This window comes from Neopelma chrysocephalum, unplaced genomic scaffold, assembly GCF_003984885.1.
Source record: "Neopelma chrysocephalum unplaced genomic scaffold, ASM398488v2 Primary Assembly neopelma1_22b, whole genome shotgun sequence".
Lineage (NCBI taxonomy): Eukaryota > Metazoa > Chordata > Aves > Passeriformes > Pipridae > Neopelma > Neopelma chrysocephalum.
In genome coordinates this window covers 6,596,069-6,668,157 of record NW_020897690.1, presented here as the reverse complement: position 1 = coordinate 6,668,157, position 72,089 = coordinate 6,596,069, and the positions used below count along the sequence as shown (strand labels likewise).

General features: G+C 42.7%; 2 protein-coding genes and 1 long non-coding RNA gene across 5 annotated transcripts in view; 1 reads left to right on the top strand and 2 right to left on the bottom strand.

The window, feature by feature from the left end:
* STX17 (syntaxin 17) overlaps positions 1–4,895 on the bottom strand; it is a 32,642-nt gene extending 27,747 nt beyond the window's left edge. Inside the window, exon 1 of one of the 2 annotated variants that reach the window (XM_027679054.1) lies at positions 4,783–4,895. The gene's annotated coding sequence lies outside the window, so the exon portion shown is untranslated. Of the gene's footprint in view, positions 1–4,620; positions 4,663–4,782 lie in introns of those variants that run through there. The other variant, XM_027679044.1, reaches the window with a different exon arrangement.
* A 26,858-nt stretch (positions 4,896–31,753) lies between these two features.
* NR4A3 (nuclear receptor subfamily 4 group A member 3) lies at positions 31,754–61,330 on the bottom strand. Its single transcript, XM_027678913.1, has 8 exons — positions 60,946–61,330; positions 58,296–58,457; positions 54,812–55,698; positions 52,474–52,603; positions 51,340–51,512; positions 45,801–46,000; positions 44,436–44,614; positions 31,754–34,922 (listed from the first exon to the last, which is right to left on the bottom strand). The coding sequence occupies exons 3-8, from the start codon at positions 55,694–55,696 to the stop codon at positions 34,663–34,665; spliced, it is 1,827 nt and encodes a 608-aa protein (XP_027534714.1). The 5' UTR covers positions 55,697–55,698; positions 58,296–58,457; positions 60,946–61,330; the 3' UTR covers positions 31,754–34,662.
* Positions 61,331–64,465: 3,135 nt separating this feature from the next.
* On the top strand, positions 64,466–67,335 carry LOC113964861. 2 transcript variants are annotated; one of them, XR_003533322.1, is made up of 4 exons: positions 64,466–64,815; positions 66,102–66,185; positions 66,261–66,299; positions 67,097–67,335. It is a non-coding gene; the product is annotated as an uncharacterized LOC113964861 (long non-coding RNA). The 2 variants fall into 2 exon arrangements; XR_003533323.1 differs by lacking the exon at positions 66,261–66,299.
* The last annotated feature ends 4,754 nt before the right edge of the window (positions 67,336–72,089 follow it).

Genomic DNA, 72,089 nt, shown 5'->3' with positions numbered 1-72,089 from the left:
CAGTTTAAACACTAATCCATGAGTTTATGAGCTAGAATTAATTAAAAACTCATTCCTCAAAGATATTTAGGAGCCACGTCATGCTTTTCTTCAATACTGAGTCATCTTGAAGAAGCAATGACACAAATTCTTCAAACTCACTGTACAACGTGAACTCAGAGAAACCCACATCCCATCCTGTCTTAGAAAAAATACAGCAGAGACTAAGCTAAATCTATCATAATTTTGTCCTTAACCTTTAATGACATCTAGAGATTGTTAAGACTCAAAACTGACAGTTTAGATGACTTACAAATGGGACCACTATGAAAGCAGAGTTAATGTAACCAATGGCCATGAGCCTTGAGTGAATGATCTGAATGTGCAACAGTTGTAAGTTCAAAGATTTGGCTGCATGCAGGATAGTTATTTTCTTCTCCTTAAAAATTCCCAAACAGTGAACTACCTTTCCTGACAGTGTCTACAAATCTCTTAAAATCTCTGCTGCCTAAAATCTACTGCACAGCAGGTTTGAGAAATGAAGAAAGAAATATAAGAACTCCTTACATTCTCATCAGGGCCTCCTGCTTAATGTTGTCTCAAACAGTATAGTAGCTTTTGTAACAAAAATTCTAAGCCATAAATTACCAGTAAGAAAATATGCAATGTCTTACTTTTTTTTCTAGTTCATATAATATGGTACATAAAATTAACATTACAACTTTTTTTTTTTTGCTGATGTAATTTCAAGGAAACCTTGCATACTTTATTTGGCTTGCGTGTTCCTAAGCATAACTTTAACAATTCATTTCTAAAGTAATAATGTCTGTTCTTTGAGTAATCAACGAATAGCAGGACAGTTTAGGTTGGGAGGGATTTTCACAAGCTATCCGGTACAAGCTGAATTAGATGTGATAGCACAGGCCCTCGTCCAGTCAAATTCTAACACCTCTACGGATGGATGCTCCACACACTCACTAGACCCCTCCTCCACAGTGTTTGACTATTCTCCAGGTTAAAAACAAACAAACAAAACAAAACCAGGACCAAAAAGACCTTCCTTGTAGCTTATGTCCATTGCCTCTTATGTCACTGTCATGCATCTTCAAGAGCAACCCGGCTCTACAGCTTCCACTTACAACAGTAATAAGGCTGAGCAACTCCACCTCTGTTTCTCCTGGAATATCATGTGCTTCAGCCCACTAAGCACCTCGCTAGACTCACAGGTGCCGAATAGAAGGGAAGTCACTCTGTGGACCTGCTGTTCCCCAGCTGCATTTACTAACACAGCCCCCAGTGCAGTTGTCCTTCACTGCAACAGTGCACTCAGACACGTATTCAGCTTGGGGTCCACCACAACACACGGGTCCTTTCCTGCAAGGCTGCTCTCCAAGTCTTCCCGCAGCCTGTTCTAGGTGTAGGGCTTTCTTCTTGCCTTTGCTGGAATTCTTGAGGCTTCTGTCTGGCCATTTCTCCGTCCTGTCAAGATCCCTCTGAGCAGCAGCCCTGTCCAGCTTAAAAACCACTCTCCACAGGCAAGTAAAAACACTGCTCTCAACTTCAGCTTTTTCAGGTGGTAATTTTGCTTCTGGCCTTGGATCTGAATTGCAGTCAGTGTCTACATGAACGTGCAGAAGTTCTGAGCCACCCCCAGAGAGTGCCATTCAGACCCCACACAATTGTGTGACAGATCACCTTCCCCTTCTGACCTCTTTGTACAGGACTGTCACTTAAACAGGGGCTTGGACAGTCCTTCCTACGGGCACTTACTGAGTTCCAAGCACAACAAAATCTCAAGTTCTCCAAGACAGGAATACATGGCTCTGATTCTTTAAAATAAATTCTAGTTTGAGCAAAAAAGCCCAAGAGGATACCATATCATTAAATCAGAAATTAAAAGAGCTAGATAAAACCATTTGTAACTAACTAACCTTTATTCTATTCACTGTGGAAGATATTTTGATAAACAAAGACATTACAGAATTTTGTCTTTTCAAACACTGATATTACAGGCCTGCTAGAGGTCATCTTCTAAGTAAAATATTTTCAATTTAATATTCGAAATGTCATGCACTAAAATTCAATTATATTTCAGTGACAGAAAAAAAACTTATTTAGAAGTGATCAAGACCCAAATGCAGAATAATTTTCAGTCAATTCTGTCAATAAGAAAGAAGATATATCCAAAGTATACTGTAGCAGCATTATGAAAGTATTAGGTGGTCAAAAAAATTATATTTATCTCCATTCTTAATGTTCATGTTTTCTGGAGGCCAGCCCCAAACTAAAACTGTAATTGTGACGTTAAATTAATATAAATTAACTTGACATCTGCACTTAATATGAAAATCATCTATGAATCTTACTACCCAAGGCACGGGAACATTCCTTATCCACTGTGTTCACCCCACATCCTGGAAATTATTGAAGTGCATCTTCCATAACGGATTATTCCACATGCTCTTGTTATTAAGAAACAGAGGAAGAGAACCTGAAGAGTTGCAATGGTTTGATCTTTGATTTACCAAATAAACAGGTATGCAAAGCAAACAAAATTTTTCAGCAACAGATCACTTCCTTTTTCAGCTTTTGAAGATCCAACCAGCATATGTTATCTTAGTTCATTGTTTGAATCAAACAATTCTAAAGGGCAAAAGACTCTTAAGGCATCCAATTCCAATTGCTGAAACCATAAATTTAGTTCTGACACTAACACAGAAATCTCCACTTACAATGTGGTGATGCATAGAAAGCACAGAGTCATAGAGTTGCAGTCAGAGTTAAAATTTTTGCTATGTATGGTAACACACTTGCCATTTGTTATTATAAATTTCAGTAAATGCTAATGATACACATCAAATCTAACACTCATGAAGTTCTGTTAAACTGCCTAGTGTTCTTCATTCATATACAGCAGAACAATGCACAATAAACCTCAGGAGTTGTGTTTGCCCAGGGAAACACAGCGTAACATGCTGATTTGATTTTAATTCACTCTCGACAGTTTAGACAACCACTGCCACTAGAAAAGCACTTCCAGTCTTGTAGTTAAGGGCTGTAAGGTCAAAAAGCTTTTCCCTTTTCTCACTGTAAATAAACTTAATTAGAATACAGACACTAGAATATAAGAACTTACAACAGCTTTCTCATTAAGGTGACCTGAAATACTTCTTAGAGTGGTACTGGCCCCAAAATTGCAGTTGACAGCAGTGACTATTGCTCACTTGGCTGAGGCCTGTACTTAGTAAGGAATGTGCTCCTGTGGCAGGCTACAGCCAAACTGCATTTTGGGGTTAAATTACATCTTTCGCCTTTTGTCTTAAAAGGAACCAAAGGACAATAGCTTTGTTAGGCTGAAATAAGACAGAATCACCAGCCCCAATGTGTTTGCAAAGTGACATGAAACTGCTTAGTGGGATAAAGAGCTACACGTGGAATCTCCCACAGAACACCCAGAATCAACAGCTGTACTGTACGTATCAGGCTGTGGTTCTTAACAGATCTGTGCACTTGGGGATCCCCTGGCAACATAAACTAGATCCAGGCAAGGCAAGGGTGCATGACTGCATTCTGAGAAATCAGAGCAGACAACAGGCATTTTGTGTTGGATTTACATGTCTAAGCCAGCTGCAGAATGGCAGAAAATACCTAATAACTAACATGTGAACACCTCTCTGCACACAGCCGAACCAGTGGAGCAAGTGTGTAGTGGGCTGATACCTGCCATAAGACGCCACAGTGCAGCTCAACCTCCAACCAGAGCCCTAATACTGAATTTTCTGCATTCCTGAACTGCACCTTTAGTCTCACACCAGAATCACAGAAACAACTGGGTTGGAAAAGACCTCTGAGACCACCTAGTCCAACCCATGACCGAACACCACCATGTCAACTAGACCATGACATTAAGTGCCATGTCCAGTCTTTCCTTCAACACCTCCAGGGATGGTCCACCTCCCTGGGCAGCCCATTCCAATGTCTAATCACCTGTTCTGTGAAGAAATTCCCCCTGATGTCCAACCTGAACCTCCCCTGGTGCAGTTAAAGACCAACAGGTTCCAGAGGCCTATCCTGCCTGCATCACAACCCTGAAAGGCCAGGGATGCATGCAGAGAGCGGAAGCGTAAGAATAAAGAAAGGCTTTAAGCCTTGTATCAAGACTTGGAGTGGACTTGGGCATTCCCCAAGTTGGGGTTTTTTTTCCTGACTTAAGCTTTTAAAAGCTTGGGGAATGCCAGGATAAACAATTCACCACACTGCACTTCCACTCCTAAAAAACTACCAAATAAATAAATAAAAATAAAAGACAATCCGAGCTGGTGTGACCGTTTCTGTCCTGGATCAGCTCCCCATGACCTGACCTCGGGCACAGCCGCTGTCCGGGGCACCCCCGGCTAGGCACCCCCAGCCCTTCCGCTGGGCTGGACTCCCGGTGAGGGGGAACCCGGGGGGAGCCCGCCCCCCCCCGGGCAGGGCCAGGCAGCGGGACGAGCCCCCGCCGCTGTGCCAGCCCTCCCCAGCCCCAGTCCCAGCCCGGGCCCGGGCAGGGCCGGCGTGAGCGGCGGCCGCGGCCTCGCCGAGGGGCCGGGACCGGGAGCTGCGGAGGGGACCCGACGCTCCGCTCCGCGCTGCGGCTCCTACCGGCCACGTCCACACAGCCCAGACCAGGGCCCGCCGAGCGCCCGCCAGGCCCGGCCCGGCCCTTCCCTTTCCCTCGCCTCCGCGGCGCGGGGAGCGAAAGCGAAAGCGGAGCCGCCCCGGCCCCGCTGCCCGCCGGTCCCCACTCCCCCCGCGGTGCCTCACCATGGGCCGGCCGTGTGCCAGGCGGTGACCGCGGCCCCGGGACACTGGGCGGGAGCCGGCGCGCAGCGCTCCCCCTCCGCCGCGGGGAGCGGCCCTGCCCCGCCCGCCGCACACACCCCCGCCACCGCCCCCATGTTTGTTTCCCTTCGGGAGCGGCAGGTCGCGGGCGGAAAGGGGCTGGAGAGGAGGAGGAAGAGAAGGAGGAGAAGGAGGAGGAGGAGGTAGAGAAGCTGCCCTGGCTAGGAAGGGAGTACCGGGAGACTGGGGTGACGGCTTACAGGCACAGAAAATTTTAATTTATTCTTCTAAAGGAGAGCCAAAGTTTCCCGACGTAATTTTAAGAACTTTTCGTAGAGTCGTAAAATATTTTCAGGTGGAAGGGACCCACAAGGATCAGGTCCAGCTCCTGGCCCTGCACAGGACATCGCCAGGAGTCACACCATGTGCCTGAGAGCGTTGTCCAAATGCTTTTTGAACTCTCTCAGGCTTGGTGCTGTGACCACTTCCCTGGGGAGCCTGTTCCAGTGCCCAGCCACCCTCTGGGTGAAGAACCTTTCCCTAGTATCCAACCTAAACCTCCCCTGATACAGCTTCAGACCATTCCCTCGGCATGTTTTGAAAATAATTTTGAAAATAAGTGTACCCTGTTTGTGTCTGACACTGACCATTGGATCTTCCCCCAACACCGCAGCTTCTGGCTGGCAGAGCACCTGCTCCCAGCAGGAATGCCCGCACCTCTGCGACAGGTAGAGCAGAACCTCCAAGGGCAGCCTGGTATCACTTCTGATCATTTTATCACCTCTGAATAGAAGTGTAAAACTGTCTGGCTACCTGGCAATATCTGTAGAGCAACTATGTTATGTCACTATTACACCACTTTTTAACTAAACTCAGCAGCTTTAATAGAACAATCTGAAGATCTCCAATGTACATTGATTTTGATGTTCTGAACAAGACTTGTGTAATCTGTTCATCTGTCATTCCATGCCCTTTTGGCCAGTTCCAATCTAATTTGGAGAAAGTCATTACAGTCCTTTTAAGTTTTGTGGAAATTGATATGTCGCTGAGGAAACAAACCTAAATTTGTTTCCTCGGCCAAAGAATAACAAGCAAAAAGCTCAGCTCTTACACATGCTTGTTAGCAGCAGACAGTCAGACAGTCAGTGTGTATATATTAGCCATCCACTTTACTGCTAGATGGAATTTTCATAGGGCTAATGGAGAATAAATTTTACTTATTGTAATTAAGGTTATTAAGGGGCTAAAGGATCTAAATCCACAGTATCTCATGCCTTCATTAGTTCTGTTATTCACAGTACGACTTCTGGAATGTCAATGGAGTACTAAGGAATGCCAGAGTACTATAAAACTGTGTTACACTGAACATATATTTAAAAAGACTGAAGAGGATGACATAGGCTAGCCTAGCATTGACAGTTTGACATAGATATGGAACAGAAACATGGAAGTGCTGACCTGGGGTACAGTCAATCAAGTGCCAATAACTAGATGCCAGTTCACACATTTTTATGAAAAAGATTTGATTAAATGCATTTGAATTTAAGTTTGGCTGATAAAGGCGGTAATGTTGATGTAATAGCTTCCATATGAGGTAGAGCAGTAGGCTATTCTCACAAGTACAGTGTGGAATGCAAATTCTGTGGAGTTCATAATAAGTGATTCAGGTGACAGTTCTCAGGAGGAGTAATTGTAAGTGAAGATCTGTCATAAGGTTGTTTTGGTGTTATTCTTGGCCTGGTGCTGTGAGAAATCACCTAAACAAAAATACCAAATGACTACTTTGATGTTGTAAATAAGGGTAAGGGCCGTTCACTTAGGTAAACTCCTTTGAATGACTTTGTAAACTCTTCTCACTTGCAAAAATACTCCTCTGAAGTTGGTCAAATTGGACATTGTACATTCAAATAAAGCCTCAAAGGTACACCTGGAATCTGAGGGAAAATGACTGGCATGAGACAGTGCTAAAGAGAACCTGGATATAAGCAGTTGAACATGAGCTCTCAGAGCAAAGCTTTTGGTAACTAATACTCTGAAGCAAAATCAGAGGAACATCAAATACAACTGGAATGGATATCCCCCCTTTTTATAGGACTTATGAAACCATTATCAAAATAATGCATTTGGTTTGAACATTAACAGTTCAAAGGGATGTTTAATATTGAAAAGAGTCCAGAAGAAAGTTATGAAAGGTATAGGAAATTTGCATTAACATGAGATACTCTAAAATCTTAATCCAATGCGGGTGAAGAGATACCTTTGTCATAAGCATAGTAGTACTTGTCTGGGTTAGAGCTGTTTGAAGAGTAGAAGTGTTGGTTTTCAGAAAACCACAAAATTCTGAAAGCAAAACTAAAATAAAAATGAGACTAGAAATATGGCGCATCTTCATTGACTATAGGATTATATTGCCTGTGAATCTGTTTTGAAAGAGTACAAAGTTTTCAGTAAAAAAATAGAGATTTTTTCAAAGATGCACTGTAAGTCAAGCATGCAAGCAGAATACATTGGCAGAGGTTCCGTGCAGTCCAATATGGAGTTTGTATGACCACAGGGTTATACTTATTCTTTCCTTTCCTTAAATTTGGTGACTCCAGAAAAAGACCAAGTCTACTTATATAGCAGCAAAAGAAGGAATAGGATCACAATGATGTTTCCAAAAGGAAAGATTTTTTTTTTTAATGAGTTCTAACAGGCAACATCTGAAGAGCTCCTGGCACATTTCCTTGTGAACATGACGTTCATGCCTGACTGTCCAGTTCTGCCACCAGTGCTATTGTGATTGTCTAGACAACCCAGCAGTGACTTCAGAGAAGTCCAAATCTCCTCAAGGAAAAAATGACAATGCAAAATGCTATGTCACTCATGTAAAGATCATCAAAGGAACAAGAGTTCCACCTTCAGGTCTGGGAAAATACTACCTCTGATGGCAAAAGATATCTCAGAAAAAAAAAATGTGTAGATGGAGTTGGACTTCGTGAATTACAGACAGAATCAGACTTGTACTACCAATCTGCAATCAACTCTGAGTGTTCTCTTACAGATCTGATGACCATGTGCGTTCCTATACAGTTATCATAGAAACTGTTCTGTATTACCAATAAATAGTATAGAAGAAAATCATGGAGAGTCCTAGAAAGGCACAAAACTGTTATATATCTGACTAAGGAAGAGCTTGCAGAAGTTTCTTTTTTTACATGAGATCATTCATAGTTTTCAGATACCTAGATTCAGAACCATGATCCAGATGTGCAATTAATTTAATGTGCTCAGCTCTATTCTCATCAGTCTTTCCTTACACGCAGACTCTCAGATAACTCATGCTGGGGATATTTCAGTGAGTGTTGCTCAACAGACACAGAACTTCCAAGATGCTTACATTATGTTCCCAGAGATCTGGGGTCCAGATCTTTTTCCAGTAGAGCATTTCAAAATTCTGTTGCCTTTTTCAATGCATTATTATTACAGATACACTGATTCCACTGTCAGAAGGCTTGTGCTGGCAAGAATGAGTAATAAAGTTTCCACTGTGTCATGGAAAATAGCCATTACTGTGTTGCAGTGACTAGTGCTCTCTCTCACAATCTTTCAGGAGCACAAGGTTGTTTGAAATGAGATCCCCTTTTAACATACATCTCTGAAAAAAACCAACAAACTCTTCCAGTAATTCCTGACTGAAGGGTGTTCTCCGGAATATGTGGCAGCACTTTCTGAAACTGTATTCTTGGTGTAAGCAAAATACTGGGGGTTGGTTTTGGGGGAAACTGTTTGCTACTCTTGGCAAAAGTTGTGCTGTAGTTTTTGACAGTTTCTAGAATTCTGATCCAAAGCCCTTTAAGTGTAATTTGTGGCAAAAACAGCTCAGATTTAGATGAGGGCTCTCAAGTGCGAATGAAACAGAAGAGGCTTATTATACATTAACATATTCACAGTAGCAGTAATACTGAAAAGGTTGTAAAAGTAGAAGAGAAAGCAATTAGGGCAAAGCAGGTTCTATTTTAAGAGAAACTTCCTCACTGGTTGCACTGGTTATTTGGGTCTTTTCCAGTATATTTACAAGTCTCACACTGTGACCTTGATGCAGGAATGGTTTACAGTACCAGCCATTGGTCTACCCTTGCAGCAGTCACAGAGGAAAGGCTGTACAGAGAGGATGGTAGGTACAGAAACTGTCTACAGCACCTGGACCACGGTAGGATTTTCCTAATAGCTAGAGCAGGGTGAAACAAGCATCACTAGCTGGTGGGAGCTCATGTTGCCAGCGCTAAGGGAATGTGCACCTGTGACACTTTGCCAAGGGAGCCTTGGCTGTCCACTGATGGCATAACCGAAGGAGGTAAAACGTAAAAACAAGTGTTTCCTGGGTTGTGGTCCTACCTGGAAACTTACCCATGACTAGAATTTCATCAAGATCCATGGGGTTTTTTTCCCAATGTCATTTTGTTCCCACTGGAGCTGAAGAGAATTTCTCCCACTCAGAACCTACTGATCAGTATGTGCTATAGCAGCGGTGTATCCAATATTCTCAGTTTGGTGTGTAAGGTCACCTGAGCAGTTTTACTTCAGAAGAAAGTTGAGCTACCTCAGTTAAAAAACTTTTAGTGGTACTTCCTTTTGTGCACATTTGTCTTGTGTTTTAAGACTGACTTGCATTGGCATCACCTTATGCTAAACCCCAGCAAGTTGCTCCAACTGAAAAAAAGAAGAGTTTCCATACAAGGCAGTTTTACCAAACAAAGGAAGTTGGTCCATTTTTTTTGTTTTTCTATTTTTTATATAAACAAGGCCTTAGAAATTCTGTATCAAATCTTAGTGCCATTCAAATCAATGATAAAATTTCCATTAAAATTAGCAGGGTGAAGATTTCCTTTTTTGTCCAGGTTCCAATGCTTCCTCAGACAAGAAAAGACAAACTGTATTCCAGGGGAAAAAAATAGACTATGGCAAATCAACTGACCAAACATTCATTCATCCAGTTCAGCCACCATGCTTACCAGTAAACATTCCTTTTGTAAAATCATTCAGCCTTGAAAGAAGGATTCAGAATGTCTTTTAATTGCAGACCAGAGGTGTAATATCATCAGCTTGTATTCATAATCAGTTTATATTAAGATATTTTAAAACCATTTTTTTATTTTTCTTGTTTAGTTAGGAAGGTGATTCTGATTCTGCTGTTTCTCTAACATGCAAATCATGAGCAACTGCCTATTCAATAAAACCTTCAGGGAATTTTAGAAACAAATTGAAATTTAGAATAGCCACATTCATTTGAGGTCCTTTTCCACTGACTCTGCCTTTAAGATTTCTAAGTTGTCTCTGCTTTCTCTCTTCCCCCTTATGGGATAACCAGAAAGACATTGTTCAGCTCTGCCAAAGAAGTTCCTGGTGCTGAGACCTGAATAGAAAACACCTGTACCCTGCCTAGTTTGGATTATGGAATATTTATTGGATATTGTTTTTCTGGATATGAAAAGTTTATAAGACTCTTTCTGATTTAAAATCCATGTGATACTCTAAGGCATACATGGAATTATAGAATAATCATTGAGTAGTAGAATCATAGAATCATAGAATCATAGAATCATAGAATCATAGAATGGTTTGGTCTGGAAGGGAACTTAAAGATCATGTAGATCATGTAGTTCCAGACCCTGCTGCCATGGGCAGGGAACCTTTCACTAGACCAGGTTTCTCAGAGCTCCATCCAAGGTGGTCGTGAACACTCCCAGGGATGAGGCACCTACAACCTCTCTAGGCAACCTGTTCCATTGCCTCACCACCTTCATAGTAACCAATTTCTTCCTTATATCTAATCTAAACCTACCCTCTTTCAGTTCAAGGCCATTATGCTAGCATCACATTAATCAGGAATGACCTATTAATCACACCGCTGGTTCAAAGGCCTTGCATGCCATGTAGCTTTGGATTGTCTCCAGCAGTGGCCACAAGAGATAATGAGGTCGGAATAAGAATTGGGCAACCATATATGCAAGTTCCTCTTTCATGTTCTCTCAGCCTTTACCTTGTTTTATACTGGGGGTTTCCTGAACCAGATTTGGTTTGTTTTCTCAGTGACCTCAGTGGATCTCTCTTTCAAAGCTCACCCAGTCTCCTGTAGAAAGTAAGGCTCTTTTGAGCAGAAAGTCCCTAGGCAATGATTTTCACAGGTCTGCTGCTGTCTGCATAAAGAGCCTGGCTCTTCTGACCGTTCATTGCTGTCCAACTTCCCCATGCTACTTATTGCTCTGTTGACCTCATTTCTTCTCTGCATTGCCTTTTCTTAGTCTCAACCACTCCTTGTGATCAATTTACTTGATAACTTTGATCACCCTTGTTGCCTTTTCAATTTCTGATTTTTTGGGGGGTTTTTTTGGTTGGTTGGTTTGGTTTTTTGATTTGGTGTTTTTTTCGCTCTAACCTCAAAATCTTTCTTTGTGTCGTAATGGCCAACAAAATGGTTAGCTCCTTAGCTTAGGATAGGCCATACAGTTGCACTGAAAATGATTGAAGGCAACATAATAAATAAGGCAGTTGTACAGAGAAATACTTTCACTCACAAGAAGAAAATCAGGGTGAGTTAGAAAGGACAGGAGGAATAGCTGAAATACAGTTCAACATCTGTTGCTAGAAAGTATCTGTCATTTCTAATATGTGGCAAGTGGTATACAATTTTAAATGTAACTGAAACGTTACCTTAGTAAGTCATAAAATGTACTTTCTCAAATCAGAACCTTCTATTGTCCTGTGCTGCTTTGATTCTTTCTGTCTTACACATTTTCCAGTATCCATCAATTTCTTTGTAGCTAGGGAGTCCCTCATGACCTGGATCTTTACAGTGATGCTTGCTGGCATTATCTTGAAAAGTGTAAGTCGCTTCTGGCAGAAGTCAGACCCTTTTCTCTGAGAGATGCAAAATGAGAAGATAGGCACTTGGAATTGACTCCTTTGCTGTCTCCTTCTTCCTCGTAGGTCATATCTAAGCCATGAGGGGGGATGCTGGTATAAGACAAATGGCTTAAGTTCGCATTTCAAACTTGTTTCTTTCTTCCCTGCTAGATGGTTTTACTGCAGAGACTTTCATCAGCACTTCTTGAAAAAGAAAATTGATGGTCTAGCACCAAAGATGCAAAGCTGAAGGGTTTGTCAACTCAGTTGTCAAGTCAGGTAGACTTTTTCATTACATCATTAATGTCGTGTATGCACTAAAACTGTGAAGTGCTCAAGTTCAGTAATAGTAGAGATGCTGCATAAACAGCATACATGATCCAAAGAGACTTTATTCCGTAGTAAGGTTTGTTTTTATAAATAATGGTTGAATCTTATTTTATTTACTTTTAGTATGGCAGTAGCACTATGAAGTCCTGAAGTTCAGTCTTGTAGAAAAAAACCTACTCTAGCATTTGGTTTCAGAGAAAGAAAGCCTCTGAAGCCTATTTTAGTTTAAAATGTAGTTGAAAGTTTGGTTTTCTTGATAAGTACTTTGGAATACATGTTCACCTAGCTTTGTGGAGAAATAGCTGTGCAAGTCCCATTACTGCTAATGCTATTACTAATTCCATGCACATCGTACTGAATATTTACATCTTTGTTTAGTATTTAGATGAGCCTCAATACTGCTGATTTCTCACTGTTACAGTCATCTGTAATACAAAAAAAGAAAACCATAAACATGTGATAAAGATCACTTTTAGTTAAAGACATTTAATGCTATTTAAAAGATAAGATTATTACAGTTTGAATTATACCCTAAATTGTGACTAAAAGGGCTTAATTTCTTACCTTGAAAATAGTAGATTGGATTAATGTTCTGTAGGCACTTTGAGTGTAGATAATTTTCTTTGCCTGCAAAAGCTCTGAGGTTCAGAGACGCTTAAGAGGGGCATTAGCTTAATTCTTGGGTGGTACAAAGAGTGAATTATTTTTAGCAGTTTTATATGTGGTGGCAAATACTGTCCACAGGATGGATTTCAATCATTTATGAGTGGTTCTCTTCTATGTCAGCTGCAGAGAGGTAAAACACTGGGAAAACAAAAAAACTCGAATTGTTGTGTGACTGTGTTGGCAATATTACACATTGATTGCTTAGTTTGAGTAATATGATTGGGTCTTATTTCAGTCTGACTGCTTTGTGCTGAGGGTCATCTCTGAGCTGGACAGCAGTCCTAAAGAGAACAGGACAGAGGTGATGAACACAAAGTAGCTTTTATGAGCCCCAGGCCTCAAAATAAACTAAGACAACATTTCTATGGAGCCAAGCACAAAGTAAACTGCTTATCTTTCTTTTGCAAGTAGCTTCTTAGGTTTCTTAGTTGTTCCTCTCAATTGTAATTTTTAATGTGGCTGTGATTATCTTAGGGTTTTATTATGAGTTTTACTGCTCAACCACTCTACTTATTACTGACTTGTCCAGTCTCTTGCTGTGTCTGGAATAGAACTGTTGCTCAACTGGAATAGTTGTCATTATTTTCCCAAGGAATACACCAAAAATTTGGAGGGAGAGAGAATCCAACACCTCAAGAGATCACCACTGTTATTCTGCTTGATTTCTCTTGTGAAAAATAATCAGGTCCTTTCACTACTCCCTTTCACTCCTCAACATCAGGCCTTGGAGCAAATGGGGAATCTGCCAACACTTTCACCTCTAGTATTGGAAAATTTTGGGGTAAGACCAGGACAAACTTGATGTAGAGGGTGTTTAGATGTGGGGGCTGACAAGAAGCAGGGCAGAAGTGATGCAGTGTGTGGATGAGAGCAGAATACACCTGCACAGTGTGGAGAAAGGACTACAGTGAAGGTAGGACTGAGTCCAGATTCAGTTTGTTTGTCTGGGAAGTCTAGCAGACATGTGGGAGGAAAGAACCTCAAAAACCAAGACAGAGTGAGCATTAAAATTTTACACAGGTGTGTTTTTAATCTAATGCTGTGTGGGTTAAACTTCTGGTTTTGGGGATGTGACTCAGGGGTTTGTCAAATTAGAGTTTGTCCCTCCTAAAGATGATTCTTAGCACTTTAGTGAATCAGATGAAAATTTGGCTGGAATTTAAAAGTGCCCCGTGTTTCTCAGGACTGTTTCAGAAATGATGACTGAAGAAATTTCCTGAGACTAGTTGAACCTCAGTCTAACTGTTCAGATTAATGGACTCACAGTAGAACTCGATGTTCAAATGCAATAAACAAGATTCCTGTCATCTACTTTAGGCTCCAATTACTCTGGAAAACTTCTGTTAACACATACATTTCTGCCATTTCAGAAACACCTTCAAAATATATTTCAGGAGAGCAAGTTAGTTCTTCCTGAACTTCCTCACTGCAGCCCTCTGTCCTTTATGACTTCCCTTTCAGGTGACAGGAATGCAAGCACTGAGCATGAAGAGCTGTCCCACCAATTGATGCTCTTCCTGCAACACCCATTTCCAGCTGTAGAAGCTCTCTACCAATTTTGGGTCCTAGAAAAAAGGCTCCATGCACGTACAAGTGGAGAAGCAATAAAGTGACTTGTGTTTCCTGTGAAAGTCTGTCTTTACAGGTAGTTCTGCAAAGAAAGAACATAAGTGGGATGGTAGTTTGGCGCTGCATCCTTTGGATAAGGAAGGAGGCTTTGAGGGAGCAGTAGGATGAGCTTGCTGATTGGGATGCTGGGATCTGCCGTCTTCCAGCCCACACTCTACATGTGTTTCTTGTTATTAATAGCCTTGTTCTTTGCATTGCCACCCTCAGAGTACTCTGCCACTAGTCTTTTCTCTATGTCCTCGTTGTTCCTTCCCCAGGTCTGTTCCCCTACGTATGACTCATACCAAAAGCTCTTTATCTTTTCCACTGTCCCAATGCCCTGGGACTATCCCGCACTACTGCAGACCTAGAAGCACTACAACAGTGCTAAAAGTATTCATAACAATACATAGCAGTGGTGCCAGGACTGTAAGGAGAGGAAGAGATGTCAAAGATACACTTTCATAGCCACTCTTAGCAGGGTTTAGTCTTCAGCAGTTTTGTTCTATCCACTCAGTTGCTGTTGAAGCAACTTCCAAAGACCAGGCAATAGACTCTGTGCTGCAACAATAACATTTCAGAAAAAAATTGTATAAAAAGTTAAAATTTTGTCAAATGTAAGATTTTCCTTATGTTTATGTAATTATAGAAAATATTTTTATTTATTATTTTATTGCTTTGATGTTATAAAATAAATCTGAAGTCATAGAATGACAAACTATATAAAACTGTTTGCATTTTTGACAATTTATTGTATCATTTCATTAGCATATGGCATGAAGAATGCAGATGTTATGATCTACATGGTTTAAATGATTTAAAACTCATACTTTCTAATGTAAATTTCTTAGATAATGTTCACATTTTATCAGACTGAGAATTTTGCCATTGATTTCAGTGTCACCAGTATTCGACTTACTTAAGATAAAAAATGTCCTGTTTCAATGTTGGCGTATTGGAACTCAAGCAAAATATCTTAGCATAATTATGAGACAGAGTTGTACTTCAGAGTTTAAGTTGGTGAGTTTTTTTGCTGTACACTTCAGGTTGGTACTGCAGTTTCTATGAAGTTTCTTCCCTAGGTTGATGTCCAGTCTTGCAGCAGTCCTTCATTAGTCATTTTCTGCTAAGGCAGAGTGTTGACACCAAGTGCATGTGGATACAAAACAAGTCATCAAATCAGGACTTGAAAAAGCAAGAGAGAGAGAGAGAATAAAGATGATTGCTCTGTATGAGATAATTAACACTGGGACCTTTACAAAACAGGGACGTGGTAACTCTTAGTAGATGGGTTAGATATTCATGGACACAAGCAGATTAGCTGCAGTGTGTAAGAAATAGAGCCAAACTAAAAGATTTCATAGGTTTTCATTGCCTGCTACTTCATTTAATCACTTGCAGAAACGAGGAGTGACAGTAAAGGCACATATAGGAAAATCAATGTGATAATGTGTATATATGTATTGCATGGCAACTATGAATACACTAGAAGTTATCCACCATCTACTGTTACACTTCTGTCTTATGAGAGAAAATGGAAGCAGAGTGAATAAAAAGAACAGTGGGATTTAATCAATTTCCTGCCAATGTGCAAATATCTGTATCGACAGCCTTTAGCAAAATGAAAATATGTTGTCCAAAATCCATGTTTGGCAGAGATGGCTGATGAACCTTCAGGTAGTGTGCTGATATTTTTATATCTTTTTTTTTCCTGGCATAGGTATTATTGCTGTGATCTGTGACCCAGCTCCATCTCAGCTACACTGAAGGATATCAGAGACTGGGCAGTTGGAAACATTGACTGAGGGGTGACTTGTGTGCACAGAAAGAAGGGGAAATTTATCACCTAATACTGAAATTGCCCTGACATGCCTTGTGTATAGAATTTTTACCACAGGTTTCCGGGCTGCAAGCCTAAATAGCACAGCCCAAATGTTCAGCTTGAGAGGGGGAGTTGGAATGACAAATTGAGTGTGCAAGGTGAGGGAGAACTATAGAGTTCAAACAAGATCAGTCAGACAAAAGCAAGAGTCGGGGGGCAATGAGAGTACCATGAGGAAAAAGAGCAAAACTAAATTTTTGGATGTAGGTCTTAGAGTGTAATCTCCATCATCCCAGGCTATAAGGTAACACACTCGGAGCATTTTTAAGGTCGGAATGATTTTCAAAAAAAAAGCACATGCTCAGAAAAGAGAGGTCAAGTGAAGGCTGCAGCAGGTATGTGGCTGGCCCTGGTGCAGCAGGACAGGTGCTTAAAACCTCTACTTTTCCATTGTATTTGGCTGAAACCACCCAGTTGGTTCAGAACTTCCCAATGGGGTCTGGGGGACAAGTCATAGCTTAACATAAGATTTATTTGCCTAAAAAACTAGGCCAGAGAGGATACTAATTAATATTATAGATGTCTGTGGCACAGGTGGCTGAGGAAGAACAATTTGAAGAGAAAAAGGTGTTCTTCGGATTAAAAAAGATGTACTCCTGTGGTAAAAAAACCCGTATTTTCACATAATTACAGACTATATTATAATACTTACACAGGAAGGGGGAGAAAAAAAATTTCTTCAGGCACAGAAGATTCTTCTTCACTCTTATGTTTCCTAACTTCTAAATGCTTGACTACAGCTACATAACTTTTTAAACAACTTTTTCTGTGTGTGTGAAATACATGTATAGACTACAGCAACTGTTCAAGTGTGAATTTATTTTTAAATAGAATTGACTCCCTGTATTAGTATAGGTGCTATGGAAGTGAAAACATTTCTATATTATCACAATCTATCTTTTGAGAAAGAGATGGATATTTTTACCTTGGCAATTCTGGTAGCAAGGTGGAAGCAGTTTTACAATAATCTGAATATATTTAAGGTGTGCAGTTCATTTTTGTACCTAATGAATAACTGTGTGCCCAAGTGGGTGGATGGAAAATAAGAAGCTTTTGGATTAGATAGAGAAGGTATAACATGTTACATTTATGCATGTAACATAGATATTCCAATGCATTTGATAAAGTCATTGTTAAATACCATTTTTAATGCATGTGATGGCAATCAGTTTTCTTTGAAAACTGTGATTCGGGGGGGAGGGAAATGTCTGTAAAGTTTAAAAATGAATACAAGTGTTTCATTTAATTAAAGCAGAAATCACATTATTTTCCAGTCACATTTCTCTTATAGCCCCTGTGGTGCTGTAGGCAGCGATGAAATAGAAACTGGCACAGCCTGAAAGGACTGCCAGCAGAGCGGGCACTCACAGGGCAACACACGATTTCTTCCACACCCAGTGGAGTCTGACACCTTTGCTCTGCAGCTGCCCCATGTGGTTACGAAAGACAAGCTACCAAACGCTTTGCTCGCACACATTTGGTAATTAATAGTAAAATGATGACTAGGAACACTGAGGCAAATTAGGAAGAGCATTATGAAGAGAGTACTGTGGAAATGATCCAACAGCCTGCATCAGGGAGCCTCAGGCACAGAAAGGAAGGACACCTGCAGAGACATCTGAGGTTACAGAGAAGAGGGTGAAGTGAGAGTCTTCTGCCCCGTTCCCCTGAAAAAAGATGGCTGGTCCAAAAGCATCTGTCAGTCCTGCCGGCAGGAGTGTGCCTGGGAGGTCTCAGCTGGAGGTAGCAGCTCCATCAGGTCCTTCACTGTTGATCTGGCAGCTGCTGCCCCTGTTGCCCAGCTAATCAGCAACTGTAACTAAGCAGCTAACCAGCTGGAGTTTGGGTAAGAAGATGCTCCATAGATATTAAAAAGTCATCTTTCGGGAGGACTACAGAGCTTTACGTCTCTCCAGCAGTCATAATCGTGTCCTGGTGTGATGAAATTTTCTGTGTTTTCTAGCACTTTCTTGATAAAAATAGTAAAAATTGCTCCTTTGTCTTTAAGGAACATTATGTGTTGATATAGAAAAAGTAAGCATCCCTTGGGAATTACCCATGGTGGCTGCTGTGTCGTTATTTTCTCTAGCCCTTCCTTCCTTCGGCAACAAAAAGGGATCCTTCTTTCGTCAGGAACATTTTGTGTTGACATAGGTTATCTGGGAGAAAAAGAAATTTGCATACAACAATTGGCTTGCCATTGATTTAGTTGCTTTACTTCCCCCCCCGGTAATTTTGATATAAAATATGAAACAAGATTCCAGTAAACCACTTCTGAAAGGCTCTGTGGCCTCTGAGCTGATAGTCTTTCCTGACCACATGCTCTGCCCTTCAGAGCAATTTCATTCAGCCTGTACATCGGCTTCCACTGAATGTCCTAGAAATCGTAAAATCATCCAATTCAGCCTTATTTGATTGCTGCATATCAATACAGAAAACAGTGCATTGCAACGTTCTCATCCTTTGCACAAAAAAAAGGCAACATTTTTAATGAGAAAGGAAAAAGAAAATACAACAATAAACTCAAGAGCCTGTTAATTTAGATAGCTTCTAAACAAAACACACTTTGTGAATAAATCTGCATCCCAGTGTCTCATATCTGGAGCAAATCGTGACATACCTTGGGTATCTTCATGCTTGGGAGATAGATCCAGTTATAAGGGTAAATCTACCACCTTCCACACATTTGGCTCTCAGTGCTGTCTTCTCAACACATGATTGCATCTTAAATTTTGTGCTCAATATTTCATGTTTCTGGAATGAATGAATCCTGGGAAGGAGACAGAGCAGAGGGAAAACAGATATGCTATTTCTTGGCTTTCAGGTCCCATGTGAGCTATTAATTACAAAGCAGCCTTAAGAAAGAATGCCAATAGCCACATATAATCCCCTTACAAAAATAAACTTTCTCCAGAATGCTCATACACTATTGAAATTCAGAAATAATTTCAACATATTGAAATATTAATTTTAAATGCACTGCCCTAGGATAGTACCACAAAGGATGAAGCATGGGAAAGGGAAGGGAAGTACCAGGGGAAAAGGTATATGACAGAAATGGATTGTTCTACTGAAGACTTTCTCATTTTGCTATTGGTTTGGAAGACACACTCTCTCATGGAAGAGTTGCCTTGGCCACAGCAACTGAGGGGCTGCTGCCCAAGATCAACACACTCATAATGTATGCAAAATAGCTAAATCCCAGTCTCAGAGGATACTAGCAATTTCTAAGCAGAGCTAGATTTAGCATTTTCGAGTCTTCAGATCATTTCCCTTTTATCTCGGACAGAGCTGTGGTCATGTCATTGTGTGGAACATTAAGATTAGGGAGGGACTGGTAGACTGATGTTTGTAGATGAATTATTTTAAATTTTGAGACATGCATGTGAGAAGAAGATCTTTAGATCATCCTTGCTTCCTCTGACTGATACCCAGGTGCTACCACTTTGAAGCCTGGTGATTAGTTTATTTATGTTTCCAAGGTTGCCTATGGAAAAAAAAAGAGACAGAAATTTGATTTTGAAATTACGTACCTCCAAAATTGGTGGTGTTTAGGTTGCCTGTCACTGAAAAGGTAGCACTTGAAATAAATTGCAAGTGTGATGCATATCAGGATAAACCTCAGAATTTTCCCAGATATTCTGAAAAGTCTGGAAAAAGAGATGGGTGCCTGGGGCCCTGCTTAGGCATCTGTTTGCCATATGTTTTCACTAAGGAAGTGAAATAAAATGTCAGAAAATCTGCAAGAGGTAAAATGTAGGAGGCACCAAACTAAAAATAGCAAGGCTTACGTGGAGACTGGACAGCTGGGTCTTCATGGGCTCAAAATGGAGTGTAGATAATGCAGTTTTTACCAAGTGCTTCTGAAGCACAAAGGTACCAGTACTCACAGAAGCCATAGCTGATCCACGGATCTCCACCAGAATATGAAGGAAAACTAGATTGATTGCCCATGATTGGATTGCCCACAGTTGGATACAGGATAGATTAGAAACATCAACGAGTTAAAAAGTTACATTTGAATGAGATGCAGGTGTCAGACATGAAGAGAAACTTGTCTTGACACCAGGCACAGGCACATCATGAGATAACCCTAGGAAAGAGAAATGTCAGTGTGTACAAACTGATGCAGACCACTGGCAATTAAATAGAGCAAAACATTGACTGCTCAACTAGACAGGGGACTGCTAGAAAGATGAAGTAGCAGAAGCGCAGTCATCAGAGTATAAATATGTACAGTAAACTGTATAACTGTATATAAAAGCTGTACACAAAGCCTATTAAACCTATTAGAAACTAACATACCTGTGTCCTTCAGAAAAGGAGCAATCCATGATATTTTATTATTACTGTGGCTATCAACATTATTGCTCAACTCTAGATTTGAGCTGTTGAAACTGGAATAGGTCTGTCAAAACTAATGGAGACAGCAGTTTGCACCAGCAGGAGAATTGGGTCTTGTCTGTTGGCACAGAACATCTATCAAGGTGGTGTGTGAAGAGATATCTCTGCTGCTACTTAAAAATAGAGTACCCAGCTTGATCAGTGATGCAGTATTAGCATGGATGTTACTAGGACTTGATGAACCATTTAGCCTTTTTGATGTTGTTCAAAAATCTTTCATGAACTGATCTTTATTCCTTGTAATAGATTCATTTTTCAAAGACCTGACCTGGAGATGTAGAAGGAAAATATTGTCTATGTCTATGAGTTTTTAACTTTGACTATTTGCTGCTTGTGATATGTTGGTCACTTCAATTGCATTGCAGTTTTTCTGCTCCGTGATGAATTATTGGAGTTTGGACACATGAATGTATGATTACTAATGATTAGTGAACAGGGCATACTCTTAATTATGCATGAATAGTCATGTTTGTATCTGAGAATTCAGCTGAAAGCAGACATTCCCAACACATTTATGCCAATAAAAATCAGAAATAAGGAATAAATTAGGAGAATGAAGTTGGAAAGGAAAGTTACATTCAGAATTTGAATACAATTTCATAAACTTTTTTACACCACTTATGTTCTAAAAAAGTTGTCAGGAAAATATTGCTTCCTCTCATTCAGAAGCAGAAAAAAAACCCCATCAGGCAACTCAGTCTGACCTTGTGCATGAAGATCATGAAAGCTTATCCCTGAACTGATCCACTGCTATCCTTTTTTTGCATTCTCTGTGCTAACATTTGACGAGGATTTCTGCGTCTTCTATATTTCACAAATTCTTTCTTCCTCAGCATGAATTCTTTTCTGCTTCCAAACTTGTGGCTTTTTTTTTTATATCCCAGTAGATTGTTCTTGAACAATTTCCAGTTCCTATTAACATTTCCCACGTTAAATTGATGTTCCTAGCATGTTAAAGCAACAGGGTTTCTTAAGCTTGGACAAATTGTCCCTTTATGTTTCTAACTGGTATCACATCCAATGCGCATGAAGTAAATGTAAGAGGGTTGTGATTACAGGTAGTCAAATAGGCAGGTCTTTACCATCTGAATGAGCTCCAGTATCTAATGGTCTGTATTGGCTGCAAAATGCCTGTGAATTGGGGTGCATGAAAAAAATACAGAACTTTACTAGTACAGGTATGTTGTTTATAAATAAATAAATATATGTATATTGTGGGTGCATGCTCAAAAATTTTTTGGTGATAGGGGCTCGCAAAGAAAAAAGTTTGGAGACCACTTTAGGCCTCTATTATCCTAAAGTCGTGATCAGCCGGCACAGGTAGTTTCTGGTTTGTCCTGGCCATTGTCAGGATGCTGGGCTAGATGGACCTTCACTTAAAACTGTCACACGAGCTTGTAATCCACAAAATTAAAACCTTCTGCAATTGTTGATGGTCTTCAACTTTCTAACAATATATAGGTTTTGATTTAAACTTTTTTCTCCCTCTTCTCTCCCTACTAAATTACCATCTTTTAAATGTCCAATGTCATAAATCACTCTTCTTATAGTGTTGAAAACAAATCTCTTACATGATATTTTCTTTTTTTAACCACCTACTCTGATTGTAATAAATACAGAGACAGTTACAGTAACATCCTTTTCTTTATATGTTATGCCATGCAGGTTTGCATGACTGGTTTGGACTCCACTGACTTGATGGTGACAGCTCTTTACAGTGGGGGTTTGGTCTACAGTTTGAGATTCAAATCCGTAGTCCACTTCCAAAAGAGCTCCTGTGGTCTAGAAATGTCCAGTTTTAAAATCAATATTGGACCAATAACTAGGCTGTTATTTTAGGGCATCCTGTTAGAAATGCTGTCCTTTTCAGCTTCATGTGTCTCTCTCTAAGTGCAGAATCACTTATTTGGAGGATTTACTGTTTAGACCATCTTAACATATCTCCTAGCCCTGCAAACCTGATGGGTTTTGCAGTCCTGCATGATTCTGATCAAAGCTGACATCTGTAGGCTTCTGTGAGGGATGTGGGAAGAACGTACTAAATATGTCAAGTTAGAGTCTTCCCAAGCAATTTGACAATTGTTAGTCTGAAAGCACTCTTTTGGAAAAGCATGCTGACTCATGGCATGAGAGAGGAAGGATTTATTTTTTGAAGCAGTAAGCTAGTATGGTAGGATCTCAATTAGCTTCTTAACTTTTCCAAAGTTGCCATATTACAGAACAAGTTTCTAAATGCCTCTGTCCATAAAAGTTCTATCCATACAGCAACTATAATATTTTTTCTTCTGTCTTGTTTCATTTATTATAAATGTCTTTGGAGCAGGAGGTGTCTGTGAATGTTTCCACACAATGGGCCCCTTATTTCAACTGGGAGTTCTGCAGGCTGCTCCCATGCAAATAATATATGGCAATAAGATTCCAAAAAAGTACCCATGGATATTCTTGCTTCTATTTAACACTATGGGTGTCTAGTAGATCTAAAAATTAGGCCAAAGTATCCTGACAGCAGATGGGTAAATAGGTGTCTATAAATAGCATTGCAGACCTGTAAGGAAAGGGCAGGAATCACAGAACCACAGAATGATTTGAAGTTGAATGGGATCTTTAAAGATCATCTAGTCCAACCCCCCTGCCATAGGCAGGGACACCTTCCACTAGACCAGATTGCTCAAAGTCCCATCCAGCCTGGCCTTGAACACTTCCTGGGATGGAGCATGCACAACTTCTCTGGGCAACCTGTTCCAGTGTCTCACCATGCTCATTATAAAGAATCCAATCTAAACTTACCCTCTTTCAGTTTAAAAGCATTTCCCCTTGTCCTGTCACTACAGGCCTTAGCAAAAAGTTCCTCTCTGTCTTTCTTCTAAGCCTTCTTTCTATATTGAAAGACTGCAATCAGGTCTCCCCAGAGCCTTCTCTTCTGCAGGCTGAACAACCCCAGCTCTCTCAACCTGTCCTCACAGGAGAGGTGCTCCATCCCTCTGATCATTTTCATGGCTTTCCTCTAAACCCTCTCCAACAGGTCCATGTCCTTCTTACACCAAGGACCCCATAGCTGGATGTAGTACTCCGGGTGAGGTCTTACAGGGGCATAGACAAGACTCCCACCTGGCAAAACCATGTTAGTTTTATTCCAGATGAGTTTCTTCCTGTTTCTCCTCCCATTAACACAATCCCTGCCACTGACCCAAGGAAGGGAAAGCACCACAGAAAAAAAAGTGGGCGGGCATGGTGTGTCTGCTGCTGACAGAAGTTCTGCCATGTGCCAGCTATTCATCTGCAAAGCTGCAGCCCAAACGACATGGCAGCCCAGACTGAACCAGGCCTCTACTTGAGCTGTAAGAATAACTCAGTATGGAAAAGTGGAAAATGCCAACACCAAATAGCATTTTCCACCATACTTATTAGATTTCTGAGATTTTTTTTTCTGCTCCTGAGGGGCTGGCAGCATGATTCTGACGCCTTTTTGTACTGCGTTAACAACTCCATCTCGTGGGAAGAGAGGCTTATTTGGAGGCATGGAGTAAAACAAGCTTTTTTTTAAAAAAACCTCATGTTTTGTAAGAGAATTTGAAGATTTCAGTTAACTTCATGATGTCTATATTTTTAGTTTCTCAGGTTTAGCCATCCTTGATAACTTATCTTGAGAAGTCTTTCACTGAAAGCTACCACTTAGGTCTAAAGTGGGTGTAGTGCATCTGAACGTGCAATAGATCCTGATTCTCTTTCCAAAAGACTGAATTGTGTCAGCTTGCCCAGTCGATGGAAATACTTTCCACTGTGCTTCCCTCAAGAGATCAGTTTAAAACAGAGACCGGTACTTCTGTAAAATTTGAACCCAGAGCCCTCCAGCTTTGGCATTTTATTTTCACGACTAAAATTTTTTCCTCAACTCCTTAATTTCAAAGGGGCAGTGGTCCACCAGGCTTAGCTTTAGCAATCAGATGAAAAGCAGATGTCCATGCTGAATATTGCACAGATCTGTACAGCAGGCGGGAAACTTCATGTAACAAAATTACTCAGGGTGGAAATTCTTGACTGTAGCCCAGTTCACAAAGCTTACAAAAAGCCCTGCCATGAGTTTGATCATGCCCTTTGAAATTAAGGGTAGGGGGAAAAAAATTAAGTCATGAAAATAAAGTCCCAAAGGCTGGAGGGCTCTGGGTTCAAGTTTCTCAAAAGCATTAGGACTAGGCTTTAAAACCAATCCTTGCAGTGAACTGCAGCAGGAGGTGTCGTCAAAAACTGGGCAAGCTGGCACAGTCCAGTCTTTCCTCAAAAACAGGGAGGCAAAACATAAACTTCTGAGGCAATAGGCTTTTTTTTCAGTTAAAGGCTTTCTTTAGATGTTATTGTTAGCTTGTTTCAGTGTCTGTTGGAATACAGGGCTTCTTCTGATGGTTCACTTTTGTCTTGAATGTCCAATCTAATTATTTTGGTTTTTAACATTTATTTAATTAAGAATTCCTTATCCAGTATAGTAGTTCTTCTCTGGTTTTCAATTATAATTTAAAAAGATTCAGTAATTTGCCATCAAGACCAACTCTCAGTTCCTTTATACCTTATGAGACATTTTTCCATACTTTAAAATTTTTTACCTCCCCATCACATAGGGAAAGAAGATGGTGATCAGACTCAGAACCTATTCTTTGAATACTCATTTTCTGTTAATGATGCACAAAATCATTTTTGTATTGGAAACAAATTATATGATTTCATCTGTGACCTAATGAAGATGGTTCAGGTAGTTCCATTATTTTTCTCTTGCTTTCTAGTAATTTTTAGTGGCTTGGGATATAAATAACCAATGTGATTTATCATATTCCTTTCCAAATTAGGACAATACTGGCATATTTTCTCTCCTTGGTTTTGTTCGGATATCATTGTAATTGGGAAGCCAGTTTGACAACAATCTGGGACTTGTTCTAAAGTGAGCTGCAGAATGGGAATCTTACTTTGCACAGTAGACACATCTCTTTCTTACCCTGAGCATGCACAATGAAGTAAAACCTCTCCTCTTGCTGGTGATGTCATCATAAATTTGCCTTCTTTCTTTGTTAATAAATGAATACATTTTGCTTTTTGAAATGATCAAAAGCTCACTACCATCACAGGGATTGATAAGACTTTTGGGTAAATGAGGACACTAACTCAATTGGATAACTGTAATACATGATTGGTCATAGAATCACAGAATGGTTTGAGTTTCAAGGGACCTTAAAGATCGTCTAGTTCCAACACCCCTGCCATGAGCAAGGACACCTTCCACTAGACCAAATTTCTCAAAGCCCCATCCAATCTGACCTTGAGTGCTTCCAGGGATGTGGCATCCACAACTTCTCTGGGCAACCTGTTCCAGTGTCTCATCACCCTCAGAGTAAGGAATTTCTTCCTAATATCTAATATAAATTTACTCTTTATCAATTTAAAACCATTATCCCTTGTCCTATCACTACACTCCCTGATAAAGAATCCCTCTCCATCTTTTCTTCTTAGGCCTCCTTAAAGTACTGGAAGGCCACAACAAGGTTTCCCCAAGGCCTTCTCTCCCCCAGGCTGAACAAGCCCAGCTATCTCAGCCTGCACTCATAGGAGAGCTGCTCCAGCCCCTGGTCATCTTTCTGGGCCTCTTTTGGACCCACTCAAGCAGTTCAATGTCCTTCTTATGCTGGGGGCCCTCGCCTGAGCACAATACTCCAGGTGGGGTCTCACAAGAGTGGAGTGGAAGGATCACCCCCCTTAACCTGCTGATCACACTTCTTCTGATTCATCCCAGGATATAGTTGTATTTCTGGGCTGGAAGCACACACTGTAGGCTCATATGCAGTTTTTCATCCACCAATACTGCTAGGTCCTTCACCACAGGGCTGCTTCCAATCAACTTATCGCCCAGCCTGTATCCCTGTTTGGGATTTACCCAGGTGCAAGACTTTGCACTTGGCCCTGTTGAACTTAATGAGGCTCACACTGACCCAACTCTTCATATTATTACATAGTAAATTAAATGTCTATAAATGCTTTTGATATGCTTGAATTAAAATATTTAATATGATCTTTGGACGTTCACAGAACTTAAGCTTCTGTGAACAGAAGGCTTGTGCTCCGCCTTGAGCAAGATTTAGCATCTACCTTTAAAAGTAGCTTGGAAGATGCAGCTAAGTCTCCATACCTTTCCTTACTTTGCACATGCTGGCATAGAAGCCAGCTGGTTGTACTGAAACTTGGATTAATTTAAAGTGTAAGAAATGGAGCTTAACACAAATGCAGGTAGGACTGAAGTTACTTCTTAACCGTGTGTGTGTGGAGGTGTAAGAAAGGTGGCTGTAAATCAGAGAAGGTATTAACTGAATCCTGAGGTCACAGGGGAAAAAACCTGTATACATACTGAAGAAGTCAATCGTTGAAGTAAGGTATAATGAGAAATGGATAAAAGAGGGAAAATTATATGGGACCGTACTGAAAACATTCCAAGCTGCCAACCCTAATTAGTGTTTGTGAAATCCCTGGCTGTTGCCATGGCAATAAATGTGATACTACAAATGCAGCATTCTGACTTCTTCACAGGATCAAGCAAAGTTGGAAAGGAGCAAATCCCTGTGTAAACATCAATATCGTCAATTAATTAGGAAACACAGCAAGATAAATAATAAGACCCCATGAAAGGTAAAATAATTTCTGTTTTCTGTCTGCTATATTTGAAAGTTTCCCCAGTATCAAGAATGTCTGTAATTCACTTTCATTCTACCGTAATGTTTTATCAAAGACCACAGTGCAATTTATCGTGGAGAGAGTTTTTTAATGCGTTACTTAGCAGGTTAAAGACTGTGGGTTATTTGAGCTATTTCAGCTACCTAAACACGTTTCTTTCTTTAAATGTCACTTAGCTTGTTTATTTATTTATTTGAGATAAAATTCCACCTAACCAAGCCCAAAGTTCTCTGTTCTTTTAAGAAAAATTGATAATCTAAAATGGAGCAGATCAAGTTGAGTGCGATCACACGGCATGTTCAGGATACCCAGGGGATCAGGCACAACCAGCATGGATTTATGAAAGGCAGGTCCTGCTTGACCAACCTGATTGCCTTCTCTGACAAGGTTACCCACTCAGTGGATGAGAGAAAGGCTAATGTGGATGTTGTCTGCCTAACTTTTGACAGCCATAGCACTCTTCTGGAGAAACTGGCCTCCCATGATTTGGATGGGTGTACTCTTCACTGGAAAAAAGCTGGCTGGATGGCCGGGCCCAGAGAGCAGTGGTGAATGGAGTTACATCCAGTTGGCAGCCAGTCACAAGGGGTATTCCCCAGGGCTCAGTGTTGGACCAGTCCTCTTTAATATCTTCATCAACAATCTGCCCAAGAGGACCGAGTGCATCCTCATCAAGTTCAGAGACTCCCACCAAATTGTGTGGGTGTGTTGATCTGCTGGAGGGCAGGAAGGCTCTGCAGAGGGATCTGGACAGGCTGGATCGATGGGCTGAGTCCAATTGTATGAGGTTCAGCAAGTTGAAGTGCCAGGTCCTGCACTTGGGTCACAACAACCCCATGCAACGCTACAGGCTCGGAACAGAATGGCTGAAAGCTGCCCAGCGGAAAAGGATCTGGAGGTGCTGGTTGACAACTGGCTGAACATGATCCAGCAGTGTGCCCAGGTGGCCAAGAAGGCCAATGGCATCCTGACCTGTATCAGCAATAGTGTGTCCAGCAGGATCAGGGCAGTGATTGTCTCCCTGTGAGGTCTCAGCACTGGTGAGGTCAGCACTGGTGAGGTCACACCTCAAATCCTGTGTTCAGTTTTGGGCCCCTCATGACAGGAAAGACATTGAGATGCTGGAGCATGTCCAGAGAAGGACAATGGAGCTGGCAAATAGTTTAGAGTGAAAGTCCTATGAAGAGCGGCTGAGGGAGCTGGGATTGTTTAGCCTAGAGAAAAGGAGGCTCAGGGGGGAAACTTATTGCTCTCTTCAACTACCTGAAAGAAGGTTGTAGACAGGGGTGGTGTTGGTCTCTTCTTCCAGTTAACAAACGATAGGACAAGAGGAAATGGCCTCAAGTTGAACCAGTTTAGATCAGTTATTAGGAAAAATTTATTCACTGAAAACACTGTAAGAGGCTGCCCAGAGTAGTGCTGGAGTCACCATCTTTGGGGGCGTTTAAAAGATGTGTAGATGTGGCACCTGGGGACATGGTTTAGTCGTGGACTTGGCAGTGCTGAATCAACAGTCAGACTGATTGATCTTAAAGGTCTTTTACAACCTAAATGATTCAATGATTCAATGAAAATATTAAGCATTGTGAAAAAAATGCCTTTTTTTCCCCCCATGGTCTTGTCTCTTACATGACTTCAGAACTTTGCACTACTTGAGTAGTTTCATTACACACACATAAGTATCTTGCCATATACAGAGCATCTATTTACAGGTGTGTCATGGTTTAACCCCAGCTGGCAATTCAGTGCCACAGAGCCACGTGCTCACTTCCTGCTGCTGTGATGGGAGAGAGAATCAGAAGAGTAAAAGGGAGAGAACTTGTGAGTTGAGATGAAGGAAGGTTAACAGGGAAAGCAAAAGCCATGCACAGAAGCAAAGCAAAAGCATGAATTCATTCACCCCTTCCCATGGGCAGGCAGGTGTTCAGCCATCCCCAGGAAAGCAGAGCTCTATCACACCTAAGGGTAAATTGGGAAGACAAAGGCCATCATCTGAATGTCCCCACCTTTCTTCTTCTTCCCCCAGCTTTTATTCCTGAGCATGATTTCATATGGAATGGCAAATCCCTTGGGTCATTTATAGTCAAGTGCCTTGGCTGCGTCCCCTCCCAACTTCTTGTGCATCCCCAGCTTCCTCACTGGCAGGGTGGGGTGAGGAGCAAAAAAAGCCTTGCCTCGGTGTAAGCACTGCTCAGCAGTAATGAAAACATCCCTGTAATATCAACACTGTTTCCAGTACAAATCCAAAATACAGTCCTGTACTAGCTACTGTGAAGAAAATTAACTCTACCACTGCCAAAAGCAGCACAAGCTAGAATTTCAGCCTTTTCTTTAAAGAAAATCCTTGAGTTTGTGGGTTTAGGTCAGAATCTTGATCTCATTTGACATTCACAGTCATGTCACAGTTTCAAATATTCAAACTTCTTCTGTAATCAAATGCAGCCAGAACATTCCATATTATAAATATAAACATAAGGGTGTCTGATTAAAAAAGAAAACAGAATAAAATTTGCTATAAATGTTTCCATATGGTAAACTAGATTCTTTTACTTTTATTTGACAAATTACTGCATTAATAATTCTCACAAACATAGGTCTGGAATATAATTCTCAAATATGTAATTTGCTGCTAAGAATTTGATTGATACCCCATTTATTCAATTACTACAGCAGTAGTTTGGCATTTTTGAAAGTTAATCTTTCTTGTCCATTAGTAATTATTGTTTAATCCATATCTTGCAATATTCCTAATGGTTGGTTTCATTAATTTAATAAAGAACGGCTAAATATTTATTTTCTAAATACTATCTAGTTTGTATCACAAAACATGTGATTAACCACGATTTTGAATAGTCTCATGAATGACTTTTATAAGCAGGGTAAAGAAGGTCGGTTTGAATACCCAAGTTATTTTGAATTTTTCAATGCTTTTATCATGTTTACATATAATTCAATACAGTGGCAGCATAAGGGAAAGAAAAGGAAAAAAAATAAGAGCATTCACTGGACACCAGCTCAGCAAACAGAAGTTTTTATTCCCAACTCTGTGACTGAGATGCTGTATGTCCTTGGGCATGGCATTCTCCTCCTTCTTTTTATTTTGTCTATTTGGACTGGAGTTTCTCCTGGTTGGGTACTGGAGGTGCTAATTAGGGTAGCTAGCAAAATGGGGTCCTGATCTCTGCTGTGGCCTCTAGGTGTTGCTGTAATACAAATAATTAATCAAAAGACATGTTTCATAGAGTTGCCAATTTTTCCCAGAACCATGCTTAATTTTATACAGTTAAACTCCTCTCTCCCCCTCCTCAGCATAATTGAAATTTTAGCTTTGAATATTGGAAAAATGAACTTGAATGTGAAAAGTAAAAGTAGGGAAGCTGTAGAAAGAGCTTTGACTCACCTCTAGTCACAGTTTCTCATTTTTGGGTGCCTTGGTGCCAGTCTCTTATCCAAGGATGGTCTCTACCAGAGGAACCTGCTATTATATTCCTTACTCAGCCCAACCTTCCACTGCCAGAGTAACCACTGGACATCATATCCCTTTGCAAAGGCTCTGCCACTGATGTGGTTTAGGAGTATAGGCACACAAGGCACACATAAGGACACAAGTGCAGGTGAATTAGATCAGAATGTAGAGTTTTCTCATGTGTAAGGACACAAGGCCCTAAAATAATTACAAATTGAGATAATTGTGAGTTTAGTAAGGATAAACTTTGTCTTGGAGGGTGAAAATTCAGACCCTGATGTGGGTTCGTCTCAAGGTCTGAATGTTTTGCTTAACAAGGGACAAGTATGCAAAACACATTTTCATTATCATTAATTTTAAAAATAAGTCATAGAAAAATATCCACCAGAAAATAATTTGGAAGAGTTTGCCCAGTGTCTTGTTTTGTCACGTTTCCAAGGAAGGAGTTGCCAATCCTGCAGCTGCCAATCCTGCAGCCCACCACAGTACATCACTTGATGTAACCCCCTTGCAGAGGGGTGCCGGAGACATCAGTACTTATGGCGATACCCAGAACAGTGGCAGATGCCTCCCAAAACTGCATTTGTTGAAAATGCATTTGTAGCCAAACAGTTTTGTCTGGCAGGGGATAAGTGAGCCCTCCTGCAAAGCAAAGGCACAGTAAGGAAAGGAGCTGGATGCACACTCAAAGAAAAGGATGCAGGTGCCTGCTGGAGTGATGTCTTCCCAGGATTTACTGGCACAAAGGGGCAGAAGATGGGATTGGAGCTCTGTCCTCTTCTAGCCAGACACAGGTGCTATGAGCCCTACAGCCATCCCCTCTCTTCCTTGTGGCCTCATCAGCTGTGAGTTAATTACAATCCCTTTATGTCATGGAGGAGAAATTCAGTGAAGGGAGAATAGTGTCTCTGTTCTGGTCCGTATGTAGTTCAACCTCTGGGACAACCATGGTCCAACTCTCAATATCTAATTGAGATTGCATAACCAGATACTGCAGGCATGTATTTATATAAAAGCTGTTTTAATCAAAAGACTAGCCATTAAATTGCCAGTGTTTTTAAGCATGCTTCACCAATTTTTCCACTTTTAAGACTCAAGTAGACAATTTTTTTAATGTTTTATAAATGATAAAAAATTCACATCAGATTTTAACAGAATTAAGCATACTTATTCAACACACATGGGGCCTCTGAAAAAATGTTATTCAATTTAATAATTTTAATTTACATTGTATATGTACATGAGCATTTCTTTCAACCCACAGGTTAACACCACAAAAAAAAAAAAAAGAAAAAGAAAGAAGAAAGAAAAAAAGTATTCTGGTTAGCGGAGTGAAGAAACTCTTGAAACACTGTTGTCTGAAATAAAAGCAAGGCACTCTCCCTTAACACCTGATATATTCCTGAATTCTGCCTAGACAAAGGCATGTTCACACTGAGAGAGCTCTAAGAATAGTAGTAGATTTATTCTGCATTAACTCTTTCTTTTACCACTGTGACCTGTCACTGGTTGCACTCTAGGATGAATCAGTGTATTGACGTTGACATGAAGGACAATTCCACAGATGATGGGATTTGGGAGAGTATCACAGCTAAGACTATCTATGGAAGACTGGAGGACACAGACGACGTGAAATTTCACATGGGGCTCCGAACCTGCTACCTCCCACTCACATTCCACTTAATAAATAAACCTTGCTCAACAAAAAAGGAATTTTACTGTACTATGCTGATTTGCCTGAAAATCCTTGGTAAGGGCCCACTCGCAAAAAGCTCCTGCAAGCCCTCATCTGGCTGGTGCTCAGCACCTGGCAGGATTTGTCCCTAGATAAAAGTAGTTTCTCAAGGGACCTTGTGTCTTACACAAGGAGACAAAAGCAAACATACTTTCTTCGGATTTTGTGTCTGTATGTTTTTGTATGCGCACATGTGTGTGAGTGTGTGTATATATATATATGTATATATATATATATAAAGTATATACAAAAGCAAATTCAGTCAAAATATATTTATCTTGCTGGTCAGGCTTGTTACAGCAACCTACAAGAAACATTAGCTTTTCTGATATTTAATTATGCTATTATGTTTGCACATAAGCTTAAAAGTCAATACAAAAAGCAATACTTTTCCAAATATTATCTGCAGGTAAACCAGAAATATTAACTATAGTGATTAGAAGTCTGTTTCCCTATTGACACTACTATAAATCTTGATATAAGAATAATTTTTTCATAAAAGCACATCCAAACATAGTAAGTGATAAAATACCAGATTACTATTTGAAAACCATACAGTGACTCGATATCTGGGTTATCCTTTGCAGCAATTAGGCAATTCATTTGGCATCTGTTTGATTGTATAATTTAATTTCCATATAAACAGCATAGTTTAAAAAAAGACAAAAGCTAGAATGTTTAAAGCTAACAAAAGATACAGTGACATCAGGTTGACATTCAAAATTTTCCTTAGCAAAATGACCAACAAAATTTTGACTTAATACAGTGCATATAAAGTTTTTTAGAACTAAATTTTTAAATATTATTTGAATTTAGCAAAACATGAGCAAGATTTTAATATCAAAGTGCTAAACAGTACTGCCTTAGAAGTCACTGCAAATAAACTGTAAAATAACTCTGCTTGTGATTTGACAGATATTTTATATACAAATGGTTAATAAAAAGACACGCACACACACACGCACACAAATATAGTTATATACATATATATATATACACATTATATATATGTATATAGTTTTCCAACTGGTGTATCTGAGTCAGTGTGAACACCCCATTTAGTTATCATGTGTAACAGGGCTCCCATGAGCTGGCAGTCATTGCAATAAATACAGGCAAAGCCATTACAATATACCATGCATACAAACATTTATACAAATAAAGACACTATGCAACAAATTATCTCATATTAATATGGCATCAACAGTATAAACATACAAAAAGGAGTACGAACACGGAATGTTTAAACGCAGCCCACTATATCCTTCCTAGCACTTACATTCATACTATTTTACAAGACTTGCTTGTTCTTGAAAACGATCTTCTGTCTGTTTACTAACTAGTCACTTATGTTAGAAATCTAAAATGGAACTATCCCTGATGCTGACCCTGTATGCTCCAATCACTACTTACTCGGATTTCCTTAGCTAAGGAACAACTGAGCCACAATTGCTCCCGTGTCTTCCACTTACATTTGTCAATAAGTCACGCTACATGGAATCAAGTTCGGAAAACTCTGTCAGGTAAGTTAGTGCTTGTAATTTTCTCACTTTATTTCTTCCATTTGTTTTCCTAGTAAAATAAATTAGTTAATAAACGAGACTTAGTAAGACAGCACTTTAAAAAATTGCACTTGAACATGGGAGCTAACAGCCATTGTCATTTTGCTATATTTGATTTGTATGAAATGTTTAATTGAATGTACTTTGCTAAAAAAGTGAATTTTTGTTTAGATTGTGCTGATGTATGTGCCCTTGATGCAGGAAGTATGCTAAAGGTATCCTCACAAAACACATACTACCCTGGCAAACAACTATTTGCTGTTCTTGTTTTCAAACACATCTTCTACAATTTTATTCCTCATAGACCATGAGGTGTTAAACAACAGATTTAAAACAGTCATGTTAACCTTTTACTGCTGCTGGGATAGCATTGTCCAAAAGTGCCTTATTAGCTATTTAAAAAATCCAAATCACACAAAAGAAAACAAAGAACACAACCCCAAACCAGTAAGCCAGTAAGTTTCAGGCCTCAGGTTGTAAGGACAAAGCGCCAGAAAAGACCTCATTTTAGACTCGGAGCTGCTTTTCTGTTAAGTGAGGGCAGAAATGTTAGCTGTAAGTCACGATCCATTTGCCTGCTCTGGTGGGCGTTTGCCTTTCAGGAGGGTGGTTTGACTCAGAAGGGTAAGGTGTCCAGAAACAGCCTGTCGACAATGGAAGGGGCTGGCACCAAATCTTCCAGTTTCAGGTAAAAGATGCGCTGCAGTCCCAGCGTGCAGAGAGAACGCAAGTCAGCCAGAACACCCAGTACCTTCTCTGCAGACTCAAGTGGTTGTCCTTTGTTTTGGCAACTGAAAGTTAAGTGATCTTTCAAACTGCTTGTGATCTTGTTGCATAGCTCTTCCACTTTCTTTGGTTCTTTTAATCCATGTCGTTCTGCAAAGTGAGAGAAAAAACCACATCAGCATCCTTAGCACAAATGGAGACAACTCACTTTCTTCAGCATAACCCAGAGCCATACTCTGAAACTCAAAGCAAAAGGTGCTTTGAAAGTGTAAGATTTTTCAGAACAGCTGGAGTTATACAATATCAGTGAACCTTTCTGCCACGCAATATAAGAGACAGCAAGTTCCCTTTTCTCTTTAGCTGCTAAAACAGGCAACAGAGATGCTCAGTTATGATTGCAATTCTAGTACAAGGAATCCAAGCATCCTGCATATCTGACATAATTTTTATGATATGAGACAGAATTAATTGGGTGATTTTCCAGCAAAACTATCACAGGAGGTGTTTTGGAGATTTCCGTGCTTCCCCACCAGTTGTGAACGCTCAATAACTATGGCAACCATTATTTATTCAGTGAATTCAAGTGGCGATCGATATCCTTAGCCAGCTCCATCAGTGCCCAGCCTAGAATTCCACCAGGAATTTGCAGACACTCTTATAAGAAACTAAAGGCACCTTACTACCCTTTGTTATTTTGATCAGCTGCTGCTTTTTAGTTTATTCATCTTTAAAAGCTCTAAGATAAAAGAAGCCTGGAAGTTAACTATTTTGCTTTGAGTGAGCAAAAGTGAATGGCTGCTGTGTCATCCATTGCAAAAAACTCAGCACTTCTAAAATGAAGGGGAGCTGGGCTTTGTCCCCCTTCAAATACCTTTTTAAAATACTTCAATGATGTTAAATGCCTTCTCAGTTCTTTAAGCATAAGTATAATGAATCAGATTTGTGATTCATTAAAAGCAGGCTCTTTACTGGGGAAAGAATTCTGTGTTGTTTCCTATCAAGGTTTAGTTGACATATTGAAATAACAGAACAAAAAAATTCTGAACAAAAATCTCAAATTTGTGATGTTTTGATTTTGCCTTTGACTTTGAAATTCACAGGTAAGAACTGGCTTCACAGCACAATCATAATAATTCACACATGAAATAGAACTGTGCCAGATAGGGTAATCTAAGAAAATGCAGGTTATATTAATTGTAAATCAGTTAGACATATAAAACAATGGCAGCAGTGGATGAGGAGTAATTGTGGCAGTTCTCATGTCTGATGCATTTGAAGTTGTCTCCTTCCCTGGCCCTCTCTCCCATCCCTGGCAGCCACCAGCCACATTGTGCCCATTGTGCCCTAAGTCTTGTTCCTCTATGCCAGGAGGAGCAAGCAATAGGTATGTTCTCTGCCTGTCCCCTAATGAAGAGTGAAAAGAGTACAGTTTTCTTTACTTCTAGAAGCAGGAGTAATGCCTGCACCAGACGTAGTGGTGCCTTGCCCAGGCCTGTGTATATAAACTCCTCGCTGCCTCCCCTCACCACCTGTTTTGGCTAGGTGCTCTTTACAAACCAATAAAACAGACAGGATTCAATGAAGGCAGTCATAATATGTAAAGGTCTGGTTTATTCACCCATTCTACACTTTTTTTCAACTGTACTGTACTTACTTAGGCAGAGTTAGCTTCTGAAAAATACTGGTCTGGGATCAGAATCAGAGATGTACAGACATGTACGTCTCTGCCCAGAAGCTACTGTGCTCTATCATTTAAGTACCATCAATCTGCCCTGTTGTTTCAGAGCAACACTTGTCCAAACAGTGGCATCTGCTTCAGACATCTTTTTCACCTTGCAGGAATTAAAAACCCTAGGTATTCTAAGTGCCTTGTTTACATTAAAACATGAGAAGTCAATGAATATTTAAAGCCTTTCCAGTAAATGGTGTATAGTGTAATTATGTAAGCCTTAACTATACAGGTCACTGAGAGTAAATACTTAGGCAGATTCTGCCATTAAAAATCTTGGCAGATAAATATTTTATACAGGTTGGAAAAGCTGTAGGGCTTTTTTTTTTTTTACCACTAGCCTACTGAGAGAATCTGCAGGACATTAAATTAATCTTGCAGTCTTTGAAGAGTTCCCATCTTTTAATCTGTTTTGTGTCCTAGACGTGTAAGTGAAGATATTTTTATAGATCTAGGGAGCAGAAATACTAGAATGGATCCCGAACCTGACTATGAGTTAGCAGAGCACATTTTTAAACCACTGCCTCAGTAGGTGTGTACCTTGCTGCTGAGTATGGAAAATTGGCTCTGGAGCATGCAGCAACTTTATTAACATTTACAGCCAGAACTAAACAGCCTGTCTTCCACTGACAAGTTCAGAAGGTTTCATAACAAATCATGTCTTTGGTGAATAGCCATGAAATAGACTGATGCAAAACACTATGCATGTAAAGATTATTGTGTTAGTAGCCTTACCTTACATAAAAAAATCATGGGAATTCAGAATTAACAGATACTCTGTCCCTAAGCTGCTCTCCACTGCCATAATATTAAAGCAGCCACCGACAAACGAAACTGTCCTCTCTCCTGCGTGAGTTGCCACACAATGGCTTTTGCTACTTGCAAATCTCTACAAAGGTTAATTTCTCATGACTGGAACTGCCTCAGGGATTTTCAGTTTTCAGTCCCTAAGGCATCCCTTGTGGACCTACAGAAAGCCAAAGCCATCTATGTGGAAGCCTTTCTGCTGCCATTGCAGTCTCTGGTGTTAGCATCCAACTAGTTTCTGAAGAACATACTTATCTAAGAAATAGCTCCTCTCCTTGGTAGACTTGAGGAGTCTTGGTCCTAATTTACTCAAAGATTCAAATTTAATAGGGTTCAAATATCACGCTTGCCTTTTCCACCTTGTCCTGTTTGCACAAAGAAAGACCCACAGTCTTTCTTACACAACCTAGAGGGAGCAGCACCAGGAACCTGTTTTAAATGTGTGCAGTGGCACTGAAGCCGATGGCCTCTAATCATTTGCTGTCATCCACAGGATGTTTTTATCCACATGGGAATGATAAGGCCAAGATTTATCTCCAGAAGGGACAGCTGGTCAAAATGGATAGATTTTCTCTAACTGACTGAGGAGGTGTGTAAATATCGTATTCGGACTTTCTTATAATGACAATTAAAAAGGCACATAGGGAACATAGGATTTCTCAGCCTTGTGTTTTAGAATACCACTGATTTTTGCAAGAAAAACAGTGATTTATGGCAAAAATCCTGTCAAAATGACTCATCAAAAGTTTTGCCTCTAAAGATCTGAAAACTTAGCTCATCCCGGCAAACTGAACACAGCAATTTTTTTACACCTTTCTCCTTTTCCCGGGAAGCTCAATGGGATTCTTTGCTATCATTATGCTGATCAGCAAAAACTTGATAGGAAGAAAGCAAAAAAGCAGGAAAATTTATCACCAGCTGTGCTAATCCCTCTTTCCCTAACTTCTGACACAAGGTAGATCATGGCAGGGTTAGGCAAACTGAGCACTACCTTTATAGGAAATGCCTCTCAAAGAGCGCAAGTACCTCAAAGAGCTTGACTACCTCAAAGACCCCTGGGCTTTGCGCTCTGTGTCAGGGTGGGTCACTTTTAGCCCTAATTTATTCTGAGGTGTCAGTCTGATCAGAAACGCAACTGATTAACTCTGCAGACTTAAGATAGGCCTCTTGACTGTCTCGGTTTCAATGTAGTTACATGATTTTCTCTTCCCCCTTCACAATCCTCTTCCCCTTCTATAACTCAAATAAACACAAGGCTCAGTTGCCTAAAACTTTCTGGTTGTCTCGTGTACACACTGTTACACAGGATGGCAACTCGGTACATCCAAGAGTCTCCTTTCCTGTAGCAATCTGGCCCATATTTATCCTGCCTAACTCTTAGTCACTTCGCAAGGATGCCCAGCCTAGACACACAGACTTCTCAAGCTCCCCCTAATATCAGTGGAAAGATAGGCATTTTCAGATTATTACAATTTTAGGTGGATGAATCATCTTCTGGAGGTGCCCTGTATTCTGCATCAGGTCTGCAAGGTACCTCAAGTCAGAGTGACCACACAGAACACCATAGTTTGCTCCCTCCTTTGAGAAAACCCCAGTGTAACACAGAGACTGCTGGTTGCTGTAGAAAGAAAGAGTTCTTGCCTCAGCAAAAGGTGGGAGTGAAAAAGGAGGAGTGAGTACTTTGACGCTGACAGTATTTCCCTCAGCTAAGTGGCAGGGGGAAGGCAGACAATGCAATCTGGAGGGTTTTTTTTATAACTAGCTCTCCTACACTCCTCCAGTCTGCCACCTGCTATGTAGACCCAGCACATGAAGCACCCACAGCAGAGGATATCCTGGCAAGAGGACCGAGGGATATTTGCTGCTGAGGAGTAGGTAAGCCCCTCTTCCAGAGACAGGTTGGACAAATTCATGTTCAGAAGGAACTGCAGCAGCCACGCTCTTTTTAGCCAGACTGGACTCATTACTATTTCTTGGTATGACTGATGGTGCTAAAAATTGTGTTTGTAAACTGGAACGGAAAGCCCAACAGCAGGAAGACAAACACAAACTCATAATTAATTGAAACCTCACAATATTCTTCAATGGTCTGGTGCCAGTCTAACAAAGCATTAAGAGTGTGAAAAAGCCCAATATATACAGTAGTTCTGGGCTGGTCTGTAACACACTTAAAATAAAACATATGCTGAAAGAGCTTGGCTGAATGAGGGCTAGAATGCTCTGTACTCGGCAGCATCCCACTGAGAGCGTCAAGTGGGCAAAACAATAATAGTTTGATGTGGATAGAGAAAGGAAGGGCCAGAGAGGAAAAGCAAATTGATGAGAGAGAGACACTGAGAAAAAAAATCACTAGCAGTTCTAGAGCAGGCAGAAATTAGAATGTGGCCTTGAGATTATCTGCACTGGACTCTCAGTCTATATTTTCAGACTGTTAGAAAAAACCTGTAAAACAGCATTATAAATGGTGATTTGGAAAGTTAAGGAAGCATTTTCAAGTTCAGGCTGAGCTAATATCTGGTCATCTTCAACACTAACCAGTCCAGCATCGAGTGGTTGTGCAGGAACGCTTGTGATCCATAAACACACTAAACTGATAGAAAACGTCCATGTGGAACTAACGACAGAACTCATCCCAAGATGACCAGAACTTCCTTTTCATGTTGGCACTCTAGCTCATTAGATCCTACCTACCAACAGAATAAGTGATCCAAAGAAAAAGAACATGACAGAACTAATTATTTTACTTTCATGGGGATGTGTGGGTGAGTGTCATGTGTTGTTTCCTAACTACATTCTTCTGGGTGATACTTAGAGTGACACTGATGTGCTCTGGAGGAAGTTGTGTCCAGCCTTTTTTAACTAGCTGAAGGAAGTAAAAAAAGAGAAGAGAGACAAAGAGAGGAAGATACTAGAGGAGTACCTTAAAGTAAAAAGATGTGTTTTGGCACTACAGTGTTTTAAGTTAACTGTTTACAAGACACAATAAACCAGATGTCACTTCTTTCATTCTGGGTGCTCTTTCAAGTTGGTGTCTTATCTGAAAGGACTCAAAAATTCAGCAGCAATCTGACATAACGCTTTTCCTTTTGGGCAATATACTACAAATTTCCAAAAACCAAAAAGTAAATAGAAAAAGCACAAATATATGGACTCTATAATGGATTATATAATGCAAAATAATATGCATTCCTTTAGTTTTACTCAAAGCAAGCAGTGTGGTGAACTAGTGACTCCTGTGATACTCACTAAGTCTCTTGTCATTCTCTTCAAAATCACTAAACAGAACAAATTACCATATATGCCTATAACCATGCATCCTATGCTGTCATCTGCAGCTGTGGTTGAGACAGGACATGGAGCTTTGCAGCTCCAAACAAGTTAGCAGGGTTAATTAAAGGTCCCTGGAACTACTGGGGCTGTTACTGGGGAGACGATTTGACATCCCAAAATGAGAGAACAGCCTTCAGTATATCTTAGGACAGTGGGAACAGTGGAATGTCTTTTAGTCTCCAAAATTGAATTTCAGATTTATTCTCTCTTCCTTCACTGGGAAACAGATGTTAGTTCTCCCTGTCACTCTTGCAGAATAGAGAGAGAATATGCCAAAGAGAGTGGTGACTCCTCTCACTTTTCTCCCTCAGCAAAACTGCCAATAGCTAGTATACAAGAGGGTTTGTTTTCTTTGTTTGGGCTATGGACAGCACTCATGAAATCAAGAAGAACAAACAGGTCATTATTCCCAGAAGCAATTTCTCTTTATCTAGAGAGACAATTCTTGAATTTGATGCCATCTAAGATACCATACAGTATTAAAATAGGGTATAACTATTATAGCTCACAGGGTTATTGTCTGTTCCTTTTTTTGGTTAAACCATCAAGTCATGAACAGTTGTCTAATGCAAAATAAGAACTGGAGCAGTCTATGTAATAATCAAGAAAATTTTGCTCAAGCCAGGATTTTTGTTTTGCCTTGTTGTTACTAAAGGCAAACAGCTAGATTCACAAAACAGAGCTTTCCTCCTCCATCCTATCTTGCAGCCTAATTACATGGATATCCGTATGGAACATGGGAGATCCATGGTCAGATTCCCTTTCTGTTGGAATCAGACCAGAGATTGGGCCTTGGGTGTCCCTCTGAGCACCAGCTTGTCCCCAGATCATCAGGCACAATAGCCACTCTGCAGCCCATGAAACATATCAAGTTGTTTTAAGACAAAAGACAGTGATAGTCAATAGTCAGATATCCCATATTCCTTGAAAAGGTCACTCTCTTGGTCTGACTCACAAAAAGGACTTGAACTAGGGTTTGCTAACTACCTGTTGCCTCCAACAGTTCACAACAGGAGAAAAGAGTACCTTCCCCAGAGCTAAAGAACGGCATCTGAAACACCCATGTAAACCTAAGCCAAACCTCAAAACGATGCTTAAAAATGTTCAACATTTTAGAATTTTTCAAGTTTCAGATTTCCAAATTTTCTCTTTATTATTTTTTCTCTTTTGGTGGGACTAGCTGAAAACCAGTACATGGCTTGTCATACTCAAACTGTAGGGAGGAGGCAAGAAGCCATTTCTCATTCTAGGATGGCACAGCAGAGGCAAACCTCAAGGCTTTCCTGAATAAGAAATTTCAATACACTATTAATGAGAAAGTCTCAAAAGAACCCTGCCCACCAGCACTTTGTGGTGTAGTGTTCTCTTAGCCATAATCACCTGATTTCCTCTTACAGTCTTTTTTTTTAATATTGTTCATCATTATACAATACCATCCATTTTCAGGTGACCAAATTTCTGGCTGAGTCCCTAAGTTAGCTAACTGCCCTTGGACATCTGAAACCTCTGAATATGTCACTAGAGCTTTGGTCTAATTTAGATCACATGAAAGTATATGCTGTCCTTAAGAGCAAATCAGTAGAGATATACCAGCCTCATGAAATAAAAGAATAAGCAGAAAAGTATATTCATTTTAAACACCATCTCATACAGATGAGAAAATCAAGAGAAGATTGACAAACACAGAAAATTCTAAAACTTTTATGTACAGAAACAGTCTCCTTTTAAAGGCAACAGTTGCTTGCATTTGTTTAGAAACTTCGGGAAGACCAGCAAAATATAGCAAACTCCTGGAAGGCTTATGATCAAGGAAAGGAAGATATGTGGGCTGTTACCAATTAAAACCTATTTCTAATTATCTTAGGGTGACCTGAGCCAACCACTGGACAACTTTTGGCAAGCAAGCAGTGTCTAACTGAACAAATTACCATGTTAAAACAGGGCATGATTTTGTAAGGAAAGTTAAGTTTTTGTCCAACACATTTGTTTTTTCTACGTTCACTTGGCTTGCTGGGAATTCTGTTCATCGACCTGCATATTCTCTGTCTCCAGGAAGATAACCAAGAACAAACTACCTATGTCTATCTAAAAAAGACATATCTAATATATAGTAAATGATCTAAATCATTGATGTGTGCTATATATATGTGAGCATATATGCCTGTATGAGCATATGCATGTATGTAAATATATATGGAGAGAGACAGAACCTGTCCTTGATTTAGAGATACCTAAATACATACACATACATAAATACATTATATATGTATATAAGTATGTATACATATATATGTATGTATTTATAATACATATACGTAAATAGGTGTGAACATATGTCAGTGGACGTTTATATACAGGAGTAAAAATATTAATTGGGAATGTTCTTTCTCACTTTAACATACTACTCATTTCAGAAATTTTTTATACAGAGTAAAGCCAACTCCAAAGAGTTATTCTGGTCTTATATGTGTTATCAAAGAAATTAGAATCTGGACCTTAAAGTACCCTTTCCAACTGCAGAAGAAATGAACAGAAATTAATCAAAAAATTGAAAATGAAAATTCTTTAGAATTCTTTAGAAACAAAGAGTTACACACATACACTAACCCTTCACCAAAATGCAGGAAGGAAGCATACTGTGCAAACTCTGAAGCCAAAATCTTGGCCCCACAAATGTCATCAGGAATTGGTCAATTTTAGGTTTTATATTTGTCACTGAGCATTTTATCTCAGCGTTTCCCCAACATTATCTCGTCCTGGGTAAAATGAAGACTGCATCTGGTATTGTTGAGCCCGATGCCTGAAATGCAGAAGGAAATAAATATCTATCCCAGTGGAGCTTATAGTATCCCTGGGAAGATCCAGCTCAGGGCACACTGAAGCCCTGTCTCACAGTGATGACACAGTGGCACCGTTATACTACCAGGTTTTCTGAAATGAGTGTGAGGCTCTGTGTAGAGACAACTGCTGCTCCAGCTTTCACCGTGTGGTTGTCAGACACCCTTACTCCCAGCTACTCCTGCTGCCATCAGCTATGTCTCTTCTACGGCAAGAAGCCCAAGGTATGCAGTATGTACTTCAAGAGGCTTTGTTGTTTCAGGAATGAGAAAATTACACTTTAAAAAGTTATGCTCCCCTGTTTTGTACTTACTGGTCAGATTTGGCAGATTCTGACATTAGCTTCCTGCTGTTCATCCCAGGAGGCAGAAGGGGTGATATGGTCACATGCACACCCAAAAGCTTTAGTACAGCTGCAGAATGTGACTGTTTTCTCACTATTCTCTGATTTTTCTCTCTCAGAAAAGCAGTGTGTGGAATATCTAGGGTATCCTGGCCACCAAAAGGAGCCTGTCTGCCACATGGAGCAGTTTTTCAGGTCTAGCTACCTTGCTGAGGGATGAGCTATACTAGCTGTATGGTTTCTAGCTCTCGAGCTGCCTTGATATTAGTATTCCCACACAGAAGACCTAGCTCTGGGCATTTCATTAGGCTTTTCTGGGAATTCAGCAAATATTCTGAATATTTTTGTACAAGCTACACAATTTGCTTGGAAGCAGTTTGTTTTTTAGAGGCTATTCCCAGAAAACAATGAAACTGAAAAGAAATAGTTAGATTGCATTTTAATAGAGGTGTCTGATAGCCTAATGTTAATCCATATTTTCAGTGTGGTCATTCCAATACTTAAAAATCATACTCACTTTACCCTGAATATAGCTACATTAACTGAAATTGCTTGAATCTCCATTAAAGCAAAGCACTAGAGGTCTGAAGCTTTCTATTAACAAAGGAGCACTTACCTGTAATCATAGTTAGAGCTGATAGACTTGCTAAGGCTGGGATATCAAGGTTAAGGCTCTTTAAGTTTAAGGAAAAGTCTTTAATAGAGTCGAGCCACTCCCCAAATCCACGAAGGCACTGAAGTCTATGAAGCACAAGTCCATTGCAGAATACAAACTTATCCTCAGCAGTATCAGACCTCAAATAAAAACAATTGAAAAAATTATATATGCGTCTTCTACTTTACAGCAAAGTGCATAACCAGTATTGAAGCGTCTGTCATTTAAAATCCAAGGCATATTATCCTGAGACATGTGGGCATTCACGTTTGACAATGTGCTTCTCCCTTGGGGCCAAAGTACAACAAACAAGCTTCTATGATTGCTTACTTCGTAGAGTTATAAGCCTGAGGTTAGCTGTAGCATGTGGTGTAGACTGTCTAATTAGTTAAGATTTTGGTCCTGCCCAAAGGCATAAACAGAGAAGACATTTTACATTAAATACTGTATGTTTGAACCAAAGGAATACTAAGTGAATGCATTTTGAAATACAAAACTAATAAAAAGAGAGATTCTGCAACTCTCAGCATTTACGTAGTATCATCATTTTTTCAGGTTGCAAAAATTGATAAGGAAAAAACAATGGAAAATGCATGCAATAATGCACCACAATACACATAACAGCTTAAACTCTTCTATATGAAAACCTGAGTGTAAGAGAGAAATTACAGCCAAGCTCTCCTCTCCTTCCCCTCCCCATTGCCAATATCCCCGTTAAAGAACAAATGCAAAGGTCATTTTCAACCTAAAGAAACAAGGGCATAATTCAAATCACCAGTCTGCAATTTTGCCAGTCCCCGAGAGTGTTTTTGAGCAAAGTGTCTTAACTAGTGCTAGACTGACAAATAGCTTCTTGCTCTACTAAATGACTTGGCATTAAGAATTAAAACAATCTGAACAAGATTTTAAATCATCTTCAACCCTTTCAAAAGGGACAAAGATGTGCATGTGTAAAAGAATGGGGAAAAGAAAAAAGCTTTCACACTGAAGGTGCTTTTCTATAGTTCATGCTTATGAGTATGAAGCAGACTTGCTCAAATAGTATTTGAGGATCAATTTTGATTACTATGTAAAAAGAATATGGGGGAGGTCAAATAAAAAGAAGCACATTAGTGAGACCTATGCTTTCTTTTTAAATCATCCTCTTGTTTTTTTTTCTGCAGTGTAAAACAATTTAAACACACTTTGGAGGCAACATTGCTGATTTTTTTGTGCTTTTTTGGTACAATTGACCATGTTCAAAGATAGTGCCGTATTTATTCCTTAAAAATATTTAGATGGATGATTTTTCACATCATCTTAAGAGGAAATGAAATAAATAGTTACCTGATGGAGAGTCTTAGTACAAACAGCTCCAAAAAAGCTGATTCTATGAGTAATGTCTGATCTTCTTTTGGGAGGTCAGTAAATCCTGGGATTTTTTCTGCCCAGCCTCTAGTTATGTCAATGGAGGCAGTCAGAAGATTATAGAATTGTTGTACATGTTCTGCATCTGTGCCTGCAGCAGCCTGATCAGTGGAACAGTACTAAAATGAAAGCCACAGAAAGCAACGTTATATGCATTTAAGGGCATTCTGTGAAACATACAGCATTATTTGCCCGACAACATTTCCTTCTGTGGCAAAGCTGGTATTATTAACAAAGACATAAAAAGTAGGTCTACATCTATCTACTTATTTGGCTACCTTCAGGCATTTTGCTATTCAAATATATATTGCAAAAATATTTCCATGTGTATAGAAGTATTTTCAAATTTATAACTAAAATATAGCATCATGTTTTAAAAGTACCTACATGCTATTAGTAAACAGAAATAAAAACCTGGTGGGTAGGATAATTTGCATCACAGTAGAACAGGAATACTATTTGGCTTACTACAAGTAAACAGTTTTCCCATTGATGAATTTGTCTCAGCATGTCAAAAATGCAGATTTCTTCCAAAACCTCTCACAGTGCATTTTATCTGACAGTGATAGAGACACATAGGATAAATCATGTTTTATCTGACACATGCAGCATTGCTTCATTTGAATACAGAATTGGTTCAAAGTAAACCAGCTGCCCCATATCACCTCTTTTCCTTCAAATTGAAGCATTTGAGGTTCAGCAGAACCTATTATCCTGCTTATGTGGCCATAACTCTTCCAGGCTACCATTTGACAGTCTCAGCTTGTTCAACTTCCCTGTGACCCTCTGACAGTTCCCTCCCCACTATCTCCTACTTCGTCACCAGTGGATCCCTGTCACCCCTGTGACACTGCTCTCCTCTCTCTTGGCAGAAAATACAATGGGAGCTTCTGTGGCTTAGTCTGATTCTGTGCTTGGAAAGCACTGCTGGTTTTCTGAGCAGGTGCTGAATAGTGTGGCATTTATTCTAACAACATCCTCACCATCAGACATCTGGTGGGTTATTTCTGGGAGAGACTTCATACCCACTCTCTCACAGGGACTCAGCCAAAGAAAGGTGAGGGTAGTCTCCATGGCTAAAAGTGTGCACACCCTTTGGAAACAACTTCCCATACGCAATTAGGTCTTGAATCCATCAGCCTTAAGGTCACTCTAGCAACTCCCCAAGCCAGAGTAGAAGCAGAAAGATGCACAACCCTTTCCCAATCAGTAACAGTGGGCTGGCAGCCTGGGAGGACAGTATTATAGCCATGCCACTTGGGCTGCAGATATCACTCAAGTAGCTAACTGCAACCCAAAAGTCACCTCTGTGCAGGACAGAGAGCGAGGGGCAGCAAGCACAACGTCTTGGGTAGCTGTCCTGTTCTCTGCCTCTCCAAGCTGGAGCTGGTTGCTGTTGGCAGGTGAGGGATGAAGGACACAGTGTCAGAGTTGCTGACTGATGGGAGAACCACAGCAATCCTAGAGACCTCTCACCATATCTGGGGCACCAGTACAAGTCCTTAATGACTCTGTTTTGCTTACCCAGCACTAATAGCACGAGTTTCTCATGGTAAGCTCCAGCTCACATGCCTAGTCAGCTAGTGAAATATGTGCAATCCTTCTTCTAAAGTACATGTAGAGATAAATTCTGCCCCAGCTACTCCAAAGGATTCTGTGACAGTGAGGCAGGTAGAGGGCACAATACAGAGAATATGGGGAGCAGTGGTAGAAAAATCTGTATGCTGCATCTTTTATGTGTTCAGCGCCCCACCTGATTGGAGTATTTGAGGGTGCTCAAGCAGCATGAACCAGCTACTCCTGGCACTGGACTGCAGCAAGATGCACTGAGATAATTAATGGGTAGAAAAAGATAATTTGATTTTTCAGAGACTATGCGTGTTCTGGGCCCTCTTAAAGTGAAGCTGCAGAGCAAGCCTCGACGGTGTTCATTTTGACTCTGAGAGATACACTTTGCTATGTAGGACTGACCTATGACTCCTTTCTACACAGGGAAACCAAACAGGCTAATGGAAACTCCTGCCTCACCATGGGTACTGCTAAGGCAACACACATTCTTGATCCTTTGAGCAGTAAAGAGGAAGGAAAAGGAAAGGAAAAAGTACTGCCCATTGTGAATGGGTTCATTCTAAATATAACTCATCACAACTCAGCATAATTATGCCAGGTGTTAATTTGTTCCCAATATTTATAAAACATTCCTTTAGCAAAAGTAAGGCAAAGTTTTAACATTTTCTAGTGAAGCTGAATGCTGCATTATGTCACTTAACTGTGAATGCTACAGTATGGTATGCCCCATATAGGGCTATGAATTAAATGAAATTCATCTAAAAAATTATAACCTGTATTTGTTATTATAGTCTAGCCCATGAGAGCTATTTTAGAAGAAAGGTAAAAAATAATATGGAATTGTATAATTTTTAGCTGCTGCAATATGTCACCACTCACTACAAAGAGTTAGCACTTACAAAGAATAGTTAAAATAAAATATTATTTACTTGTAACAGGCTTATGAGGATATAAGTAACCATGAACAATATGCATGGTTCAGTTTTATGCACCAAAATCTGTGGGTTTTTTGCATGATTATTCCACTGAGAAGAGGTGATATTTTACCTAACTTGTGACCAAGACAGCTGCTAAGCCTGCCCTTGATCAGGAGGCCACAGTACGGAAGGGCTGCTATCTGCATTTCTAAACCTGCCCTGTGCAAATTGGAGGCAAACCGGGAGAAAGCCAGATGACAAAGCTCTGCCTCACTCCCTTCCTCAAAGCTCTCTGGGAATTAAATGAAATCCGACTGTTTCTTAAGGAGGGGGTTGCATGTGTAGCAAGCAACATTAACTTGTATGTTATATCTAAAGAAATTCGAAAAGCCCAATGTTGGGAAGCCCGGTAGCACAACCTAGCTCTACCCGTTGCCTGCTTTCATCAGTCCTTCATTGATGGCTACAGCTGCAAAAGCCTAACAATAACTTCTCTGCACAGAGAAGAAGCTCTGCTCATTTTTCCAAAAGCCAAGATATGCGCTTAATTTTGTGGCTGGGGAAGGGGGGATTATTGCCTGAACACTGCACCCCTCCTCTGAAAAGGCAACATTTCTACTTAAGCTGGTGTCTATTCTCCATGAATAAGGACGGCAAAATATAGGGTCAGTTTCTCATCTCACTTACTTAGAAGTGTGAACTCAGGGAATTGTACTAGTAAACAGGTGTGAGACCGGACTACGGCCCTTGGCAATTGCCTTTTGAAACCAAGTACCTAAATATACTACTGCTCTGGACTGGTAAGTTAAAACCAGTGCTGAGATGAAAAGCAGCCATGTTCTGAACAGAATTGCTTCCAATATGTTTTGGTGAAATTTTGTAGCTTATGTAATTTAGTTTTTGGGTTGGGTTTTTTTTTGGTTTTTCATGTGTGTCTGTGTCTGTGTGGGGGGGTTTTTTGGGAGGGAAGGGATAGACATTTCTCTCCAAAACATTTATCAATATTTTTAAGACAGTCAACACACTACAGCTTGTAAACATGAAGACCATGCTAAACATTAAGGTCATATCTGCAGAAGTGTCAGGACTGATTCCAAAGCCAGGTTTCCAGATCTGCCCATTTGCAGCGCTCAGCAGGGTCACAGCCTAACTGAACATGCCATAAGTTAGTCTTTACAGGTACACAATTACTCTTCAAAGGAAGTTTTTAGCATTGCAGTGTGTTTATGGCATGTCTTATTTAATTAATCTTGTTTTTTACACAGCATTTGTTAAGATTTCCCCTAACTTTTCAAAATAAGTATAAGGGTTTATGAAAAATGTAAGAATTCATTAATTTCTTGTAGAATATTTTGGTGTTTTCAGTATCACTGGGCATAACAGACTATTATATATTTTATTGTAAAGAAAAACTTAGATATTAATATGTTCTAACAGACAATCATACTTAATCTTTTAGCTACCAAGACTAAATTAATATACTGTCAATCATATGCTTCCTGTAATGTCCAACAGAATTGTTCAACAATTAAATCTATGGGCTGTTTTCATTAAAAGAGAAATAATTACTGCAGGATAAAGAAAAAAGTCACATAGAAATACATAGTTTTCAGTTTTTTGTAAATGCAAAAGAACTTTATATCAATAACTAAATAAAACTCTAAGGTTAGATACTGCTTTCATGGCTTGGGCTAATATATGTCTGCAATTCTGTGGAACCCAGCAGATTTCTGTCAAAGAGCACAGCTTGTCACACACCTTAGTATTAGCAGAATGACCCCCGAGACATTCTGGGTCAGTTAAGGTACATGGAAATGTGGCTAATGCATTCTACCCCTAGAAGGCTCTCAGATGTTGAACAGCTAGATTCTTAATAATAACTTGGAAAATTATATGATTTAATACTTACATATTAGCTTGAAGGAAATATATTACAGCATGCTTAAAATTACTAAATTATATATTTAAGTATAGTCTAAATTAGAATAATGCAATTTTTATATAATTGCAATCAAATATGTTTTAGGATTAAATATTACTTAGCAACAAGTGATAAATGGCCAATGTATATATTGTCTGAGTATAGCTGCTATTTTTTACAGTCTCAGATGTAATCATATTTCATTAAGGGGGAAGAATTTTATCTTATTTTTCCTTAGCTCTGTTTTTTTATTTTCTTATGTCAATGTACCTAAAAAATGTATTTAACAAGCCATTTCAATGCCCTGTATTTTAATAACCATAGAATATTTTTATCAGCTTTCAAAATATTCCATGAATATTTAAATGGTGACTATGATACATTAAAGAACAAGGGTAAATAAATATATAAACTCTGGTAAAGCTTTGCTGAGATACTTTTTCAGAATTTTGATTTTAAAAGGTATTTTTTTAAAAATGTGAATTTAACTGAAGAAATATTCATGCTGGGGTATCCAAAGCCAATCCTGGTCCCATTTAAATAATAGAAAAATTCATTTTGATTTCAGTAGAAATGGTCTTATCCATCCAGATCCTATCCACTGCGCAGCCCTTATATCTGAATATTAGGGAAATACTATTAAATTTTAGGCTTCAGAACCTGGAAGTTAGGGTATTGGACATATGAGTACTGCTCCTGAGTTTGGTAGGTTAATCAATCTCATTGCTAGTGTTTTGGCACAGGCTTTTTGCAACAAGAATGCTCTATTTATCCACGTATTTTTGCTTTCACTCACCCATCGAATATACTGCAGATGATTTTGTGATTGAGATCCTCACAGTGAACAGTTACTAACACTAATTTCTACTGCACTTCCTTTCCTCTCATTGTCCACCTGTCACAAAAAGACAATGACTGGCTGGACCAATTTCTACCCTCATCCAAATGTCACACTTAAGTTAATTTTAGCAGAAACAGCCGGCAAGTAGAAATACAGTTGACAAATCGTTTCTAAGTGGAAAGCAAACAGTGAAGGAAAAGTGAGACATACTCTTGAATAGTCAAGCTCCCTGGGCGTGGAGTCGGTTAAAGCTCGTACGAGGGCATTCATCATGCTGATGGGAGGAGAAGGTGGGGAGGGCTGGGAGGGTTCTTGCTGTAAGGGGCTCTTTGGTTTGGAAGGCAGCCGACCTCTTCTCCCTTTCAGGCTGTCGGTACGGACAACTAGAGGGAGAAAAACCCAAGGGAATCAGTTGCGAAAATACCAGCAAACAATGGATCAGAATGAACACCCTGCTTTTTTTATGGTAGCCAGCACAGCAAAAATAAGGGTGTTCTCCAGTTTCAGCACATGCTCTTGATGCCTTCAATTGCAAAGGAACACAAATGACACCAAAACTGTGTCAGACCTATGACCATAAGCAGCAATGTAGCTGCTTACTGAAAGCCCAGCTGTGTTCCTGGTGTCCGTGCTTTGCTTGCAGCACGTCTGTGTGCCCGTATATATGTGCCCATGACATTCCACTGCTGAAAGAAACCTGAATGTGAAACATGAATTTTAGTGTTCCTACTACCAGTGTCCTTTTTAAATGGCAGAGTTGTTCATTCAAAGTAATTTTAGTTTTCTTGAAGCATTTGAATACAGTCATGCTATACAGCTTATATTATCCATGTTAGTATTTGCAATGGGACTGCTCACACAATATTACTCACATACTTAAATATTTGCAGAATTTGGACTAATGAGTTGATCCTGTTTCCATTTAAATTAATTGCAAATTTACAATCAGCTTATGGGAATGAAACAAGATCCTATGTCAAAATGCACACAATCCAGTGCAGCCCCCGGTGAGATAACAGGGGGAAGCCAACAGCATTATCGAGCAGCATTCAAAGTTAATAAAGGAGACATTTTGGCCAGTGTCAAATTATCCTCTTGTGACCTTGCTGTTCTTGAACTCTGGGGTCTATAGTCTAAATATGATAATAAGAGTGAAAACCAGAAAATCAATATATTATTATATATAGGCATATTTGGGGTAAGTTATGAATCCCAGCACTGTTGAATTCATTGTAAAGACATCCATGTTGACATGCGTGCACACACACACACACACACAGACACACACAGATTCATTAAACATAATATTTCAGTTTCTGGGATGATACTAGCCATAGTCCTTACCTTCTTTAACCATGCCGACACTGAGACACTTCTGAAACCGGCAGTATTGGCATCTGTTACGACGTCTCTTGTCCACTGGACAGTTTTTATTTGCCAGACAAACATATTTTGCATTTTTCTGAACTGTTCTCTGTGAAAATGCAACACAAATATAGTAAACTGATTGTTTCTTGAGCAACTTAGAACCTGACAAAATGTGTTTTAATTACAACATGAAAAGTGACAGTGCAATTCATATAATTAGATAAAATTAATTTCCTAACACACTAGCCTGCAGGAAAAACAATTTTATTAGTGTTAGCTGCTGACAATGAAAATCATCTAGGATTGTTCTGAAGCAAGTCTCTGGAGACAGGCAACTTTGAATGATAAAATCATATCTGAAATTACCAGGTCATCACATCTACCTTTGGGGATTAGATTATCTCCGCTTTTAATATCCCTTTGGGAACAATTTTCTACTTGGTTCATTCCCTTGATTATTGCTGACCTTATTAAAATAAAATCAAAATGATCTGCAATGTACTTCTCTTGCTATCACTATTGTTAGTCAAATACCACAATAACTGGTTTGGTTAGCCATTAAAATCATCAGGGAGAAAAATAAAAATACCAGAAACCCCTACAAAATATGTTTAGCTAAATATTCTGGGAAAGCTAACCTGACGTGGGGGAAAAAAAACAAACAGAATTATAGCATAGTTATGTACATTTAATTAACTCTAAAATGATCTTGAAAAATATAGAATAAATTTAAAATATGTAAAAACCTGGTAAGCTTTGGAAGAATATAACAAATGTTGATGCAAAAATGTATTGTGTTTCCATACTTAAAATCAGATATATCAATAAATAACATCAAAAAAGACATTAACAAGAAAGACAACAGAAACAAATTTATCAACTCAACATTCACTATTAAATTTTCATTCAATATTAAATTAATGCATAAGGCATAAATTTCATAATTTGTGTTCATTATCAAATAACAGTCCCAATGTACTAAATATAAGAGACCCAGCAAATACTGTTCATTGTGATTTGGAGCTGAAAACAGTTTAATTTTGCAGAATTAAGCTCTAGATACTGTTACAAATCAAGGATATGCTGTTAATTTCCACAGTGGCAGGTTTGGGCTCATAAGAGCTGCTGTTTCCAGGTTATTTGTGTTCCCTCTTCTAGTTGTATTTAAATAACAAATCAGTTTTATAGGAGATGTGTATGTTACCATGTTGTCAAAGGATTATTATTAAGTAACATGGCCAGCTCCACCTACAATAATAAAACAAATATTGTAAACCCTCCCCACAAATATTTTGGGACTGTTTTTTTTCCCGTTGTATCTTTTACCACAACAGGGGCATGACTGATATTTTAGCAGGAAGGAATATACCAAATCAAACCCAAACGTATCAAATCTTACACCTGCTGCCCAGAACCATTCTACCAAAAGTCTATCCCAAGCTCTTCACTTAAGCCATTTTTTGAAATAATAGTGGAATCTGAGCTCAGACTGCTGAATGGAAATTACAAAGCACCCAAATCTAGGAGCGAAAGAGTGTATTCAACTCCTAAAAATGAAGCACAAAGTTTCCACTGAGAAACTGCTGTGTGTAAGTTATTCGTGTTGCTATTCAGCTGCAAAGCTGCCTTCGTTGCAGAGCAGGTACCAGGACTCTGTGTGGTGCTTAGTCACTGCTCTGCAATCAGCTTTCCACTGGTGAGGGCTCACTGAGCTCCTGAACTGAAGGGTAACAACGAGGCAGCAACCAAATACAACTAGAAGTGCTTGGGTTCGTCCCATGTGTGAAACCAGTTTCTTCCTGGTGCTGACCCACCCTGCAGCCCTCCTCACCCCAACTGCCCCAGGGTAACAAACGGCACCGCTGCCATCACCTAAAACATCCGGTGGACTCTACGCTTTCAGGGTTTCTTTTCTTACTGAAAAACAATGTTTAATTGGACTAGGTGAGTGAGCAAAACCCAGGTTGAATGTACTCCAGGTAGTTTCATTACAGAATAAAAGCAGTTTATAGCTCAGACAGGGGTGACCCATGCTCTGTTGAAGGATGCTGGCAGACCAGAGATATGGTTTGCCCAGCTCACTGCCATGTCCTTTTTTCAGCCAAAACTGGCTGATCCTTTTATCCTACAGAAGGCTTGCTTTGGCCTTTTTCAAAAACTTTGGGTGGGTGACCATTCCACCCTGCTGGGGGGCCTGAGTTTTAACACACAATGCCCCTGAACCCCCGGGTCAGGACCAGGAGCATGCAGGGGCAGGTGGGGAGGGAAGTGAGTTGGGGGGAAGTGGGAGGGGAGCGAACTGAAGAGCTCTCACCTTGAAAAAGCCCTTGCAGCCCTCGCATGTCCGCACCCCGTAGTGCTGGCAGGCGGCATTATCTCCACAGACAGCGCAGGTGCCTTCCCCAGACGAAGAGCTCCTGCTGGGTGGAGACGGGAGGCCACTGCTGCCACTTCCGCTGCTCTCACCCATCAGGCTGGAGGTGGCTGCGTTGAGGCCAAGCGGTGAGAAGGCTAAGGAGGCTGGTCTTTTGGCCAGGTGGAGCCCGTAGGAATGGCCCTCCAGGGGAGCCTGGCTGGCGGTGGGTCTGTCGGAGCCCAGGGGCAGGCTCAGGGAGGCAGGGTCATAGCACATGTGGGCGGCCGCGGACGGAGTGTGCGGAGGCGAGTGCTTGAAGTGGAACAGAGGGAAGCGTGGAGGCACGGTCTTCATGGGAGTGGCATCCATCAGGTGGCCAGGAGGCAGGCAGGTCTGCGTGGGCTGCAGCGGAGGTTCGTCCCACAGGCTCTGGTGAGCAGGGAAGCCGGGTGTAGTGGGAGTGGAGGGTGGAGATTGCTTGAAGTACATGGAAGTGCTGGGCATCCCCTCATCTGTGGATGGGGGTAGTGAGGGCTGGTATGGGGACAGCCGGGTGTCTTCCATCTTTATGAGGGGCCTCTGGCCAGAGGAGGCAGATTGCATTTGGTAGAGGCAGGAAGGCTTGAGCTCATAGCTGCCAGAATAACCCTCCATAAAGGTGCTGAAGCTGGGAAGGGAGGTGGTGGCAGTGGCAGTGATTTCAGTACTGCTCAGGTCCATGGTCAGCTTGGTATAGTCAGGGTTCATGATGTCTGAGCTGTACTCTGAGCCATACGCGTAGGTCTGAGATGCATAATTTGAACCGGGTGGTGAAGGACTATACTGCGCTTGCACACAGGGCATATCTGCAAGGGCAAAGGGGGACGTTAACAACAAGCCAAGTGCACCAAAGCCATGGCCTGGGCCCTCACAAACTTCTTTCCTAGAAGTTCTCCCACAACTCAGAGCTCAGTTAAGATATCCAGCTCCCATTCTCACCTGGACAGAGGGCATTTAAATTAGCCTCGAGCCTTTATATTTCAACAAGAAGTATGCATCAGGGATCGACTAAGCTTTAGGTATTAGGGAGCCTGCTCTCATCCAGTCACAGGAGAAACTCAATTTTATACCACTCTCAGTGAGAGAAGAATCCATCTCAAGCTGCCCTACATCTGCTGCTTAATATACATAGGTGTCAATGAGAATTAGATAAGCAGAATGAAGAGTTTATGACTCTAAATCTATCTCAGTATGTATGCAATCATGCTGTAAAATTTTCATGAAGGGTAAACAAGATTATCAAATGCATAATATTAAAAATTATATTTATTTTAAAAGAAGAAGCATCTGTAGTGCATATCAGAGGAATTACTCAAATCACAGGGTTTGCTACTCCCGACTTGCAAGGATCAATTTTGATTATTCAACTGTGGGCCTTTGAAGAATATTTCTGATCAGTTAATAATTGAAGGTTGCTGTCTAATTAGTAGTTTTAAGGCTTATCTGTAGTCGAATGTTCTCCTTAAAAAAGTGGGAGGTACAACGTATCCTTAAATTGGCAAAAATGTAAGATAAAAAGTATGCGGTATTTCTGTTTTTATGGGAAAGCAAAGTTGAGGCCACTAATAGAGTTGTTTTTATCCATTAGTCATAAAAGTTAATGCGGTTCACTGATAGCTGGGATGGTTGAAGCAGCACAGTGCCTGGCTATAAAGATCTGATTGTTTTTTTCTTTCACATTTCCTACTGGTCTGCTATTTCATTTGCTGGTCACAGGAAATAATGGACCCAGTTCTGTAATTCATTGAGGTTTGCCTGACTAAACACTGTGAGATTCAATATTTTCAACCCAAATTAAAAGTGTGTTGTGTATTTTGGTTCCAAAGCAGAGGAATAAAATGCGTCAATTAGTATAAATTTTCTCACAAAGAGAAAAGTAAATATGGATAAAATGTATATCAAAATTAAGTGCAGTTCATCTCTTCTTAATCATGGTAATTTATATTGCAAAAGTACTTGAGAAGTAATTCATGGTAAAAAAAACCAACAAACCTGCCTTGAAAATAATGAGGTTTTCCTCATTATTTTAAGAACTCCTTTCACTTACAATTTTAAAATATTCACTTGAGTCTGGCATGCAGGAATCCAAGTAATTTGTGTTAAATCAACTTTTAATTCTTTCCTGCCCGCTTTGCAGATAAACATATTTAAACTAAGCACCAGATTTCAATTATCATGCTGTCACAAACCATTTAGATCTTTCTTCTTCTCAAGAAAACATTAAAAACTGAGAAAAAAAATGTTACTGTTTCCTGAATTAAGACCTTCCTGCTCATAAATCCAAAAGCTTGAAGAAAAAGCCAGACGACCCTTTCCCAAGCCTTGCCTCCCAATGTTATTTATATATTATTCTACCGTTCTCTTTCTTTCCCTATCAATTTATGTCCATGCCATTCCACGCACACACATTTCCTGGCAAGTTCTATCACTATCATTTGTTAGTTTAAGGACCGTCTGTTAAAACATAGTGATCAGTGCCTAATCAAATAAAAAGGGAAATAAATTCTTTCCACACCCCTCCACTAAAAACTGACTGAGGAACACAACTGAGTGAGTGGACAGATAATGTGACAAGTGGACATGTGGATTCACGGCTTTATGAAGGAATAAGGTTTTTTTGCTAGCTCACAAAGTGAGTAGTAGTTCAGGGAAACAGATCATTATGCTTTTTTCCCCTGCATTTTTCTGAGCATAACAGGGTTATGTCACTGAATTCTGTGCAAAGTGGAGTGAAAAAACAGAAGTCTAAAATAAGTCTGATCTGAGGACTGAAAAAATATTCCTAACCTAAAGGTCTAGTCTCTCCTGGCTCTGTGGGACTCCTCCTACCTCGCTCTTTGCCAGCGCACTTGACTAATTCTAGCCCCTACTTTTCCACTTAGGGCAGCAGTATTAATTCCCCTGCAAAGCAAATAACCTGGGATTTTTTTCTTCTTTATCCAACAATATTAAAAAAAAAGAGAAAAAAAGCCCCACGAGAGGTGCACTGAACCGCAACCTGTCATCAAAGCCCAAATGAATGGGTAAAAGAATCGGGATGAGACACTGGGAGCTATTAACATGCTATTCTGCTATCTTTGCGAGAACTTGAGGTAAGGGGTGCCCAGTTTAACGCCAGGCAAGCTGGGCTCCTCAAAAGGACACTAGCACTCCCACCCATCTTCCCCTTAAATCTGACACGTCTTTGACGGGGGGCTCGCAACCCCCGCGTGCCCAGGCACGGCATCGCCAAAAGCGCTGTGCCAAAAGGCAGGCTCTTCATCCTGTTAGGATTTAAACGCCCCGCGACGTCGGGGTCCTATGATGCCAGAGGGACTTGGGAAGGGTAGGGGCCGCGGCAGGAGCTCTCGCAACCCCTCCCTCCTCCCCATCCTCCCTCTCCTTCCCCGAGGCGGCAGCTTACCTGGCGGGTATCTTGCGCGCTGAATGGTGGGGCTGGAGGTGCGGACGGAGGCGGCGGCGGGCGGCGGCGGCGGCGGCGGCGGGGTGGGTGCCGGCTGGGACCTCTCTGCGGGGGCGGGCCCGGGGCCTGGCCTGGGCGGGGGGCGCTCTTCCGACCCGGGCTCTGTCCGCCGGCGGCGGGGAGACAAGGCACAGTCAGGGGGTGGCGGAGCCCAGCGGGTTAGAGGGGCTCCCCCCCGCCTCCCTCCCCGGCGCGGCGCCCCGGGGGGACATGGGGGGACCTTCCCCCGCGCTCGCACGGCAACCTCCCGCCTCGCCCCGCGAGTGGGAAGGGGAAGCCGGACGGGGAGCGCGTTTCTGCCGTCTCCCGCTCCCTCATCACACAAAAGGCAGAGAGCACCGGGCTGGGACAACGGAGTCGACAGTTTGTTCTCCGAGCGAGGAGCCTGGGGAAGGCAAGAGGACAGCCTGGGGCGGGATGTCTACAACAAGCGGGGCATTATCCCCGAGCGTCCACTTTCCCGCGAGAACTTTCTCTTGTTGGGGGGCAGGGACCGGGTGTGGAAGCAGGCTGGAAGTTTCTATTCAAGGTACCGGCCAGACGTGGTTATCCTGACATCCCGGCTAGTCCGCGGAGTCTCCGGGCTCCGCTCCTCCATCGCGGGCGCGGGGGCGGGAGCGCAGCCCCGCCGCCTCCCCCCGACCCTCTGGATCCTGCGAGCTCGGCCGGGGCTCCGCGGCAGCACGGGAGATGCGCGGCCGCGCCGGCCTCTGCCTACGGGAGCCGCTCCCCGGCGACTCTTTCTCCTTGTCTTTCTCTTGCCTTCCCCGCGCCCCTGGCCTTTGAACCCCCGCCAGCTCCCGGGATGTTAAGTGCCTGTCAGCTCATCCCTTTTTCTCCCGAGGGTTTTGTTCCCTCCCGAGCTCCTGCGAGGCAGCTTCCCGCTCGGCGCGGAGCGCCCTAGGGCTCCTCTGCCCCCCCTGAGCCGCCGGTTACCTAGAGACACTCGCTGCGCTTTTAACCACGCAGCACCCCTCCGGGCTGCCGCCGCTCGAGCCAGGAGCGCAGGGCCGTAAGGGCTGTAAATTAGGAGGAAATAACTACCCTTGTCAAAGCTCTTTTCTTCCTCCATGCACTTTACATTCAGCCCCGAGTGACACCCCTCCCCACCCTGTAATACGAGGAGGAAACCGTGAAATACTCCATTGTGATTGTGACTTCTTCAGGCGAGTTTCGAAACCTTCATTTACCCGAGAGGGACTGCGGAGGGGGAAGCTCCATTCAATTAAAAAGTTTCGAGCTCGATTTCCACCGCCGGTTAGTTGGCGATTTTTTTTTTTTTTGGAGGGGGGAGGGATCGCCCCAAGCCGCACGGTCACTCCAGCAAATATCCACGAGATCGGGTGAGATTCACCTCCGAAGAAACCGTCTGGTCTGGCTTAGTCCATTGTTTTTTATCGGGGTTTGACTCCAGCATACAACGGTCTCCACGGAGGAGAGAAAAATAGGACGAAGAATGTAATCGAGTGAAGCGGCTTGGATAAAAGTTAGCGATTCATTCCCAAACTTTTTTTTGCTGGAGAAAAAAATCCTATCCCAACACACCAACCTCCCTACATAAAACAGCGTTTTCCGCCCTTTCTCTGGGAAATATCCTTGCACGGAATCCATCGTATCCAAAAATTGCGAGTTAAGTAACAGCGTTTTTAACTAGCCGCGCTAAGGTGAGCCGCATCTCCGCCCGGGACAGAGTATCGCGATAATGCTGCCCTGATAACCGTCCCCCGACAACCCAGCGCCCGCGCTTTGTCGCCTCTTTCCAAGACTGAAACTTCTTTCGCAGCTATTAAGGCGAGAAGGCAAAGGCGAGAGGCGCCGCTGGGGCAGGGAGCGGGGCAGCGGCGGCGAAGCCCAGCCTCCCCGCACGGTACCGCCCGTGCTGGAGCACCGCGGCCCCTCGTTACCGCTCCTGACCTCCGAAGGGAAAAATGTACATTTCCTAGGAACAGATGCCCGGCAGACGTGCCGAGCAAACATCCCAACTCATTTCAATAAAATATGTCACATTCCAGCAATTACCTCTTGGGCGAGCTCTTCGGGCTGCCGAGGGGGGCTGCTGACTCCCAAAGTGAGATATGCTCAACCTGCCCCGCCGTCCCCATTAGACGGCTGAACTTGTGCAAACAGAACCACCTATTTCCCAAGCGCGGCTAAAGGAAGGAGACAAATTGCTGCTATTCATCACCGGCGCTGTAAACTCCCCGCCGCCGCCGGCAGCATCATTTCCATGACAACAACTAGCAGAAATACCTTAGTACCACCGGCTCCGGCTCCCGCTCCTCTCAACCACAGCCCTCCCGTTTGCGAGGGGCAGCGGTGCCCCGGGCACGACGGGAGTTGCCGAGCCGGCAGGGAGTCTCGGAAGTCGAGCGACAAATGAGCATCCACGGGGAGGATGGGGGAGGTGGGGGGGAAGGTGAGGAAAAAGTTTCAGCGAGAGCCCGGCACGGCAGCGAGTCGGCTTGAGCCGCATCGCCCGCCGCCGGCATCTCCCCAGCATCTATCTACCCCGGCGGCACAACTTTCACGGAGTGGGGACACGCCGCGTTGTCCCTCTCCCGTAGCCGCTCCCGCTCACTCGCATACGTACTCGGTTGCTGTGGAGGTTCCGTCTTTACATCTAGTTTGTAGGTGCCCGCTTCCTTAAAGGCGCGTGTAGGCGCTGTCCAGCGGCAGGACCCGAGACACAAAATCCCTCAGACTCCCGGTAGCTGCAGGTCCGGAGGGTGCGTTATCCCGAGGCATGGAAAAGGATTGCAAAAGCCTGAGGAGCCAGGAGCCCGTCCCCGGGCGGAGGGAGAGAGTGAACAGGCGGGCGGGCGAGGGATGCCGAGCGGCCGATGCCGCCGCCGCCGCGATGTGCCTTTGTGTGTGTGTGCGGCGGGAGCCGGGCCGGGACCTGTGCCCGTGTCCCTGTGCGAGTGCCCCGAGGTGCGCGTGTGCCTGCGCCGGAGAGAGGGGACGGAGGCGCCTCTCTGCGCTGCTCTCCCGCTCCCTCTCTCTGAACGTCATTTATGTGAGAGGAGCCCTAGCGGCCTCTCCATAGAGCGGCTGGAATGCGAAACGTCAATAGTGACGCCATGGGAGCCTGACGCTACTGACCCCCCCCCCGCCCCAGTGTGTGCGCCGCGCTCCCGCCGCACCGCGCCGAGCCCAGCACAGCCGCGCACGGCCGCGCCGAGAGGTGCGGAGCCGCCGGCAGAGCTGCCGGCAGTGGGACGGGGTTAGCCGGCCGACCGGCCGCCTCGGGGCCGGCAGCCTGCCACAGCCTGGCGAGTCGCTCCCAAGTCAAATATTAATAATAATAATAATAATAATTATTATTATTATTGTTGTTATTATTATGATAATGACAATAACAACGTTAATATATCTTTACTGAAGTGGCTCAAATGAGAAGAACTTTGCTTAGTTACTTAGTTGCAGTTTCAGTATGAATTATTAAAGGTTTCTTTCACTTTTTTTCACTTTTTACCTTTTTGCGTTTTTTCTTTCTCTTTTCTTTTTTTTCTTACTTTCTTTCCCCCTATTTTTCCCTGTTCTACCATTTTTTTCCTTCCCCCCCCTCTTCTTTTCTTTTCTTTCGAAACTTTCCAGCGCGCAGGAGCAAGGAGCAGGTTGCGGGGAGGTGCCGCTCACAGAGCGGGCACTCGTGCGAGCGACCCTGAGAACGTCCGGGCTCCCGCCCGTGTGTGCCTGTGTCTGTCAGTCTGTGTACCTGTGTCTGTGGGTGTCTGCCTGTGTCCGTGTGACTGTCCGGGGCACCGGGCTTGGGGCGGATGGGCCCCCCGCCGCCTTGCCCGGTGCCGTGTTTACATCCACTGCCGGCAGCCGGGATGGCCGCGGCTGTCACCGCGGCCGTGCCGGCCGGTGCCGCGGCTGTGTCTCGCACGGAGAGGCTCCGCCAAGCGAGCTGTCTCGACGGACGGGGGCCGGGGGCGGGCGAGGCGCCCTCGCCCCGAGGAGGAGCGACCGGCCGCGGCGGCGGCACTTTCGCTTTGCCTCTCGATGCACCAGCCCGCCACCGGCACAGCCGCGGAGCCCGGGAGGCGAAGCTGGGACTGGCACAGCACTCGGCGGACGCCGCGGACCCGCGGTCGCGTCCGAGACCGGGATCCTCTTCCCGAGGCGATGCTCGCCGTCCCCTCGCGGGCGCCGGGGCGTCCCCCCCTCCCTCCCTCCCTGCCTGCCGGCTATGCCGGCGGCGCTGCCAGGCCCCGCTCCCCCCGTGGGGGATCCCGCCGGGCTCCCCGCGCGGCCGCGCTCCCCCTGCAGCCGCCGGCCCCCGGCGGGGCCCGGCCCGCGCGCCCACGTCACCACCCTCGTGCCGCCGCCGCGGCCAATCCACGCACAGGACGCGGCGGGCCCCGCACGGCGGGGCGGGGCGCCGCGGGGCTGACGCACGGCGGCCGCGTCATTGACGCAAGCGGCGCTGCTAAATTTAGCGCCGCCGGGCCCCGCGCGGGGCGCTCGGGATCGCGCGCGGGGGAGGGGGCGGGGCCGCGGCCCATTGAGTGGCGGCGGCGGCGGCGGGCGGGCGCGCGGCGCTATTTTTGGCGCACACCCCCCCTAAATCCCCCCCTCCTTCCCGGGTTGTGATCCGGCCAAACCAAATATAGATGCGGGCGGGTATTTATAGCGCCGGCGAGTCCCATTGTCGTGGGGCCACGCCCCTGCCCGGCTTCCTCTGCGCAGGGGGTGGAGTGCTCGGCAGAGCACGGGGGGGGATCCCGACAAGCACCCTAACACCCCTCCGGCAGCCCCTTCGGAGAGGAAAAGCCGCAGTCGGACGCTGGCGGAGGCCGTCTGACCCGACTCTCTTCTCTCACTCTCCCTCTTCCCCCCAAAAAAGGCGTGTCGGGCCGCGTTTGGCGGCTGGGCTTCCCCTCCGCAAGGCCTGCTCGGGGCGATTACCTCGGTGCAGCGTGCTGTTATCCCATCCCCATCCCATCCCCGCCTGCCCCACCCGGCGAACCACTGTTGACATTCCCGAGCCGCGGCCAAGCGCCCGCTGCGGTGGAGGAGCGGGGGGTTGGGGGGTGAGGGGTGGAAGGTGGCGGAGGAGCTGGAGGGAGGATCACCCCCCCGCCCCGGCGGCGAGGGACGCGCGGGGTGTTTCCGCGGCGGGGATGCCCCGCTCGGCCGGCCGTGGCGGGGATACCCCCTGCCTGACGCAACGGAGCGGAGCAGGGGCGGCGGCGGGCACGGCGCATAGCGCCGCGGTGACCTCATGGCAGGAGCGGCGCTGGTTGGGAGTCCTCCCCCCGCCCCCCCTCCAAGCCAGCCCTCCCTCCCCTCCCGCTTGTTGAGTAAGCGCCGGGAGAAGCGAAAATGCCATGACGGGCCGGTGCGCTCATCCTCGGTGCTGACATGCCGCGACAAGGGAGATTCCCTTTGATGCCGCTGCCGGCGTGGGCGGCTGAGGGCAAGGGAAGGGAGAGAGAGAGGGTGGCACTTTCCGCCCACCGCTCACCCCGGGCACCGGCCCCGATAAAAATACTCCACTTTCCATGCTGTAATTTCTCCTTTGTATCTCGGTCTCTCTGCTGGGAAGGGGACTCCGCGGAGCGCCTTTGCCCTCCGGGGCCACTCACCCCCCTCCAAGCGGGCTACCCCCAGGGGAATTAAAGCCCCACCGTCATCCTGAAACTCGCAGCTCCTCACTGAGAGCGCGTGCGAGAACAAAACGTCGGTGCCAGGTGGACGGTCCTAGAAACAGTATTGCCTCCCCCCTCCTGCTTTTCCTCCCCCGAGTACTCCGTTCAACTTCGCAGCTTCCTCGAGCTGTTCCTGTCTCCCACGACGTGAAAATATCGTCATGCGAGAAGGCTAAAAAAAACCCCCAGCCAACAAAACCCACTCCAAACCCAAAACCGGTGGCAAGAGTGTTTTGAAAGCCTTTAAAATAATCTTCGAGGCGCTATTTAAAGAACTGCTACACAGGAAACGGGATATTTGGAGAAAATGATTAGAAAGTGGCGTTGAGAGCGCTACGCGTTTCGGGGAGATGCGGGTGTTGCGCAGGGAGCCGGGCGCTCAGCGGCAGCGGCGCTCAGCCAGGCCAGCAGTTCCCTCTGGGGAGAGCACGGTCTGCTGTCCTGCAGTTGTTTGTGACGCAAGAGGTCACTCACTATATGCAGTGTGCTTCCCAAGCGACGAAAAGGAAGTTCTTTATGCAAGGAACTCCCAATTATTAAGCATAAACACCGAGGCGGAGGGAGAGATAAGGGGCCAGGAACAACACAAGGCAAATTGTCTAACTGATGTGTACACAGCTTGATTCGCTGGAGGCGATGGTGCAGGAGTGAGGGCCAGCCGATGTCGCTCCCGGGGCTTACTGGATAACTCAGGATAATAAAACCAAGCACTGCAACAAGGGGGGGAAGCCTGCTGCAATGTGAAGGAGGTCTTGGGAGAAATAAAGCTCCAGGAAGTGGGGAAGATTGTCAAGGGACATTTGGTGGGTGCTGCCAGAGTTGGGGAGACTGATGGTTACGCAGGGGCACTGGGAGCAGACAGTGTGAAGAGGCTGAGGGGTTTCAGTGCCCACCCATGCATTTGCATTTATGGCCAACTAACTTGATGACAACTCCTTATCAGAATTTGCAGTTGACTTCCCCAAGACCAGAACTTGTACAGTCTAGGCCAGTCTTTAGGCTGCAAATTTCTGGGGTCAAGGCAATGAAAATGTCACTGTTTTTAGGCTTTTACCACAGGACACCCAAGTCAAAAAATGCAATCCAGAAATCCTGATCAGCTGTCATCTATCTGAAGGCACCTAAATTGGACAGTGATAGGACGTGGGGGAATGGCCTTAAGCTGCAGAAGGGCAGGTTGAGATTAGAAGAAATTCTTTACTGTGAAGATGTCGAGGCACTGGAATAGGTTGCCCAGAGAGGTTGTGAACTCCCCATCCCTGAAGATATTTGAGACTAGGCTGGATGGGGCTTTGAGCAACCCGGTCTAGTGGAAGGTTTCCTGCCTATGACATGGGGGTTGGAACTAGATTATCTTTAGGGTCCCTTCCAACCCAAATCATTCTATGATAGATTCAGTAGTGCCACAGAAATGGCACCTAGTCTAACCTCCTATGCAAAGAGTATCCCCTGGGGGTTTTCTTTATAAAATTTCCTATCTTCCTCCAGGATGTAGAAACCAACTGTTCCTCTGCCTAAATGTCACCTTCTAGGAAAAACCCCAAAGAGGAGTCAGTTGGTGCATCCAAATTACACAACAGTTCAGTAGTTTCAGCGCTTGCACGGAAAATAGAACATCCATTCACATCGTTTGTCTGGGGCAGGGGGGCGAGGGTGGGGATGGGGAAACTCAACCTACATTCCCCACCTCCCAGGAGATTGCTGTAATCCCTGCATCATTCTGGGTGGTATCTCACCCACCTGTTTGAAGTGGTGAAGCCACTTTCAGGTTTGTGTGCAAGCACTGTAGTCTAGTGCTTCAGGCTGTCTGCTGGGATGGAGGAGATCTGCCTATCCATTCCTGCTCCAAGTATGGCTTGTGTTATTTCATATTACACACCTATAGTATAAAAATACTATCATGGCCTTAAGCGAACTTTCTTGCCTGACTGAGCACAATTTCTATGTAAAAAAGCTCCTTTTCCCCTCCATACCTTCCTAGGCAACCAATAACCTGGTGATGAGGCCATTCTCTCACATAAAGGTCAATGTGGATATGAGTTTCCTAAAGAGGAGAAAGGAGCTGAATCACAGTTCTTCTGTTTTCTAGGAAGTGGTGTAACTGAAAAAGCTACAGAGCCAACAGATGATAGTACCCACCTCCTTCCAGGTCTGTCTTTGAAAAAGTTCACAGGTGAGCATCTTCAAGGTAGGGTTCTAATACCCTGAGATTTCCTGCAGTCCTAAGCTATGTATCCTTGCTCCAGAGGGGTGGGATTTGGGATATAGCCCCTACCAACTTGTTGCAGTAAGTCTGTTTCGTATCCTTTTCTCACCCTGCAAGCATGTGAAGAGTTAGATGATTAATTTGGATTTCTGAATTTGTGGGGATGGGACACTATAAAATACACTGCAGTTTTTAAGCTGGTCATCCTAAAACATCGTTGGACTTAGGTCTGAGTCAGAATCCTGCCCTTCAGAGGAAAATTCAGAAAATAAATGTAACAGTTTCTGGCGCTGATCAAGGCGATTAAAGTCTTGAAAACAGGATGTGATCCTGGTCAAAATGACACTTAGCTGAATTTGATAGCCCAGAACAGCAGCTCTGCCTCAGCTGCCTTACATGGTTAGGCCAGCAAGTTTCTAGATGCGAGGTAGCATGCTACAACAGGTTGTCAGGACACCCAGTTTATCACTGCTGTGCTTCCAAACTGAAAGAGGAACTTATTCCACCTCCTTTGCTTGAAAGGTGTCCTTGTCAAATAGAGGTCATGATGGGGAAGAGGAGAAGGCATATCTTAGCCTACCCCCTGCCAAAACTGAGTCGTAGTTTTGACTAAATTAAGTTTCAATCTAATCTAGCCTGCTGTCACACTTCAACAGTCAAAAAGTTTATCTTTTCTTTTCACAACTAGTTGAAGAAATGGTCGTGTGGTTTATGCTCAGATTTTCCAAATGACTATAACTGGATTGAGGCCATGCATTGGAAATTTTTGCCCCAAAGGAAGAAATTTTGAGAAAGATTGAAATGATTCAAACCCAGTCTTTTATGAATGTTAGAAATATGCACAGTATGCTTTGTTCACAATAGCTCTGTTTTCCCAGACAGAAGCTCCACCAACTGGTGGAATTGCCCTGGAATTCTGCAATACCACAGATGGGGAGGCTTGAATATTCCTGGACTGACTCAGCCTGTTCACTTTGCCTGGCTTGTAAGACAATAGACAATTCTTTCTTGCTCGTGGAGATCCAAAATTAAAAGTAAAGGAGGTCATGTGTGATCAAATGGAACGACTGCCTGTTAGACAAACCCATAGACTGAACTGTGATCATATTAAGCAGAGGGGCTGTTGAGAGCATAATTCCTGCTGCCCACGTAAGAGCTGATTAGGAATGGGAGAAGCCAGGACCAGACAAGGTTCAGACATGCAAGCATAGCAGATTATTAAACAAGGAGATGAAGGAGCATTCAGAGGGATCTTAAATTAAGTACATTAATTATGTAATAATGAAGCAGCTTTAAACTGGATTTAGGATGGATACAAAAGGACTGCATTTTGCATTGGCCTTGATACTTTCAAAGGGACAATCTTACTTGATTGTGCTCACTTAAAGAAAAATTAGAGAGGGGAAGAAAATAAAAAAAACTCAAGCTCATCTTACCCCTGGCAAATATCTCAAAGACTGTAACGTTTATTACAGAGAGATAGACTTTAAAAAAGGATCAAGGCCATAGGGATGGTTTATAATATTTTAAAAATATCATAAAATTATACAAGTTAATAATTAGTTAATGTTTTTAATAAAAACTAACATTTCCCCCTCCATCTTGTAAGTAGTAAAATAATGGCAATTAATAAAATAATAGCAATTATCATTATTATTTTGTAATTTATTTTTATGGCTTCCTTTTGAGCCCTTCATTTCTAAATTTAATTCTTGACTGGATTGAGAATCTTTATTCCTAAGAAGGAATCTCTTTACTTACCACATGGAGTACTACACAACACAACTGTAAAGAAAATAATAATTTACATCAGATAATAATTAGGCTTGTTCTGCAGGCATTGCCTTTTTGGCAGACCTTCTGTTTGTGTTGACAAAGGACAGCTCCTCAAAAACATCAACTTGTTATTTATTTACTTTTCCTAATATCTTTCTGTGAGCAGAACCTTTTCAATTTCATCTGCTTTTTATTACTTTGTCTTTCCGGTTACCCTGTTTGTTTTGCTCCTAATGATCTCCAAATCATTTACCTATGTCACCAAGCATTGCTGTCTCTCTCACCTCTTCTTGGACTACATTTGCTCTTTTTCCTACTATTTCCCTGTTTGTCTCTTTGCCTTCTCACTCCTGTGCTATCTGAACTGCCCATGTCCAAGAACCAAGGGGTAGCACTTCTTCAGCTGTGGTAGGATGAGGGGTTTGAGGAGAGGAGTGGGAAATCTCAGCTGCCAAAGCAACTGACTGTCTGGGTTTGGTTTATGCTTCGTCTCTGTCCTGGCTTGTGCCCTTGTAGAACTCCATTTACCTCTGCTCTGTTTCCCCATCTGTAAAATTACAACAGGGAGTTCAGGAAATAAAGGCACAGAAATGAAAGCTAATTATTATTATTGTTTATGTCTTACTAATGCACAGGCCTCAGACCCCTCAATAGCAATGATTCCTTTTTTTTCCTCTTATATAAAGAAATGAATCATTTACCTGAGAGGATCTGGACTATTTCTTTCAGGCTTATCATATCTTAAAGATCAGAAGTGGGCACTAGTATCACGTCACAGGTTAAGAGAGTTTAAGCATCAGCTTTCTTCAATCATGTCTAAACCTTCTGGTGTCTCTGAATCAGCTGAGATACGCTGTTATAGAGTGAGCTGATGAAATCAGTTCCATTTCCTCCCCCCTGCCCTTATACAAAAGAACAAATCGTGGTGTATGCACTCTAGGCCTGAACTTACACCCCTGGCTCCAGGAATAGGGTGATGAGCTCAGAGTCTAGTCTTTGGGGTTGTGAAAATCATCTTGAAATACAAACTTGAATGAAATTGGCAAGTCATGGCTGCTGCAGCCCACTGCGGGCTGGAAATGTCATCCCTGGAGCTGTGTTACATGCACTGCTCTACGCAGCCCTCTGGAGATGGTGGGAGTGAGGAGTGCCAAAACAAACTTACAAACAAAAGGAGCAAAGTGCACTGAGCACAGGTGTGCTGCTTAGGTGTTGTGGTTTAACCTGGCAGGTAGCTAAACACCACACAGCCGCTGGCTCACACTTCCCATCGCCCTCCCCTCCCCCAGCAGGATGGGGGAGAAAATTGGGGGGAAAAAAGTAAAATTAATGGGTTGAGATAAAGACAGTTTAATACGAGAGAAACGGAAGGGAAAGTACTACTACTACTACTACCACCACCACCACTAATTAGAATATACAAAACAAGCAATGCACAGTGCAATTGCTCACCACCTGCTGACCGATGCTCAGCCTGTTCCCAAGCAGCGCACCCCAGCCAGCTTTCCCCCAGCTCTATATGCTGAGCATGATGCCATATGGTATGGAATGTCTCTTTGGTCAGTTGGGGTCAGCTGTACAGGCTGTGTCCCCTCCCAACTTCTTGTGCACCCCCAGTCTGCTCACTGGTGGGTTTGTGCGAGAAACTGAAAAGTCCTTAACTTAGTGTATGCACTGCTCAGCAACAACCAAAACATCAGTGTGTTATCAACATTATTCTCATCCTAAATCCAAAACACAGCACTATGACAGATACTGGGAAGAAAATTAACTTCTTCCCAGCCAAAACCAGGTCATTAGGGAAGCTTAACTCTTCTACCAAAGAGCAGGAGCCTGCTGCCATTTCTGCAGAAAAAGCTCTGAGGAAGGCATAGGGGGATGCTATTGCCTCAGACTCTTCAGGAAAGCATTTGAGCTTGGAAATGTCTTGGAAAGTCAATCTTGAAAATTGACTGTTCCCTCCCATTTGAAGGAGGCAAGGAACTTGACAGTCTCACATTATAATTGCACGCTATGCAAAAACTTACAGGTGGAGTACTGTATGAGACAGTGATGTGGTTCGAATAGCAAAAAGTTTGAAATACCAAGCAGTGAAAGTCAAACCCATCTAAATACAGTTTTAGAAAACAACCATCACTGCTTCTTGGGCACCTGGAGCAGAGATCCAAAATTACCAAAAGGATATGTGTCTCAATATACATAAGGGGGAGAATGGCACAGAAGAGAGATTCCATGCCTCCTCTTCTGCTTGCTTAAGTTACCCTCTGAGTGCTTGAGCATCGCAAAGGCAAACAGAAAGCACTACAGTGGAACTGAAAATCATTGGAGTTGCTCACCACTGCACAGATGCCCCAACTCTGGCAGTGTCCAAGACCAGCTTAGAGGGGCTCTGAGCCACCTGGTCTAGTGGAGGCCCTGGAAGTCCCTGCCCATGGCAAGGGGGTTGGCACTGGATAATCTTTAAGGTCCCTTTCAACCCTAACCACTCTATGGTTTTACGATTCTATGTGTTTCTCTAGTAAAAGGACCTCCCTGTTTTCAAATGAACAAAGTTGTAATAGATTCTCTTTAATTCCTGTGATTCTGACAAAGAAGACCAGCAAAGGTCTTTGCAAAGACTACTTAAAGTCAACATCATCCTGTATAGTTTTGGCCAGTCTCAATTCTCTGCCTTACATTAAGGGAATGGAACGTCGCACAGCAAGAGAATTAATGTTTGAACAGTTCCCTATTTTTTACTAGGATATGTTTTGTATTTTTGTAATAAATTTGTTGGGGATGATGAGGCAAAAGCTTTGTCATGTTGCAGTTAAAATTGGCAAGAGAAACTATTTAGAAGTTCTGGGCAATTTAAAAAGCAAATTTCATTCCAATTTTCTCTTTCCTTCATCAAATCTTTCATGTGCTGAGTGCTAGAATAACTCTGGCGTTTTCACCCTACCAAAATTCCCCACTGATCATTCTGCGCAGTTGTGGTTCCATGCAAGGGGGGAAAAAAATCTTCCTTCCATCTGTTCTAAATTAAATATATTTTCTTATTATATTTCCCTGCTTTATTGTTTTTTGTTGCTGATGAAGTAGTAAAAACTAAATTTTCAGTATTTCTACCCTTCAGAGTTTAGGCAATTCCCTTTATTTTCCATGCTGCTGCTCTTAAATTAAGCTGTACTACTGTTGTCAACAGACAGGTAACACCGCTGAGCTTCTCCTTCTTATCATTCATTATACCTGTTCCTAGCACGGTATTTAATAATGCCAAGAACCTGAAACACTACCATAAATAGATTTTTATTAAAAATTGTGACATTTCACGATCCGTTCCTTTTTAGCTGTCCGGTTGGCTCTTTAATCGCTTCGCCGTGGTACAAACTTTTCTCGAGGGCTCCATGTTACCTGCATGGTCAGTGTCGCCCCAGCACACTCCATTAAACTCCGTTAATCTCTCATCTCTGCTCAAGCGCTGCTTTCGGATTTATTTTTTCTGTTTTTAAACTTCACCGGCGGCGCCGCCGCCGCTTCCTCACCTACGCGGCGAAATCCACACGCTCCCCTTTGCCGCGCCGTGCGTGGCGAGCGGTGAAGCCCCGTCAGGACTAAGTTAAGCGGTGGTTCCCAGGCAGAGCAACCGCAGGGCGCGCCAGCTGGGACTGTTTGCTTTCCCCCCTTTTTCCCACCGTTCACCGGGGGCCGCCTCGGGGAGGAACATTTCCCACTTTCTCAGGGGCTCTCCCCCTTGCCCCCACCGTGTCCCCCGCGGGGCGCGGGCAGGTGACGGCGGCGGCGGCACGCGCGCCCGGTCCCGTGACGCGCGCGCCCGGCTGAGCGCCGCGTGACGGCGGCGGCGGCGCCAACAGGTGTCCCCGCGCCGCTTCCCGGGACACCCGGGGCCCTCCCGGCTTGGAAGGGACCACTGGAGATCCCTGCCAAGGCAGGGTCACCTAGAGGAGGTCGCACAGGGACGCGTCCAGGTGGGCTTGGAATATCTCCAGAGAGCTCGGAGACTCCCTGACCTCTCTGGGCAGCCTGTTCGAGTGCTCTACCACCCTCAGCATAAAGAAGTTCTTCCTCATGTTGAGGTGGAACTTTTTGTGTTTT

Coding starts and splice junctions, on each gene's coding strand:
- NR4A3 (XM_027678913.1), bottom strand. CDS start 55,696: ATGCCCTGTGTGCAAGCGCAGTATAGTCCTTCACCACCCGGTTCAAAT. Junction 52,604..54,811: donor GCTGCAAGGGCTTTTTCAAG/GTGAGAGCTCTT, acceptor GCATTTTCACAG/AGAACAGTTCAGAAAAATGC. Junction 44,615..45,800: donor GTACTAAGACTCTCCATCAG/GTAACTATTTAT, acceptor TTTTTATTTGAG/GTCTGATACTGCTGAGGATA.